Consider the following 72,089-nt stretch of genomic DNA (forward strand, 5'->3'; position numbering starts at 1 on the left):
CTCTGACACCCAGGCTGGAGTGCAGTGGCCCAATCTCGGCTCACTGTAAGCTCTGCCTCCCGGGTTCACGCCATTCTCCTGCCTCAGCCTCCCATGTAGCTGGGACTACAGGCGCCCGCCACCACACCCAGCTAATTTTTTGTATTTTTAGTAGAGACAGGGTATCACCGTGTTAGCCAGGATGGTCTTGATCTCCTGACCTCGTGATCCACCCGTCTCTGCCTCCCAAAGTGCTGGGATTACAGGGGTGAGCCACTGCGCCCAGCCCATGACAGTGATCTTCTAAAAGCAGTCCTGCCAAACTCCTGTCTCACTGAGAACCAAATGAATTGGCTGTTTGATTAAAGTAAGGAGAATTTCATGCCTTTGAAAAATTCAGATTCGCTTGCAAAGCAAAATACAACTCTAGTCTGTGTTTATGAAAATATTCAAAAGAAGGAGACTCAGAAAGATGATGATTCAGAGAAGATGATAAAATGTAAATAAGTGAATAAATAAACAGCAAGAATCACAATTTTGACTTCAGACAGGGCATAATTTAGACCAAAAGATATAAATTAAGAACAAAAAAAGTATACTTTGTAAAGCTAAAGTCTAAAATATATAATGAAAATTGTATTAATGTATTTAAAATAATATATAACATGAAATAAAATATAAATAGATAAAATAATATATAAAACAATATAGCAGCTATTTTATAAAGCAGAAACTGGAAGAAGTAAATTAAGAAAAAGATAACAGACACAAACTAATAATAATAGACCAACACACACATGTCAAACCTAGAAAAATCAAATGGGAAAAATTAGAAAAGATGTCAAAGTTCCAAATAACATAAAGTAGATCATATAAAATTATATTAAACTCTTTAGCACAGTAAATGAGACCTTGCCTTATTTTCAAATGGACATGGAACATTTGTGAAAATTGCCAATATGAAAGTCCACAAAGAAAGCCTCAATAAAGATGAAAAACTAGAGGTCTGTTCCAAGATGGCCGAATAGGAACAGTTCCAGTCTGGTCTGCATCTCCCAGCATGATCAATGCAGAAGGTGGCTGATTTCTGCATTTCCAACTGAGGTACCTGGTTCATCTCACTGGGACTGGCTGGACAGTGGGTGCAGCCCACGGAGGGTGAGCCAAAGCAGAGCAGTGCATTGCCTCACCCAGGAAGTACAAGGGGTTGGGGATTTCCCTTTCCTAGCCAAGGGAAGCCATGACAGACTGTACCAGGAAAATCAAGACACTCCTGACTTAATGCTGCTCACTGCTAGCACAGCAGTCCCAGATCGAACTGCAAGGTGGCAGCCAGACTGGGGGAGGGGTGTCCACCATTGCTGAGGCTTGAGTAGGTAAACAAAGTGGCTGGGAAGCTCGAACTGGGTGGAGCCCACCACAGCTCAATGAGGCCTGCTGCCTCTGTAGACTCTACCTCTGGAGGCAGGGCATAGCTGAACAAAAGGCAGCAGAAACTTCTGTATACTTAAACGTCCCTGTCTGACAGCTCTGAAGAGAGCAGTGGTTCTCCCAGCATGGTGTTGGAGCTCTGAGAATGGACAGACTGCCTCCTCAAGTGAGTCCCTGATACCTGTGTAGCCTAACTGGGAGACACCTCCCAGTAGGGGCCAACTGACACCTCATACAACCAGGTGACCCTCTGAGACAAAGCTTCCAGAGGAAGGATCAGGCAGCAATATTTGCTGTTCTGCAATATCTGCTGTTCTGCAGCCTCTACTGGCGATACACAGGAAAACAGGGTCTGGAGTGTACCTCCAGCAAAAACTAACAAACCTGCAGCTGAGGGACCTGACTGTTAGAAGGAAAACTAACAAATAGGAATAGTATCAACATCAACAAAAAGGACATCCACACCAAAACCCCATCTGTAGGTCACCATCATTAAAGAACAAAGGTAGATAAAACCACAAAGATGGGGAGAAACTAGAGCAGAAAAGCTGAAAATTCTAAAAACCGAGTGCCTCTTCTTCTCCAAAGGATCACAGCTCCTTTCCAGCAATGGAACAAAGCTGGATGGAGAATGATTTTGATGAGTTGACAGAAGTAGGATTCAGAAAGTTGGTAGTAATGAACTTCTCAGAGCTAAAGGAGGATGTTGAACCCATCACAAGGAAGCTAAAAACCTTGAAAAAAGATTAGACGAATGGCTAACTAGATTCAACAGTGTAGAGAAGACCTTAAATGACCTGATGGAGCTGAAAACCATGGTACGAAAACTACATGACTCACGCACAAGCTCCAGCAGCCGATTCAATCAAGTGGAAGGAAAGATATCAGTGACTGAAGACCAAATGAATGAAATGAAGTGAGAAGAGAAGTTTAGCGAAAAAGGAGTAAAAAGAAACAAACAAACCTTCCAAGAAATATGGGACTATGTGAAAAGACCAAATCTACATTTGATTGGTGTACCTGAATGTGATGGGGAGAATGGAACCAAGCTGGAAAACACTCTTCAGGATGTTATCCAGGAGAACTTCCCCAACCTAGCAAGGCAGGCCAACATTCAAATTCAGGAAATACAGAGAATACCACAAAGATACTCCTTCAGAAGAGCAACACCTAGACACACAATTGTTGGTTCACCAAAGTTGAAATCAAGGAAAAAATGTTAAGGGCAGCCAGAGAGATAGGTCGGGTTACCCACAAAGAGAAGCCTATCAGACTAACAGCAGATCTCTCAGCAGAAACTCTACACACCAGAAGAGAGTGGGGGCCAATATTCAACATTCTTAAAGAAAAGAATTTTCATATCCAGCCATACTAAGCTTCATAAGTGAAGGAGAAATAAAATCCTTTACAAGGTTAACAAGCAAATGCTGAGAGATTTTGTCACCACCAGGCCTCCCTTACAAGAGCTCCTGAAGGAAGCACTAAACATGGAAAGGAAAAACCAGCACCAGCCAATTCAAAAACATGCCAAATTGTAAAGATCATCGATGCTAGGAAGAAACTGCATCAACTAAAAGGCAAAATAATGAGCTAACATCATAATGACAGGATCAAATTCACGCATAACAATATTAACCTTAAATGTAAATGGGCTAACTGCCCCAATTAAAAGACACAGACTAGCAAATTGGATAAAGAGTCAAGACCCATCAGTGTGCTGTATTCAGGAGACCCACCTCATATGCAGAGACACACATAGGCTCAAAATTAAGGGCTGGAGGAAGATCTACCAAGCAAATAGAAAGCAAAAAAAAAGCAGGGGTTGCAATCCTAGTCTCTGATAAAAACAGACTTTTAACCAACAAAGATCAAAAGAGACAAAGAAGGCCATTACATAATGTTAAAGGGATCAATTCAACAAGAAGAGCCAACTATCCTAAATATGTATGCACCAAATACAGGAGCACTCATATTCATAAAGCAAGTCTTTAGAGACCTACAAAAAGACTTAGACTCCCACACAATAATAATGGGAGACTTTGATACCCAACTGTCAACATTAGACAGATCAATGAGACAGAAGGTTAACAAGGATATCTAGGAGTTGAACTCACCTCTGCACCAAGTGGACCTAATAGACATCTACAGAACTCTCCGCCCCAAATCAACAGAATATACATTCTTCTCAGCACCACTTCACACATATTCCAAAACTGACCACATAGTTGGAAGTAAGGCACTCCTCAGCAAATGTAAAAGAACAGAAATCACAACAAACTGTCTCTCAGACCACAGTGCAATCAAATTAGAACCCAGGATTAAGAAACTCACTCAAAACTGCTCAACTACATGGAAACTGAACAACCTGCTCCTGAATGACTACTGGGTAAATAACAAAATGAAGTCAGAAATAAAGATGTTCTTTGAAACCAATGAGAACAAAGACACAACATACCAGAATCTCCGGGACACATTTAAAGCAGTATGTGGAGGGAAATTTATAGCACTAAATACCCACAAGAGAAAACAGGATAGATCTAAAATTGACACCCTAACATACAAATAAAAGAACTAGAGATGCAAAAGCAAACACATTCAAAAGCTAGCAGAAGGCAAGAAATAACTAAGATCACAGCAGAACTGAAGGAGATAGAGACATGAAAAACTCTTCAAAAAATCAACGAATCCAGGAGGTAGTTTTTTGAAAAGATCAACAAAATTGATAGTCCACTAGCAAGACTAATAAAGAAGAAAAGAGAGAAGAATCGAATAGATGCAATAAAAACGATAAAGGGGATATCACCACCGATCCCACAGAAATACAAACTATCATCAGAGAATACTATAAACAGCTCTATGCAAATAAACTGGAAAATCTAGAATAACTGGATAAATTTCTGGACACATACACCTTCCCAAGACTAAATCAGGAAGCTGCTGAATCCCTGAACAGATCGATAACAGGCTCTGAAATTGAGGGAATAATTAATAGCCTACCAACCAAAAAAAGTCCAGAACCAGATGGATTCACAGCTGAATTCTACCAGAGGTACAAAGAGGAGCTGGTACCATTCCTTCTGAAACTATTCCAATCAATAGAAAAAGAGAGAATCCTCCCTAACTTATTTTATGAGGCCAGCATCACCCTGATACCAAGCCTGGCAGAGACACAACAAAGAAAGAGAATTTTAGACCAATATCCCTGATGAACATCGATGTGAAAATCCTCAATACAATACTGGAAAACCAAATCCAGCAGCACATCAAAAGGCTTATCCACCACAATCAAGTTGGCTTCATCCCTGGGATGCAAGGCTGGTTCAACATACACAAATCAATAAACATAATCCATCACATAAACAGAACCAAATACAAAAACCACATGATTATCTCAATAGATGCAGAAAAGGCCTTTGAAAAAATTCAACAGCCTTTCATGCTAAAAACTCTCAATAAACTAGGTATTGATGGAATGTATCTCAAAATAATAAGAGCTATTTATGACAAACCCACAGCCAATATCATACTGAATGGGCAAAAACTGGAAGCATTCCCTTTGAAAACTGGCATAAGACAGGGATGCCCTCTCTCACCACTCCTATTCAACATAGTGTTGGAAGTTCTGGCCTGGGCAATCAGACAAGAGAAAGAAATAAAGGGTATTCAATTAGGAAAAGAGGAAGTCAAATTGTCGCTGTTTGCAGATGACATGATTGTATATTTAGAAAACCCCATTGTCTCAGCCCAAAATCTCCTTAAGCTAATAAGCAACTTCAGCAAAGTCTCAGGATACAAAATTAATGTGCAAAAATCACAAGCATTCCTATACACCAATAACAGATAAACAGAGAGACAAGTCATGAGTGTACTCCCATTCAAAATTGCTACAAAGAGAATAAAATACCTAAGAATACAACTTACAAGGGATGTGAAGGACCTCTTCAAGGAGAACTACAAACCACTGCTCAACAAAATAAAAGAGGACACAAACAAATGGAAGAACATTCCATGCTCATAGATAGGAAGAATCAATATCGTGAAAATGGCCATACTGCCCAAGGTAATTTATAGATTGAATGCCATCCCCATCAAGCTACCAAGGACTTTCTTCACAGAATTGGAAAAAACTACTTTAAAGTTCGTATGGAACCAAAAAAGAACCCACATTGCCAAGACAATCCTAAGCCAAACGAACGAAGCTGGAGGCATCATGCTACCTGACTTTAAACTATACTACAAGGCTACAGTAACCAAAACAGCATGGTATTGGTACCAAAACAGAGATATAGACCAATGGAACAGAACAGAGCCCTCAGAAATAATAACACACATCTACAGCCATCTGATCTTTGACAAACCTGAGAAAAATAAGAAATGGGGAAAGGATTCCCTATTTAATAAATGGTGCTGGGAAAACTGGCTAGCCATAAGTAGAAAGCTGAAACTGGATCCCCTCCTTACACCTTATACAAAAATTAATTAAAGATGGACTAAAGACTTAAATGTTAGACCGAAATCCATAAAAACCCTAGAAGAAAACCTAGGCAATACCATTCAGGACATAGGCATGGGCAAGGACTTCATGACTAAAACACCAAAAGCAATGGCAACAAAAGCCAAAATTGACAAATGGGATCTAATTAAACTAAAGAGCTTCTGCACAGCAAAAGAAACTGCCATCAGAGTGAACAGGCAACCTACAGAATGGGAGAAAATTTTTGCAATCTACTCATCTGACAAAGGGCTAATATTCAGAATCAACAAAGAACTTAAACAAACTTACAAGAAAAAATCAAACAACCCCATCAAAAAATGGGCACAGGATATGAACAGACACTTCTCAAAAGAAGACATTTAAGCAGCCAACAGACACATGAAAAAATGCTCATCATCACTGGTCATCAGAGAAATGCAAATCAAAACCACAAAAAGATACCATCTCACAACAGTTAGAATGGCGATCATTAAAATGTCAGGAAACAACAGGTGCTGGAGAGGATGTGGAGAAATAGGAATGATTTTACACTGTTGGTGGGAGTGTAAACTAGTTCAACCATTGTGGAAGACAGTGTGGCGATTCCTGAAGGATCTAGAACTAGAAATACCATTTGACCCAGTGATCCTATTACTGGGTATATACCCAAAGGATTATAAATCATGCTACTACAAAGATACATGCACACATATGTTTATTGCAGCACTATTCACAATAGCAAAGACTTGGAACCAACCCAAATGTCCATCAGTGATAGACTGGATTAAGAAAATGTGGCACATATACACCATGGAATACTATGCAGTCATAAAAAAGGATGAGTTCATGTCCTTTGTAGGGACATGGATGAAGCTGGAAACCATCATTCTGAGCAAACTATCACAAGGACAGAAAACCAAACACCGCATGTTCTCACTCATAGGTGAGAATTGAACAAGAAAACACTTGGACACAGGAAGGGGAACATCATACACTGGGGCCTTTCAGGGGGATCGGGGATGGGGGAGAGATAGCATTAGGAGAAATACCTAATGTAAATGATGAGTTAGTGGGTGCAGCAAACCAACATGGCACATGTATACATATGTAACAAACCTGCACACTGTGCACATGTACCCTGGAACTTAAAGTATAATTTAAAAAAAGAAAAAAAAATTAAAAAATAGTTATAATGCCATGATCATTTGGAAATATATTCACAAATTCTTTAATATTTCTATTATCTAGAGATGGAGTCTGTATTTCCTCCCCTTGAACCAGGACAGGACTTTGTGGTTGCATTTTATAACTCTAGCCTGTAGAGCGCATTTGTCCCTGAAAATTCAGGCATTGCAATGCCCTTACTTAAATGGTTTGACAATTATCTCAGCACTTAGCATCACTTTTGCCCCTTTTACACTTTTTTCTGGTATCATGGGGCGGGAAGCCTGGGAACTACATTTCCTACAATCCCACCCCATCAGTGACAGTAGAGATAAAAAATGAGAGGCACACAAGTAATATTCAAAAGATGGAAAGGCCATGCACGATGGCTCATGCCTGTAATCCCAGCACTTTGGAAGGCTGAGGTAGGTGGATCACTTGAGGTCAGGGGTTCAAGACCAGCCTGGCCAACATGGCATCACCCCATCTCTACTAAAAATACAAAACTTAGGCAGATGTAGTAGCACATGCCTGCAATCCCAGCTACTAGGGAGGCTGAGGCAGGAGAATTGCTTGAATCCAGGGGGTGGAGGTTGCAGCGAGTTCAGATCTCACCACTGCACTCTAGCCTGGGCGACAGAGCAAGACTCGGTCTCAAATTAAATAAAGGTGGAAAGGAGGCAGAATGTATTGTTGCAATAGAAACCCTGGTGGCAGACTAGCAGCAATTGCTAGGTGCGGCTACCTCAGACTTCATACTCCTCCATTATTCTTCTTTTCAGGGGCCGTGTGATGACTGTGACGTCAGCAGTAGCATCCTGCACTTTGCTATAATCTATTGATTCCCTATATTAAGTTTCTTTCTGCTGGAAATATTTAACATAGCTTTGTTTCATGACTACACACTCTGACAAATACACCTGAGGACAGTCATGAGGGTGTCTTACCTAGCAAATGGAGCTGGGCAGCCCATTCTTCCTTTACCAGAAAAGAGACAATCCAGTGTCTGGAAGTCAAAATTGCTAGGATACACTTTTTCTATTACATGGGAGGGTTGGAGGGGAGTGTTGCTATACTAAAACGAAATCCTCCCACACCATGATGTTCAAAGACTAAAGGGGGTGGATATTTCCGACAGACATACTATGTGCTTGAATGTCAGCTTATTACACACAGGGGTGAAGCAGGATTTTATAAAGAAAGAATTCTGCATGAGCCATCCCTAGGGAGATATTATAAATCAAATCCTGATTCAGGTATTTCTGTGTCCTCAAGCCAAACACTATCTAGTAGTGTCCCAGACCCCATTTAAAGTCCTAACAAGAGAATTGTAATACCGATAATTAAATTCTGACAGAAATGAGGTCATTGTTTTGTTGTCATAACAAAAGGATGTTAGTTTGCACAATGTCTGGAGGAGGCACGTGTCCATGCATTTTCAGGCTTTGTCCAGTAAAACAGTGTGCCTGTGACAATTAGTACTGACTTTTTACATAAACATGTGCTTAGAAAGAAGGATAATTTGTTATAATAATTATAAATATAGGATTAAAGAGGAAAAAGTACTTTTTTGTTCTATTGTATACATTCTATGGCAGTAGACTAGACAGCTAATAATTCAGACATCTGAGAGGACCACCTACCAGAACAGAGGGTCTTTACTCTTCCGACAAATAAACTAGCAGGTACCCAAAGATTGAGGCCCAGAAGAAAACAGAGAAAGAGGCTTTGTTTTAAAATGTACTGGGATTTGTTTTGATTGCGTATAGTAAGACATGTGAGTCTGACAATGACTGTTATGAAGGAAGAAGTTGTTTGCACTCTCAGTTCCCTAGAAATAGGAGGCACAGCAATGCAGGGGAGTCACTTGTGGAAGCCAGGCAGGGGGCACAGGGGAAAAGCAGGGGCCAGTGCCTTTGTTGTGGTTTTGTGGGAAGGAATGCGCAAGGCAGGAAAATAGGCTAAGCAGGTTTAGAATTATCTAGTTGAATCATTGCAGCAGGCTCTGGGGTGTAGGAGCTGTTCAGAATTGTCTAGCACCTCACCCTGGGGTGATTAGGGCAAGAAACTATTGGCCTGGCGTGGAAGGGTCCCACAGAGGTGGGGGTCGAGTTAGGGTAGGCTTTCAATTGCTTAGTTTGCATGTAAAAGAGACCCTCCCAGGTAACACTGTTTGGTATCTGTAGGAATTAACTAATGCTGGGAGAGGCCATCCCTCCAGATCTGTGATGCCCTAGATGCCAGAGCATCAGGAATACAGAAAATAAGAAAATAAAATTCAAATAGGTTTACAGTGAAAGTTTTTCTTATCACTTCCCAACCATACACTCCAGCATGAGTCCCAGAATTTCTATAGTCCTGGATTACAGATGATAATCTCATAGAGGCAGAGTGACTAGGCTTCTCGATTTATTCATATGGATAATAAAGTGACTCAAATATGAGTATTTATTATAAGGCCATAAAGTCATTTCACAAAAAATGAGGCAGAGGTGAATCTCCAAGGAATAGGAGCTGAGATCCAGGGAACCACTGAAGACAGAAGTTTCTCTCTCTTTGTCTCAACCACATATAATCTTTCTCATCTATGATCATTGGCTACTGTCCATAGACAGGCTCAAAATGCCCAGGGCCCAACCCTACAGACCCATTTACTTCATAGGGCCACATCCATTTGACTATAGACTCTGTGCCTCAGAAAACACATTTGACTACAGGCTAGCCAACAGATTGACAGCCACCTGGATAGGTGTTGGTCCCTGGTCCAATCAGTAACGGGAAAAGGCTATGACATGAGACAAACTGAAACAGAGAGACTCATCTCTTCAGCAAGGGTGAGCGTGGAGCTGACAGTGCTGTAGATAGGCCAGGCAGGCACCCTGAAACCACACCATCTCTGTTAGCTAAGAGATATAATTCTTCTTGACATTGAAGAAATTGCTAAAAATTCTGACAGGACTTGTGGCTGTTAACCTGTTCAGAGGGAAAGATGGTAGTACCGAATGCTGCTCTCTAAATATTCCCAACTGTCTGCCCTCCGGCACATAGCACTCTATGGCTCCCAGTGGTTTGTGGAGGCCATGTAACTATTCTGGGCAATGAGCTAAAAGCGCAAACAATGCGTACCACTTTCCTGTTGAACATTTATCTCTTGGCATGGTTTTCTCTGAGTTCTCTTTGTCCCCTGCCATGGTAGCATCCTCCTGATGGTGACTGCTCTATCAGCCTGGGACCCAAAGCAGGGACAACCACATGGGTTGTCAGAAGAACAAGAAATCAACTTTCTTGTTAGCTACAGAGATTTGGAGTTTGTTATAGCATAACACAACCAATGCCAACTGGTTTAATATATCCAAAAATGATGCTTATTAAGTAGAACCCAGCAAATGCTATTAACTCTTTAATCATCCCTCAGTTCTGGGGAGAGCAGAGGAGACCTTATGCACTACGTTTTCTACTAGTCATCTCAAATCTTTCTTAATCTACCATTTGTGGGGTAGGGTTTCACTTCCCTGCTTCCTAATTCATAAACCATCATGTTTTTCATTATTTGGTCAGATTTCTGATTTTCTAGCTGATATCTCCCATTCTAATCCAAATTTGCTTTCTCCGCTCTGCCAGGGAGTTCTCATGACATGTAGCTAGGGCCTCACTTTGTGGCAACTTTATAAGCCTCTCATTAAACATTGGCACTGCCTCCGTTGCCTTCTGCACCGATTCTCCAAGGACCGGACCCCTTCCTACTCCCCAACTCAGCCAGCTTACACCTTGACCCTCTCACCTGATTTCTACCAGCCTTTCCTCAGCTGATTTCTTTCTGGGGAAAGGCTGGTAGAAATCAGGTGAGAGGGTCAGGCCATAAGCTGGCTAACAATTTCATGCATTAATTTATACAAGAGTCATAGATATCATCTAATCTATCACTCTATTATCTATCTGACACTATGCATTAACGTTCTCAAAAGGCAAATTCCAACTAGAACAGTATTTCTCAAATACCAATCAGTGGGTCAGAAGCAATAGAATTAGCTCAGTAATTCACTAGAACTCCAGGGTAGGTGCTTTAGTAGGTCTAAAAAAAATAAAGCAGAACATTTCTATGTTTGTTTGTTTGTTTGTTTTTATGACTTCCCCCAGGTGAGTCTGATGCATGAAAAAGTTTTGAAGCCCTGGAACAGATCATTCTGTAGCTGCTTGAACTTCATAATTTGAACGATTTACCTCACCCTCCAGGCGGGCCTGGCTTTCCTGATCCCTTGTTTCAATTTTGGCAATGTTTACCTTTTGCTCTGGCCAGGAGCTCCCAGGATGCCAGTAAACCAGACCTTACCACTCACCTCTGTATATAATGGCATCTCAAATTCCTTATTCACTTTTTGTACTTCTGGGTTATAAACATGTTGGTGATTTTATATTATGATTTTTACAAATGGATGAAATATGGTTTCTGGGCCTATAAAGTCAAGCACTAGATCCTAGATTCAAGGTCTCTCTACCAATTTGCCAAATCCCACTGAAGTACTGCTTAAAGTTCTCAACTGGTCTTACCTCCTAACAATTGATAATTCACATAGCAGTTGTCAAACCATCATGTGAATTAACCAGTAAATCCCATTCTCTGGCAGTACTAAAGATTTCTTTCAGAGTTTTTAGAGAGAAAGTATAGCATAATATAAGCCATGATTCCAAAAACAGATTGCCTGATTGAAGTCCTAACTCCGCTGTTTATTAGCTGGTGATCTTGCACAAGTTACTTGGCTTGCCGGTGTCTCAGTTTTCTACTTCCTAGGCTTCTTACAAGAGTTAAAGGGCCTAGAAGAAATCTTGTGCTTAGCATGTATTCAGTGGACATTTAACCATTACCATGATTCTTACTTTTTAGTTATAGGCTATTTATTTATAACCACTTATATATAAAACTTTCAACTACATACTTACCTTTGGGTACCTCTTGTAATTGATTCACCAGTAACTCACATGTCATTATGCTCTCTCATGCTAAAGCTCAGTCAGTAAGTAAATTGTTTATTGGCCTCTAAGGGCATGCATACCTCATTCAACTGTCATAATCCAAATGCATGCAGATGTCAAGCAAAGCAAGCTAGTAAAAACTATGGCCAACTGGGGAACACAAGCTTCATTTAAAAGGTCAGCCACTTCTCAGTCCAGCCTAATATTTCCATGCCTGAATGCAAACCCAATGCTTCCTTCTGACTTTTCAAAAAGAAGCCAAAAATTTAGACTTTCATGGTAGATTTCCCAATTTGTAAATGTTGTCAAAGAAAAAAAGAAAGAAAGGAAGAAAGAAAGAGAGGAAGGAAGGAAGGAAGGAAGGAAGGAAGGAAGGAAGGAAGGAAGGAAGGAAGGAAGGAAGGAAGGAAGGAAGGAAGGAAGGAAGGAAAGAAGGAAAGAAGGAAGGAAGGAAGGAAATTCTTAAACATTATGCTGGCCAAAACATATATATAAGCCAATTTGATCCACAGCTGCCAATTGACTCCCTGTGCAATTTAAAAAAAAAAGTCAAATATAAAATTGAATATGTGTACTGATGCAAAAAAGGAGTATGAAATCCGGTAATATCAGCTTGGTCAAATTAAGTATGCATATAATTCCCTAAAAAATATGTATTTAATACATTCTTTATTAGAACCAACTTAAAGAAAATAGAAAAAAATGGGTATTTATGTTTTAATCCTAAAACCAATGCAAAGGTTGTGGTAAAACCTGATGATGATCATCTTCTATGAAATAGAATGTTATTTTCACACTCGTAACAGGAAGCGAGCAAAGATGTGTTTAAGAACCTAAATGCTGGATCCAGATTGCCTGAATTTAGATCTTAGCTCTTATTGGGTGAATATTCTCTGATGTCTTCATTTGGATTGTTTCTCCAACCTATCTGTGCCTCAGTTTCGTCACCTATGAAATGGATATAAGAACAGCACTTACCTCATAGGTAGTTCTCTGACAATTCAATGACTTAATTATTATAAAGCATTTAAAACAGTGCCTAGCATATGGTAAGCGCTATATAAATATTTGTTAAATAAATTATCACTTTTATTCAACCAAAATTTTACTTCCTAGATACTTGTAAAATATCATAAGGCAGGCTAATATTTTTTTAAACACTACAAATTCAGCTACAGGAAACCAAATTCACTCCAATGCTTTAAACTAGAGCTAAATGTTCAAGTGAATATTACTGTTGTTGGTGACAACTCTCCAGCACTAGGATATAATTCTAACAGAAGGAAAAAATGCAAGTTGTTGTCAAGGACAATTGAGTATCTGATGGCTTGATGGCTTCTGAGGTCTCTTTTATATATCTATAAAAGTGTTATTTGTCTTACTTGGCAGTGAAGCTCATGGAAAACTGAACTCTCTCCCTAGAGTCCTTAGGTTTTTATTAGATTCAGGATTTCCTGAAGCCCATTCACATACCTCAAATTAAGAAAGCCCAAGTTAGGACATTTTATGATTTTGTTATTCTAGTTAGTTGATGCCTAAAGTCTAGGCAGCATGCCCTGGGACATGAGGTGCAGAGGTATAGGCCTTAACAAGCAGCACCAGGTAGGAGAAATGGGAGGAAAGTCACTCTCACGGTCAAGGCTGTTTATTCCCTCTCCTAGAGGGCCACAGGGTGAGAAGATATATGGCAGACACACATAAGAGCAATAACTCAAGCCTACCCTATGAATGACCTACCATCTAAGAAAAATGTGTGTTAGGAGTTCTGAGCTAAGGAATTCAGGAGTGGCCAACCCAGAGATTCACTCCTTCTCTATGAAGAACATATGAATCCCTGGCCCATCCCTTAGAATGCAGGTCATACAGAAGATTGAGGACCTATGTTTTGGGTTAAATGGAGTTTGCTAGGTGGAGGTTGTTAGGTGGAGGGGGTTAAATGAACATTGTTATATAAACTGCATGTTCTTTATAAGTGGTAGCACTTTTCCTGTCCATCCGACCACTCCTGGACTGCCCTGTGTGTAAGTCCTCGATAAAGTCTATATCTTATTCACTTGGGTCTCTTCTTTGGGCTCTTGGACACGGTGCATTGGTGCCTTCCCTATTGAAGTCAGTAGGGGTCTGGCACCACAGTAGAGCACTTCTCTAGAATTAAGAAACTTGGGGCTCTAGTCTGGACATTGGTACTAACAAGTTGTGCAATCCTGGCCAAGTATCTTCCACTCTGGGGGGAAGCACCTTTAGAAGGTATTTCCTTGAAATCAGGTGGTTTGACCAGGTGATCTTCAAGATCCTTTGAACAGTATGTGTCCTCTTTATACTAGAGTGAAACTGTTACCAGAAAGGGGTCCCAATCCAGAACCCAAGAGAGGGTTCTTGGATCTTGCTCAAGAAAGAATTTGAGGTGAATCTACAGTGTTAAGTAAAAGCAAGTTTATTAGGAAAGTAAAGGAATAAAGAATGGCTACTCCATAGGCAGAGCAGCTCCGAGGGCTGTTGATTTCCCATTTTTATGGTTATTTCTTGATGACATGCTAAATAAGGGGTGGATTATTTATACTCTGCTTTTTAGACCATATATGGTAACTTCCTGACATTGCCATGGTATTTGTAAACTGTCAGGTGCTGGTGGGAGTGCAGCAGTGAGGAAGACCAGAGGTCACTCTCATTACCACCTTGGCTTTGGTGGGTTTGGACTGGCTTTTATACAGCAACCTGTTTTATCAGCAAGGTCTTTATGACCTGTATCTTGTGCTGATCTCCTATCTCTCTCTGTAACTAAGAATGCCTTAGCCTCCTGGGAATGCAGCTCAGTAGGGCTCAGCCTCACTGTACTCAGCACCTTTTCAAGATGGAGTTGCTCTGGTTCAAACACCTCTGATAAAAGAAAAAGGCAAGTCTTGAAAGTATGTGTTTGGACCAGAAGAACGTCAAAGCTATACATATGGGTTACATTTTCAATGATTTATTTGTTTAATTTAAATAAGAAATATTGCACCATACTTAACTATTTAAATAGCACAAAGGATTGTATAATAATGAAAAAATTATTTCTCCTCCTCTGCCTTCCTCATACTTTGGTTTTCCTTCCCCAGGTTACCAGGGATATGCATACCTCTCCCCACTCCCCTTTCAATGTTTAAACCACATATGGTAACAGATATATGTATTATTTTGCTTCTTGATTTTTTTTCATTATCAGGATATTTTAGAGCACATTCCATGCCAGTACATATGCATCTAGTTTACTCTTTTTAAGGCCACATTGTATTTCATTACATAGATATACATATTACATAGATATGAATAAAACTGTTTCCCTATTAAAGAATATTTATATTTACAAAAGAGCCACCAGCATTTTGCAACAATGAGCAATTCTAAATAAACCCCTGTATACACCTCTTTATACAGATGGACCTGATGAAAGGGAAGAGTATTTGGTTTTCTGGGGATTCTTAGATTCTTCATAATAGAGATGAAAAAGAGGAAATAGTATGTTTCTGGCTAAGGAAGTAGACTAAGTTCTCATTTAGAGAACTATTTAACCCATGTGCCTCAGACAACTAGATTTTTCTTCCTCTACTTTAGCAAGAAACAACATTTAGTTCTTTATTTTAAAGAAAAAATTATCAACACCTTTTAGGGGTCATAAGATGGTTTCAAGATTCTTCTTGGTAAGCTGCTTGTTGTTCTGATTCCAGTCTGTCATTAGTGGGCTGTTTTTCAGCAAAATTGCACTAATATGTTTCACAGAAAATAAATAACAAAGAGATTCTTCTAAGAATGCTAACCAGACTTTATCAAAGAATGTATATTCTCTGAAATATGTTGGCTCAATTTAGAAAGAAAAGAAGAATTTCATCATTCTCTTCCTTGGAACAAATACAATAAATAGCTTTGTTACTCTTAACTTTCCAACAAGTAAACAAAGACTCAGAGGCTATCTAATTTAAAATTATGTTTGGTCAAGAAGTCAACGTTGTTAAGAAAGTACTCATGTGGGTCATTTTTTTGTCTGATTAATTTGCTCACACATCTTGCAGCTTAAACAAACAACATACCAGAGAGTCTAAAATTCCAAGAGCTGGTGTCGATTTGAAGAAATATATACCCTAGTTTAATCCCTTTGCTTAAGAGATTGTGGGAGGGAGCGGGGGCTATGGTAATGCATAATTTGTTATAGATCTGTAACATGAGTAGTCCCAGACCTTATCAGTTTGTATTTATAAATGGGATTAAATTAACATCATAACTTACATTTCATTGGCTCTAATTCTTCTTGCCTAAGACATGCGTAGGGGTGGGAAAAATGACCTATCTCTACCCTCTTAGGTTCTTTGGCTGGGTTATGAATTAAATTGACATAAATCAGATCATTGGGAGAAAAATAATTTTAATTATGTACATATGCCAGTGGGTCCCACAAAAATATGAGACTCTAAGAAGGAACGGATTATTAAAGCTCCCTTAGTTAAACGGAATAGAAGTTTGGGGCTGCTGGGGTGATGGTAGCCATGAATTACGGTAGGGTGAGAGGAGGAAATGTATGGTGCATAAAAGTTGTCTTATTATGCAAATAAGAGCCCTGAGGTGATAAAAGTTGTCATAGGAGCAGCTTTCTTCCTGGTACAAATACCTATATTAATGAAAATTTCCTTTATAGATATACATTTTCTTTACAAAAGGGTGACTATTAAGAGCCACTCTTGTGTCCACAGTTTTTCAAAGTAACCAGCTCAAAATTATCAATATGCCAAAAAAGCATATTTTGGGGGGGCATATCCTAGTCTTCTACAGTCATATGTTGGGGTGCTGTCTGCAAAACTCGCACTTAGCTCTGGATTGGATTTGGTCTTCTGAGCACCACATTATCTCCTCATAAACACGGATCTGACATTTGCCTGGAGTCCTATTTTCCATGACTCAGATGACCCAAGGACCAACTGGGGAATCCCATATTTCAGACAGATACCAGGCTGTCTTCATCACACTGGAAATGCTTCACCCCCTAAGAATCCAAGTAAAGTCTTTTTCTCCAGCTGATGTCCTCTTGCTAATAACAATTCATTGAACCTATTCAAAGTAGTCTGAAACCATTCAAAATAATTCAGGATAATCGAGGACCACTCTCTTACTTTCCCATACCCTCCCCTACCCTCTACTCCTCTCCAACGCTCCCAACCCTACCTTCTCAACAACCACATTATACATCAGAAAATTATTTTTATTTGACTCTGATTAACAATTACCTTGATCCTACAAAGTAGTGTTAATACCTTTCAGCAATAAATTAAGAAATTTTCCTAGATATACAAAAGTATCAATATAACCAAAATAATTTTCTTCTAGAACCTCCAAATTTTTAAAACATTTGTGTCGATTACTCTCCCAATAGTTGTTTCCTAGTATATCAATTTTTGTGTAGTGTTTACTTTGCAAGTATGCGTGTACTCCAGATTCTTAGAGCATCTTTATTCTAAACTCTTTTAGCAATCAAGTATTTTGTTTGGTGAATTGTCACTGTGCATGTGAAGCTACACCTTATGGGGTGGAACTGCTAGGGAATTACCAGTCACCAATTATTAGAAAATGCTCTGCCTTGAGATACGTGCCTGTGCTTTCACATATATTGGCAAAATGCTGTGATCGATAGCTGTTGAGAGGTTTTATTGTTTGTTTGTTTTTTACTTCTTTGAATTATTCTTCTAGCCTGGCTAGAATGTTCCTTCTGTCTTGTGACTATAATTAACCCAAAGAACTTGGAAGTTAAATCACTTAAATCTACTTGATTTATTCTCCTCAGTGTAAATGCAAATGATTAATTTTTGTTGGGTTACTGTGACTGAACCCTTAAGGCCTTTTTCATGTCTCATGTCTTTTAAATGAAGTTTGGCCCACTTTGGCTTCAGCATTACATTTCTAAAATTTAGTAGGTAGAAACTTGTGACTGTATATGAAGACTATGCATGAAAAATGGAATCTATCCACTAGAATTCTCCAAAACTCCTCCTAACAGACTCATTCTGGCTCAAGAATGAAATCACATGCACCATGAGTCCAAAGTTGACCCCTCCAGAGATGACAAATCTGAGTTCTATCATACTATGCCAAACATTTTCATTGGAAAGCTCTGGGATTTCAGTGTGTGACCTCTTTAGGCCAACTTCTGCAACAAGTAGTAGGAAAAATATGTATTCATTGTAGTCCCAGCTACAATGGGAGACTGAGGCAGGAGAATCAATTGAATCCGGGAGGCTGAGGTTGCAGTGAGCCGAGATCACACCACTGCACTCCAGCCTAGCAACACAGCAAGACTCAGTCTCCAAAAAAAAAAAAAAAAAAAAAAAAATGTATTCATGGGGCACACTTCTGAAGTCATGTGACAGCAGTTATTAAGCCCCAATAGTATAGCAACAGTATGTGCTTGGCAGTGTCTTGAATGGGCATGACCTACATTTGTGGTCTTTCATTCCATTTTTTCCCATCAAGCCTGGGTAATTTCTGTGATAGTAAAGCCAACCTGAAGCAAGGGTGTGACTAGAATCAGGAATCAGCCTGAAGAACTTGGAAATTGAATCATCTAAATCTACCTGACTTATTCTGCTAGGTGAAATGGAAATGATTTCTTTTTATTGGGTTACTGTAACTGGAAGCTTAAGGTCTTTATCGTATCTCACGTCTTTTAAATGAAACTTGCCCAACTTTGGCTTCAGTGTTACACTCCTAAAATTCAGGAGGTGGAAACCTGTGACCGTACATAAAGATTACACATAAAAAATAGAATCTATCCACTGGAATTCTCCAAAGCTCCTCCTAACAGACTCATTTTGGCAAACATATTTTACCAAATGTGTGTGTGTGTGTGTGTGTGTGTGTACACTTTATATTTGCTTTGGATCTGTTAAAATTGATTAAGCAGCAAGGCATGAAGTACAGCTCATGGAGTTTTTTTTTAATAAGAAAGAAAAACTATACCCCAACTTGTGAATGTGTCCCTAAAATGTAGACAATATACTGAAGATGAGTTAACGTTAAACTTAGGGGAAATGTTTAAGCTTAGTAATAAACAAAGAGATCATTTGTAGCAAATAACGATCCAAGACTAGGAGAGTGCCACTATATGCACACAGGGACCTAAGCAGTTCACTCAGCCTTCTTGTATTAGAAGCAGAATCTCTTCTTTCCAGAGAGATTGGAAGTCTATCCACAAAGATACTAATGGAATCCTTAAAGCCAGCTAATGCTGCTTTATCTTCCATGCTAAGGATCTTGGGTCGCTCACAGAACTTGTTGGGGGCTCAGAAAACATCATTTCATAATATGCCGCTTTGTATTCAAACTGAGAGCATCTGGGAAGTAGCAAATGCAGGGAAGGGAAGGGCTTTCTCTGAGGCTCCTCCATCTAACTAAACTTTTGTAAATTTCTTCCCCACATATCTCATCAACTAAAGAAAATCAGTGTATATCACTGGAAGGATGACTGGAGTTGACACCACACCAGAGGCCAGGAGAACTTTGTCCTGGACAACTGTCTGTCCTTCAGGCCCATTCATCTCTCTTAAATTTATTTACTCTTCCCCTAACATTGCCTACACCTCTCCTATAAAGAGGAAGGGTGTTTGAGCTTCAACCATCTGGCCCTTGTTTGAGTCACATATTTTGTGTGACTTCCATGCACAAGTGCACATAATAAATATGTACAGCATTTTTCCTGTTAACCTGTCTATTGTCAGTTTATTTCAGCAGACTCAGTTATTGAACCTTCAGAGGAAACGTTTGAACTTTCCAACAAACCTAAAACTCTCTTCATCCTCCTTCTCCCCTTCCTGCACCTTTTGTTAGTCTCCTTCATTCATACATTGAACAAATAAATGTTTTCCTCCCAAATCCAAATTCCCACTCTTTCTCTCCTTCTCAAAGACATTCCAATGATCATTTGTGTAAGATGACCAGAGAAATGGTTATCCAAACTAGCATGTTATAGACAGAACAAATGGTCAGCCAGACAGGATCCCAAAGCATTAGGCAATAAAACATGACTTCTATGAAAGCAGGAACTTACCCTCCTATGTATAACTACTTAACAATCAAGCTTCTCTACATCTTTAATCTGAAACTCACCTACCATTTCCCCTACCATCCTCTCAAAGACTGGAGAGGAGATTGTGTCAGCATTCTTCTTATTCTCCAGTGCTATGTACTGAAATCTTTTTTCTTTGAAACACGTTCCATGACTCTCTCTGTTCCTTTCTCTCTCTCTCTGTCTCTCTTTCTCTCTCTCTTCCTTACTCTCTTCTTTTCCCCTCTACTGTATTTCTTTAACAAATTTTGCTGCTGTTTACTAAAGCTTCTTATATCTTGCTCAGTTTTTCTCTTCAGTTTTTGTATGATTTCAATATGCAAGCAGAAAATCTGTTCTATAGCATAACCTTTTCCTTAGCGTAATTGTTCTGTTTCTTCAAAACTCCCATGAGAGGGCAAGGGAAAGTGTGCTCATTGAGCGCATTTTTCAGCTTAGTTTTGCACAAAGAAAGTTATGATTCCAAAGACCTTCATACATTTTGGATAGTCCCACATTGTTTTAGTCCAAGTTAGTGGTACTTTTACCCATGGAAGTCTCTAAATTGTTTTTAATAATTTTCCTGTGAATCTGATTAGCGTACATGTCATTTGACAAAATTCACACCATTGGCTACAGAAAAATAAAGATCAAGCTTTTAAAGAATGTAACTTAGTTTTACTCAGAATTCTCACTGAGGATTAACCAGCAGGGCCTATGTAGCCCTAGAGCAGTTCCATCAGACTGCTGCAGCCCAGTATTTTATCCCACTGCTCATATACAGGTAGAGAAGGTTCAGTATGTGTGGAATCACATTAAACTTGCTCAGAAGTTACACTGAGGCAGAATCATATCAAGATTTGAGTGTGAGGGCACATCTGATTATAGATTACAGAGATGTAATCACTAACCCCTTGAGATGTTTTTTATTTGCAGGGAAAAGCAAAGACTAGAGTCATTCTTCTTTTAAGGAATATAGTGACTCAGGCCAGAGACATGGGGGGCTGTGTACTCTATCCTGTTTTGTGTTCAAAGCATTTCTGCAGAGAGTTGCACGTTGTTACAGAGGCAGGCGCTTTGTGAAATCATGCTGGCAAGCAGAAATTAGTAAACATGGCTTCTTACATTTGCTCCTTTATCTTACAACACCCATAATTCTTTTGAGACAAACCGTGTTCTCTAGACTCAATCAGTGCTACTTTGGTTAGGTCAGGCTGCTGGGAGGCAAAACCCTTATGATTCCTAGCAGACTTTTGCAGGCTCAGAGGTATACCAGGGACCACTTTAATTCCTTCAGAGGTCTTAACTAGAGTTCTTTCAGCCACAAGCTTGATTTGATCATTTCCTTAATCCCAATATTACTTTGATAATTTTTTAACTGCCTCAACTAGATGAAGATGATAAATAGCTTTATATTTTCAACTGTGTAAGTCCTAGTTGTTCTCTATTCCCTCTAAATTCCGCTTGCGAAGTGGCCAGTGTTTTGTCTGTCCCATCTATTTTATGAAGCATTTTATCATCTGCAGCTAGTAAAAGACAGTTGATATTTTAATATTTGTGTAGAAATCTTGCTCAAATCCAAAAAGTTTATTTAAAAACATTTTTCATTTTTCCAGTTACCACAGGTGACAGTTTTACACATGTTTTGTCACTATTAATGGGACACAATCTTTCCAGTCTGCTATGGCAGTTCCCTTAGTTCTCTTCCAGCCTTTGCTAAGTTTCCTTGCCTCTTTAAAGCCTATGCTTGTCATCTGAATCAGAAGTTGGTGCCACATTCTTCAGGGGTTTGTTATGCCAGCATTCTGCTTCAGGATACCAAATTCCATATCAATTATTTATTGCCACAATGTAGTGCTACATAACAAATCACCCCAAAACTTAGTGGTTAAAATGGAAACCATTTACTATTTCCCACAGATCTCTGGACAGCCTCGAACTCTTGCAAGCTATGAAAATGGCACTAACATATTTATTAAATAAAAAATTGTTAAAGTTAAATATTTCACTGAAACTCCAGAGGCATTCCTTAGGCTTTGTATAGTACATGGTTTAAATTTGTTCTGAGGAAATAAGGTCTCAACCTTGTCAGTAGTGATATTTTTTGGTACAATTCAAAGATTGTATGAAATATTTTCTGGATCTGACAAACTATGGAACATCCTGATAAAAATACATGTTTAATGTGACTTTATAACCACTTCTGATGCAAGATAGAAATGAAACTAGACAAGATTTTATATGAACAAAATGCAGATTGATTTATTATAGATAAAATAGGTAATGAACTATTACCTATAGAGTTAGGCGAAATCACAGAAGGTGCCAAACATGGAGAAAATCGCTTTGGCAAAAATTGAAATGTTTTGCTAGCCTTAGCTATTCATTATGAAGTTGTCTAGTACTAAATATGTTAGCAAAATTTACAAAAAAAAAAAAACCACACAAACAAACAGGCTGATCTGAGATGGCCTCTTGACTTTTATAAAGTATATAATTTTTTAATTTTTATTTTCAGAGTAAAAATACATTCAAACAATGCAGCAAAATGCTATTCCAATAAAATCTTTGGAATTTAAGGGAAAAGCAAAAACTTTTGTAATTTTGACTAGGAAGAAGAAGTTCATGTATAAGAATCTCAAAAACAACTTTGTGTGTGTGTGTGTGTGTGTGCGTGTGTGTGTGTGTGTGAGACAGGTCTCACTCTGTCACCAAGGCTGGAGTGGCACAATCACGGCTCACTGCAGCTTCAAACTTGTGAGCTTAAGCAATCCTCCTGCCTCAGCCTCTGGAGTAGCTGGAACTACAGGAGCACACCACTGTGTCTGGCTACTATTTTCTTTTGGTTTGTTGTTGTTATTGTTGTTGTTTTAGAGACAGGGTCTAGCTTGTTGCCCAGGCTGATCTCCAACTTCTGTTTTCAAGTGCTCCTCCCACCTTGGTCACCTTGGTCACTCAAAGTGCTGGGATTACAGGCATGAGCCACCATGCCTGGCCTCAAAAGCAAATTCTAATGAAAATATTTTCTGCCCAGTGTTTTTCAATGTAGAGTTTGACTGAGGAGACTTTTGAAAAACTTGAGGAATGTATCATTGTTTTTGGTTTGCTTTATAATATGCAAGTATTGAAAAACTCAGAAGATGAAAAAATTAAGAAATATCATATATATATAAAATACTATATATATACACACTATATATATAATACTATATATATAGAAAGAGAGAGACAGAGACAGAGAGAGAGAGAGAGAAAGAGAGAGACAGAGACAGACACAGAGAGAGCTCTGAAAGAAAGTGGAAGTCATACATTATAAGAAAATTTAAACTAGTTTTAAGAATCTGTGATAGCGATTTGTCGTAACTGATCACGTTCGAATGTTAACATGGTATGACACATTTTTAGTTCATTTCTGAATCTAAGTATTGCTTTAAGAACTTTTATTGACAACTTTAATAGCTACTGCCTCAAAAGAATAGTTTTTCCAGCTAAAAATAAATAAAAACATTATTTAATGAAAACTCAAGATTATCTTCTCATTAGCTTCATTAGAATGCAGATTATGTGAAAATTTTGATTACAACAATGATATGTGATTTTGCTGAAATAAAGGAAAGCAAATTTCACAAAATATGTAAGACAATTTGTCTTTATATTACCATTTATCCAAAATTGCTGATCCTTCAGCAGAACACTCAGATGTATAACCATAATTGTTACAGGCATCTCTATAACCATAGATGTATACATGACTTTCTACTTTGTATTAGAAAGGTATATTTATATTTACATTATGAAGCTACATTTATTATATTTTCAGTTATATGAAAATATAGCTTTGTATGTATTTTTTACATACATACAAAGTACAAATTTTGTTAGGGTTGGGCAGGACCTAGAGATAAAAGTATTGGAGTCATCACTTGGATTCATAGATATGGATGAGCCATAAAACTAATGGGGTCCTTAAAAATTATATAGTATAACCACTTCCTCTTAGATATTATGCCAGACGGTTTAACAGTAAAAAGAAGGCCTATCATGACTAACTTCATTTTGCTCCTAACCCCATCACTGCAGTCATTTCTTTTAGGTTAACTGCTTTTGCTTATCTCTGCATGTAGGCAAAGCTAACTATGAGAGGTATTTCATTTATAGTTTAAAGCAAGAATAATAATAGTTTCTTTCCCAGCACTAACTCCCTGAGGAGATAAGAGAGGATGCATGTGACTAACAATGTTATGCTAAAGATTTATAGGAACATTGTGACCTGACTCCCATCATCCAAAGCCAACTGATTGAGAAGAAAGAAGATTCCGAACCTCCTCGGACACTCGTTGCCACCCAGATGTCTGTGGTCATCGGTCTATTGATCTCAATCCCCTCCCTCTTCCCCTAAGATAAAAGGAAAATAAAATTCCTGAAATTCATATTTACTTAAGATATTGCTTTAGGACACTAGTCTGCCATCTTCTCGGTTTGCTGGCTCTCCAAATAAAGTTGCTTTCCTTGCCCCAACACCTTGTCTCTGGATGTATTGGCTGTCATGTGGTGTATTAGTTCATTCTCACATTGCTATAAAGAACTACCTGAGACTGGGTAATTTATGAAGATAAGAGGTTTAACTGACTCACAGTTTCTGCATGGCTGGGGAGGCCTCAGGAAACTTACAATCACAGCGGAAGGCATAGGGAAAGTAATCACATCTTCACATGGCTGGCAGGAGAGTGAGAGCAAAGGGGAAAATGCTATACATTTTTGAACAATGAGGTCTCATGAGAACTGACTATCACAAGAACAGCAAGGGGGAAGGAAATCTGCCCCCATGACCCAATCACCTCCCACCAGATCCCTCCCCAAACACTGGGGATTACAATTCAACATGAGATTTGGATGGGGACATAGAGTCAAACCACAGGATGCAGTGAATGAGTATGAGCATTGGACTTGGTTACTATGGCATTATTGTCCTGTTCAAAATGATCACAACTTGTTTGAATCACAGCTAAGTCTAGAATTCCTAGTTTTTTTCCGTATAATGTTTGAATATAGGTTCTAGATTCTGTAACTTAAAATTCTTGAAATTAAAAGAAGGATACTCAATTAATATTTAAATTGCAAGAACAGAATGCCTTAGATTTGTTATTAAAATACTTTTTCATGAAAAATTGAAACCTCGACAAATATGCCTTCAGATGTGTGTGTGTGTGTGTGTGTGTGTGTGTGTGTATGTGTGTGAGATGCCCGTGCTCCAAGGCATTTTATATCTGAAACATTTTAAGGTTGAAAATTATTTCTTGTATTTGACATCTGATTAACATTTCCTCAAATTAAAGTGCAGCTGACCCTTAAGCAACATGAGTTTGAACCATATGGATCTACTTATACATGAATTTTTTTCTGTCTTTTTTATTTTTGAATTTTGTTCAGTTGAACTCAGATCAGAAATACATTATTGGGGTGATGCAAAACACATGAAAAATAGAAGGCCAACTTTTTGTGTACACAGATTCTGCAGGGCTGACTGTGACACCTGAGGATGTGTGGATTTTGGTATACTGTGGGGTGGGGTCTTGGAACCAATCCCCCACATATTGAGGGATGACTATAAGTTATTTCCAAAAAAACAAATTTAATAGGAAACCACTGAACTCATTGAAAGCTTATAAGTATGCATCAAAGGGAATTAACATCTGTGCTTAAGGGAACAAAGAGGTTTTATTCAATACACAGCAAATTTCCCTGCAAGCCAAGAAACCACTCTTCACCTCTGGTTGCCAGTATGCTCTGAGTTTGCTTGGAAAAACAAGGACAAACCTTACAGACACACAGGCAAGTTGGACAGTCTTGAGATGGGTTTTCAGAGGCCACACTGAATCATACTGGGTTGTTAGGGAGACTGGCCCAAGCAAGTCCATCCCAAGGAGTGAGAACCAATGGGGGACAAGCAGCAGAGCCAAATGACAGCACCAAGGGAGCAACATCAGCCTCAGATTTAACGAGCAAGCATACAATCGCAGGCAAGAGCGTAGGCCAGATTTCAGGAATCAAGAACAGGCACAGACCAGAATATGAAGGATCAACAGACAGGAAGAAGTGATAGGATCAACTCCAGGATACATGGACACATCTAATTTGGTGCTGGCCACATAAAGCCAGAGATGGTCAGATCAGCTGAGTTCATGGCACAGAGCATGGTCAGACAATAGAAACGTAAAAACCAGAAAAAAATTGTAATGACCAACTTCTTTTTTAAAAATCAGGTCTCTAAATATACCTGAAAAAAGATCTAGTTGGCAGCCATATGTGCCATCTCTATCCCACAACACCCTCAAAAAGAAACATTTTAAATAGCCATTTGTGAAATTAAATTCTTCATAAATTAATTTTGCCAAGTTGGATCCTTTCCCTGACTGTATCCAGAGCATATGTGCAGAAACCTCAAATGCCCTTTCTCTTGTCCGAGAAAGCTCTTGGAATTTGTTCTTTTATATTGGCCCAGACACAAGAACACTTAAAAATAAATTCTCAGTTAAAGATTATAAAAGACAATCTAGAAGATTTCATAACATTTTCCTTGATAACAAGTAAAGAACATTTCCTTGATAACGAGTAAAGAAATTCAAATGTTTGACCAGAGGGAAATCAGAATGAAAATGTCAAGTTCACTACTCCGGAGATATGCCAAAATGGAATAAGATTTTCTTTTGCCTCAGGTAAAATTGTGAAATTGTGTACAATTCCATGATTATTCATTTTTCTCTTACTATTAGCAGAGTCAAAATATAAGACAAACTATTGATGAACTACTACTACAAGTCATTTTCTCCCTTTGCTTTGTTGCTAAAAGTTCTCAATTTTATTTTTTATATTTAATTACTATAGTTTCTCAATCCAAATATTTCCAGGATTTTACACCTTAATTTTTCTTAAACCAAGGTCTCTCTTACAATCAACATGTATATTTATTGGAAATAGTCTCTTTCTTCAGAGGCTGTTATTAATTTCAATATGCCACTCAGAAATGAATGAAGAAATCATAGCATTAAAAATTACAATAATCTTATAAGAAAAGGAATTCAATGAGACATATCCAGATTAGTTAACAAATTCTAAATTTTAATATAGAGATTCCTTTGATGTACATATTTTAATTTAACAGTAAAGAAGGTAGATTGAGTACATATATTTACTTTATTTGCCTCTCTGGTTTCCATTAAAACCATAGCAAAGAGTTGCCTAAAAAAGCATATCAACCAAAGACAAAGGGAAAAGGAAAGAAAATGACAATCGCAAAATTTTGGAAGCTGTAACATAAATGAGTGATACTGACTTAGCAGAAGCAAAGCTAAATTCTGAAAGTTAAATCTCAAGGCTGGGCAGAAGAAACAAGTAAATATATGAATTCACACTGCAAACCCTTAAATGCATAGGAATTGAGGATATTGGACAGCTCCAGATATAAAGAAGATAGGACAAAAACTGGGAGATTGGTTGAAGTCTCTTCATGTTAGATGCCAGGTCCATGCAGCTAAACAACTGTCCTCTCCTGCTGGGGGCTAGAGGTTCATTCTCTGGAGTATAAAATAGAGGATCTCTGGGCTGGTAAACAGCAGGCACAGATCGAGGTAAGGAATCACATCCGTTCCTGCCACTTCCCTCCAAAAAAAGATAAAAATATTGATACCAGGACTTCCCCCAATGAAATGGCCCAGACAGAATATCAATCAGTAAAGCCACCAACCAACTACTCCTCTCCATTTTTAGTGTCCTATTCTTAACTATGAGAAAACAACCAAGGATTAGAAAGCATCAAAGAAAGAGACAAAAACAAATAGATAAAAGCAGCTTTTAAGCAACAGAGACTATTCAAGTACAAGAAAAGTTTAAAAAAGAAAGTAAAACAAGCAAACAAAAAATGATTACTAATGTCCTGGTATAGACAAGAAGAGAAATTGCACACATTTTAGAAAAGATAAAAAGAACAAAATGCCCTTAATAAAAGTGTTGAAGATTAAAACTATGACAAGAATGAGAAAAATAATGTTTGCACATTTTTTCAGAAATTAAAATTTAAAAATTAAGAGCTGGAAAATAAAAGAAAAAAAGAAGTGAGAGAATTAGGAGATTATTAGCCCAGGAGTTCTGGCCTCTAAATAACAGAAACTTGAAAAAGAAAAAAAAAAAAAGGAAAACTATCACTGCCAAAACAATTCGATAAAATCTCTAAGAACTGAAAGATATAAATTTTTCACACTGAAAGGGTTGACTTACAATGAATGAAATAACCACCATAAACTTTCAGGATACTGAAAAACGGAAATGAAATCCTAAGAGCTTTCAAAAATGTTTTTAAAAGCCCCATACTGTTCCGGTCATTAGTGTCATGCAACAAATTCTCCCAACACTTAGTGGGTTAATAAAACAATTTTATTATGCTCTTGGGTTTTGTGGGTCAGCAATTTAGGCAGAGCACAGTAGGAATGGCTTATTTATTCTCCACAATCTGTATGACTTCAGCTGGGAAGACAACTAGAGATGATAGACAGATGGCTCAAATCATCTGAAGTCTCATTCACTCATATATTTAGCATTTGATGCTGGCTGTCAGCTCGAACCTTAGCTGGGGCTGTTGACAGAGGAACCCCATGAGGCCTATCTGCCCTGAATTTCCTTAGAACATAATGTTTAGGGTAGTCAGACTTCTTATATTCCCACTTGGGGTTCCACAAACAAGTGTCCCCATGAACAAGGCAAAAGGCATACTGCTTCTTCTAAACTAGCCTCAAAATTACCCCAACATCACTTCCATTATAAGGTATTGGATATAAGCAAATCACTGGCCGTGCAGATTCAAAGGGAAGGTACACAGATCTCAATGGGAGAGTAGAAAGGTCACATTGTGAGACAAAGATATTTTGCAACCATTTTTGGAAATACAATCTTCCGCACCACAAACATATAAAATTAGAATGACTTCAGGTTGTTCAAACAGTAAAACTGGAAGTTGTATAATGAGGAATTGATACCATTAAAATATGAAGGAAAATACATTTAAACCTAGAATTCTATTTGCAAGCTAACTGTGAATAACATGCTGGTGGATTATCTACATTTTCAGACATGCAACATCTGGAGCATTTGTCTCCCAGGCACTCTTTCTCATAAAGTTACTGAAGGATTTGCTCCAAGATGAAGTCTTAAACCAAGAAAGAAGAATATCTGGGCTCTAGAAACCAGAGTACTCCATACAATGCAGAGGCAAAGAACATCTCTGAAAAAAGAAAACCAGAGTCCAATGACAACTATGCACCAGGTGCAGTAAGCCTCCAGATCGGGCTCTAGGAGAAACTGTTTCACAAACATGAGATTAATAGAATACATGATGTCTATACTGAGAGAAGACCTAGATAATTGGAAACAGTTTGGTTTTGAATAGCGTGTGTGTGTGTATATATATGTGTATATCCACACATATACATATATATGGAAAACTAAGGAGAGGAGTCAAAAGATTAATTACTAACTTCAGGAAGAACATAATAGTGCAAGAACATAATCACTGGCTATGGCATTGCTCAGCTGCAAATAGCATTTACATCCTGATGAACATATTTAATAAAATGAATATTGTTCTAATGAAAACTATTAAAAAGAATGGAGTGGATCTGGGAAGCTTGCATGTGTGGGAGGGTGTAGTTGTGAAAGGGAATTAAATCCTTATTTTTCATGGTAGAAAGTGAATAGAAAATGTCTAAAACTGAAAAATCCTGAAGAAGCAATATTAACATATTATTTAGAAATATGGAGAAAAGAATTAATTTTAAAAATGTAAAGAGGCTATACTTATAGAATGGGGAAGAGGGACACAGAGGACTTTCACTTTAATCATCAGGCCTGTACAAACAATTTATGTGCATATAATGTTGCCAAAAATAAACATACGCCAGGCGTGATGGCTTACTTTGGGAAGCCAAGGAGGGATTTGAGGTCAGGAGTTCAAGACCAGGCTGGGCAACATAGTGAGGCCTCATCTCTACTGAATATTAAAAAAAAAAAATTAGCCGGGCATGGTGGTGGACGCCTGTACTCCCAGCTACTCAGGAGGCTCAGGTGGGAGGATCGCTTGGGCCCTGGGGGTCAAGGCTATAGTGAGTCATAATTACACCACTGCACTCCAGTCAAGGCAACAGAGCAAAACCCTGTCTCAAAAAGTAAATAAACATAAAATAAATAGTAAATAAGAAGCATAGAAATTTGTCAGTTGCTCTTGTTGGTGGGATGGTGATGGTGTTTTGGTGGTTTAGACAATGCTGTATTTTGCTAGGAGAGGGTTTATCATAATAGTCTCACTGCAAACTAATATCACCCCCTGAGCCTTGCCCACAGAGATTTTTGCTTAATGACCAGAGACCTGGTCATAGGTCTGTTTTTGATGCTCCCAGGTTGAGAACCACTGCACTAAAACTGGGATCAGCAATAGCTTTCTGTACAGAGCTAGGTAACAATTATGCTAGGCTTTTGGTTTTTTGTTTGCTTGTTTGTTTGTTTTTTGGCCACATATGGTCTCTAATGTTTTGTTTCGTTTTGATTTGATTTGTTTTGTTTTACAACCCTTTAAAAATGTAAAAACCAGACTAAGCTCATCTGCTGTGAGCAACGTTTGGATAGGGAGCAGTAATTTGTTAACCCTGCATTACAGATTCCTAACCAGTTACCCTTCAACACCCTTTTGCTTCTTCCTGATTCATGACAATTTCAATTAAACAAATATTCACCACATGTTCATTTTCTTTCCATTCAAAAATTTTACCAAATTGACAAATGATTTTTAAAGTACAAATTCAAGGACAAAGGTGAGAAAGATGAGGAGATGACAGCAGATGAGGAATGTCAATAAATAACTGGAAAATACAAATAAATAACAAACAGCTGGAAGGGTGGTTCTCGACAAAGCAAAGTTCAGGAATGCTAAAGTGCAGACACCTGCAGAGGAATTGCAGCTGTGAATGGAGCCAATTTTCCCTACGGGAACTTAGAAAGCTTCAGGACTTGATGGTCAAAGGTACCACAGAAATTGGGCTAAACCATAAGACCAAAAACAAGGGAAGTGATAGAAAGCCTATTATTTAGCAGTCAGAGCAAAGGCCTTGCTTCATCCTCCAAAGCTGCAAGGCAGAGGATCATAGAATGCTTCACTGTGAAACTGAGCAGCTCAAGAGAAAAATCCCTTAGTATCTTCTACATGAGAAGGGCACCTCGCTGCCTTATTATCCTACAGTGAATTCTGCCAGTCAAACTGCACTCAGCGGTTCCATTTGCTTCTCAGGGCCTCCTGCTAACTGTAAGTGGGGAGTCAAGCATTGCCAGGTGTTTGAGAAAAGTCTCTAATGTGAAAAACAGGCCCAAAATAATAGAAAATCAAGCCCAGAAAAAAAGAGAATAAGCAAGGAGCACAAAAAATCTTTCAAAAGTATATAACTAATATCCTCAAAAAGATTAAAGGATATATTACAGTCATGAGCAATAACAAAAGGCTATTAAGGAATAGGCCAATGCAGATATCCAGGCCTGCATGACTCAGCGAGTTTGGCAGGCAGGTGCACGCCTCCACTCGTTATATAACCTATTTGTGTAAGTTCACACTTGGCTCTGAGCCACTATTGTCTGTAAAAGGTATAATTGCCCTGCTGACACTGTGCACAGGGGCTTGGCTCAACTCAACTAGACATGGCTTTTGTTCAGGCACTGGTACCCAGAGAAAGAGAGAGAGCGAACCAAAGCTGTTCATCTTGCATGTGAACAGAGGGAGCCAGGACACAGCTTGGTATGGCACGGCATGGCACGGCATGGCACAACACTGCTCGTGCTCATGCCAAGAGAGAAAAAGAGTTAAGCTGCTGACCCAGAAGGCAAGGGAGAGCCAGCTGTGCCGCTGCAGGCGTGGGGGTGGTAGAAGCCACAGAGCTGGAGCAGACACCCAAGATAAAGGCGGACAGTGTGAGAGAGCTAATGTGGCTAAGCTGCTGATGAAAAAGCTGCCGAATAAAACTACATTTCACCCGCCTATGGCCCCCTGAGTGTTCTTTCTGCCCATCGACCCACTCCTCCCCTCGGACCGCAGCATAGGCTGAACCCAGACCCCTGAACCTAACATTTACTTACTGCAGGAAAACCCAAATGATAATCATGAACTTACTAAGTCCTTGACTAAGGAGAGAATTCTTACAAATATTCATAATGTAAAATTTAGTCTTAATTAAACCAAAATTCTGATATAATTATATTGAAAAATTGACTAGGGGAATTAGTAGGAGAGACTTTATAAAAGAGCTGTATCATTTTTTGAACAAAAATATCAATAGATGATGTCTAGAATTGGTGAAGATAAAGCACATTTTGAAAGATGAGCACATTGTCTTGAAATACAGCGGTAATGTCAGAAAAAAAAGCTAAAATTGTATGACCTCTAGACAGCAGGTGAGGAAAGTACAAAAATAAAACATACTATTTTAACAAAAGTATATAAAACAAATTACAAATCATCAACAATAACTTCAAGCATTTCCTCCTTGAAAGGACGTAATCTAACAGGATTACAGTATAGTCAGTTTTAAGAACCCAAACCAGAAATTATAAGAAGTTTTCCTTATGTAAATTCTTACTATAAACATTTCTGAGTTTATTTTATTTTTATAGTAAGTATTCAAGTTATATTGTTAGTGGAAAAACAAGGAAATAACTGTATCCACAGCAGAATATAAATTTTAAGAAAAATACACACGCATATATATTTATACAAAGGGTATCCCTGCAAGGATGTAGCTGACGTTGAGCAGAGTCGATGCCTGTGAGAAAGAGGACTAGAATACGGAGGTCAGAAATGAGAGGAAGACTTGCTTATCCCTATATACTTCTGTGTATTGTCTTACTTTAAAGTATCCTTATGGATGAATTCTACTTATGTTAAAGTAAATGAGATTTTTGTTACAGTGAGAAAATATAGTAAAAAAATTACTATATGTGTCTTATGTCCAAAATTATATATAAAGAAAATGAGTATTTGTATGCATTTTATAGTTCTGACATAAGATATACAGGAAGAAAAGCATTTGCAGCCTGGATATATAAAATAATGGATTTATTTTGAAATGATTTGAATTAGTGCCTGTGTGATATCCAGAACCTGGAGTACCTGTAAGTCATTTGGGCTAGAGATAGAGCAAGTGCTGTAAAGCCACTGAATAAATAAGATCACCTGGGAAACTTTTAAAGCATGAATGAGAAGAGAAGGGAGTTGGGTGTGAAAGCAACAGTAATTTAAGAAACAACTTAGGAAAAGAGATTAAAATGAAGCCAAAGAATCTGTTAAGACCATTGGTCATGCTACCTGCCGCATACACAATCCTTTCTAAGGAAAGCTGCTTTGCTTAAGAGACAGTTACAAGTGGCCATGTTTAGCTTGCTTTGACCCCCATTTCCTCCACAGCGGATTGGTCCAGCATGGGCCCCAGACATCTATCTATCTATCTATCTATCTATCTATCTATCTATCTATCTATCTATCTATCTATCTATCTATCTATCTATCTATTCATCCACACATATACATGTGTATGTATTTATGTATCGTACTTTCTGTATGTCCTTGAGAGATGGAGGAAATGATGATGAATTTCAGAAGACATGAGGAGATATTAGTAAGATGAAATAATAAAAAATAGAGATACTACAAAGAAAAAACTAGAACATATGCAGAGAGAGAGAGAGAAGCCAATTTATCAAAAAGGACAATATAAAATCAGAAATATCAGCCTCCTAAAAGAATAGTGTCGACTTTAAAGTATAACTATGAGAAATCTCTAAAAGTACTTTGTTTACTCAGTAATGTGTTTAAATCTTGTCTATATGACTATAAGAAAACTGAATTTATGGCCTAGCAAATTAAACAAAGAACTTTAGCGTGCTGGCTAACCTCACTGACATCAAATTCTAAAATATGATTATTTTGACATGACTCAGCTTTGTATCATAACAGATCTTACTACTTTGTTAGCCTCCCACATAATGTAAAGATATACTGTCTTAAAGTCATTCTACTTCGCACATCTGACTTTCTGGCAGGAGGTTTGTAAAATAGGTTTTAGATAATTGTGGACAGTCAAAAACATGACTGATGTAGGAGAAACTGATAGTTTATGAATCTTACTGCTAATCATGTCAGATGTAATGAACTTAATTAAACTACTGGTGTTTTGAGGGTATTTTAAGGTTTGTTTTTTTTTTTTTTTTTTTTTTAACCTCAAACAGAATCATTTGTTCCATACACACTATACAAACTTCAGCATGATTTCCACTATCTGGAACTGAACTCCCTCTGATGTCTCCCCTCTGCAGCTGTTCAAATAATTTCTTCTGTAGCCTTCACACTTAAAATGTGGATGGTTGTTCAGGGTTCAACAGTGAAAAACTGAGGAGATCCTCAGAGAGCAACAGAATTACCAGTGGATCTCCACTGTGGCTCTGAAAGTTCCTTTTGCCATGCAAGGTAACATATTGGCAGATTGCAGGGATTAGTTTGTGTGCATTTTTGTGGGCAACTAGGCTTGTGAGGATGTAAAGCAACAGAAATTCTTGGACACTGCTGGTGGGTGTATAAACTAGTAAACACTTTGGAAAACTGCTAACATCCACAAAGCCAAACAAATATATACCCTCTGACCCAGCAATACCATTGTAGGCATAGAGCCAACAGAAGTACATAGATATATGTGCACCAGAGATATGAACAAGACTGTTCACATCACTGCTATTTATAATAGCCCTAAATTGTTAACTTCTCACAGGCTATCAAAAGTAGAATGAATAACTACACTGTGGCTTAGTTACACAATGCAGTACAACACACTAATGGGAATAAATGATCTGCAAATATACACAATAATATGGATACATCTCAAAAAATAATGTTAAGCAAAAGAAGCTGGACATCAGAGTACATACTGTATTATTCCATTCATAAAAAGTACAATGCAGGCAAAATTAATGCATTATCTTAGAAATTCAGATAAACATACCCTTCGCTGAGGGTAACCCGAAGAGAATAACATAGCTCAGAAGAATTGGTCATGTTCTGGTTTTCGATCATGTTCAATTTTTGAAAATTAACTGAGCTGTATACTTATGATATATATGCTGTTCTGTGTTTATTTCATACTTCTATTAAAAACTTAAATTATGCTATTTGGTTGTGATGGGTGGGATTTCTTTATGACAATTAATTGAGGGATAGGCTTCTGACTTGTTCATTGACTTAGAAAGTCTTCTTTCACTTCCCGCCACAAAATGACACCACTGACACCCAGCTAAGGGGATAAAAAACTTATTTAGGTTACTTAGGCTGGGAGTAAGGCCAGTTCTGTCAGAAGCCTCTCACTACAAATTCCCTCCCTGCACCCCTTCTTTCTTAGATGAATGGATGGATGAACAGACAGACGAATGACAGACACACACAGAGATGATTGATAGATAGATAGATAGATAGATAGATAGATAGATAATAGATAGATGATAGATAGATAGATAGATAGATAGATAGATAGATAGATAGATACAGATAGAAGATAGATGGATAGATAGATAGATGATAGATATAGAAGATAGAAGATAGATAGATAGATAGATAGATGATAGATAGATGATAGATAGATAGATAGATAGATACAGATAGAAGATAGATGGATAGATAGATAGATGATAGATATAGAAGATAGAAGATAGATAGATAGATAGATAGATAGATAGATAGATAGATAGATGATAGATACAGATAGAAGATAGATGGATAGATAGATGATAGCTATAGAAGATAGAAGATAGATAGATAGATAGATAGATAGATAGATAGATAGATAGATAGATGTTGTTGAAATAATGCTGGGTGAAAGGATTACAGCCTAAGAATAATCATCAAGGATCACTCTTCATTATTTGTTGAGAGAACAACTAGCTGGGTGTTGGAGGTGGGGGTGGTTGGATTACAGATTCATGATGACACAATGAGTTTCAAGTGACTATGACACATTTTTTCTGCATCTCCATTTCTTAACTGTAAAAATAGGGAAACTATGTACTCTGCTTACCATCCTGAGTTTGGGAAGGAGATGAATATATAAACATATTTTAAGCCAAGAAGTGTTAAAAGATCCTTAAATAGAAACAATGCTCCACTTCTCTGGTTTTTCTAAGCACCAGTTTCTTGTTCCACCCTTAACACACAAACACTCAGGTGGAGTGAATTCACTTATCTGATGAATTTAAAACAAGGAAGAGGGCAGGCATAGCTAGCTCCTCTCTTCCCCTTCCTTTAAAGAGCGGCTACCTGGAAGTTCACATCTGTGTCTGGTCTTCTCCCGGGTTACAGGATGAAGCCTCCACGTGGGAAGCAAAGCGTTTGTCTGGACTGCTGTGACTTATGACTCTTCTGTAGTCATATGTAACATGTGGACTCCACTGGAAAAAAGCAAGGATTAAAGTAAGTCCCTAATTCTAGGGATCTGTATTTGCAGGTCTAGCCTTACCAAAATCTAAGCCCCTTTCCAACAGCAATGAAGCTGATATTTTGATCTCCATTTGCCAGAAATTTTTGTTCCTCTTCCAATGTTTTCAAGAACACAGACAAGAAAAAAAGCTGGCTCTTTATTGTGCCTCTTCAAATGCCCAAAGAAACTGAAGTATTATTGTTATTGGGATGTGTTTTTGTTTGCTGGAGTAACAGTTCTCACAATGCATGTTTTGTTCTAAAACCTTTTCTTTTTCCCTGAGCCCTTGCTGCCTGTGAAACAATTATCATGGTTTTAAGGGTCCAAGATTTAACTCATATTCTTTATGTGGCTTGTAAATTCAACTCAACGTTGTTCTGTGAGACTACTACATGCCAGACACTGTGCTAGACTTGGGGGTTGAAAGAGTAATTTTCTTAAAGCAATATTGTGTCTTGGACATTTTAAATTTTCTTTATGGAAACTCTGTTCAGGGTCTGATGTCAGCAGTGTTAATGGAAAAACAGCATCAAAGTCCTGGTGATTGTGTTTGTTTAAATATTGGAACTAGATACTCTTTTTCTCACTTTTATATTCCAATGAGTAATCCGAAGACTTACATTTCTCATTCTACTTAAGCTGTGGTCTTATGTTTCCTCTACTATTACTTGGCTGTGAAGTGAGATATTTAACCATTTAAACCATTATAATGTCCTCATTTAAGTGAGAGAGAATTAAAAACCAAATGAAACAAGCACAGACCCACAAATAATCCAGGTCCTTCTTGTTATAAAAAGGGCAACAGCCTTTTTAAGCTTTTAGTTAATAATTAAATAAATATATTAAAGAAGCAATAATGAGTGAGCAATAATGAACTTTTATGGTCTTTGTGTTTCTGGTGTTATGGTGGTCCCAGGAGCGACCCATTGCAATTGTAAGAAACCTCTAAGAATATAAAATATGTTTATCAGTCAAGTCTCAGAATGAGACTTTGACTCGGCGTCTGACAATTAGTAGGTCCTTCTGGAGATCCATAACTAAATGTGAACTTTGGCAACTATTAAGAATCCCACAATTTCAATCGCTGCCAAGTCGTGGACCCAGGAAAAGTGAGGAGTGAATAATAGTCAGAGGACTCTGAAACTGAGGGAGCAGGAGGGCTCATGAGAGGGATCCTAGCTGCTGTGACGACTTCAAATCTTTTGGCCTAGCTAAACTACATCTTGGGGAACAGAAAGAATGTATGTCTATAATTACTGAACCACTGTGGGTAATTATTGGGAAACCATGGAAAACAGGAGAGATTCCAGGAGACTGAAGGATGGAAAATGTTACTCCAATTTTTAGAAGGGAAAGAAGGTAGATTTATTGAATTACAGATCAGAGAGCTTGCCAAAAATCCTACAAGAGATTAGTTTTTAAGAGTCCATGAACACTTAGAAGAGGAAACAGTGATGACTAAAGTTAGAATGGCTTTGTCAGTAACAGGCCATTACAGATTAACTTCACTGCTTGATTTTTGACAGTGTGGCTAAACTGGTGTATGAAGAAGGCATAGTATAAACCCCATTTCAGCTAGTAGTCAAGTGTTTCATCATAGCATCATGTACATGATGGGGAAAAATGAACTAGATGGTAGAACAATTCTCTTTGCATGATTGAATGATGTCTCCATCTAAAGGGTGCAGACTTGCCTAGTGACAAGCTATAGTTCTCTCTTCTTGGCCTCAACCTCATCAATATTTCTCTATAATTTTGACAAAAATCAACAGCTTGTTATTCTCTTCAGACTTCAGGGGAAAGTCACAAATCTTTGAGCATCTTCTATCTTTGAGAGACAGTAACCCAAGCTGATTCTTTACTACCTATGTTGCTATGACTCAGTGCTATACGTATTGAGTAAATCCTACACTCCTGCTGATTGGCCAAAGTAACAATGCATGACCAAGCAAATACTAATGGACTCAACTTTAGAGAGGCAGGAAAAACTGCCTTTGAAATGGCTTACCCAAAAATTTTTCCCTCAGGGTCCCCCCATATTAAATCCTCGCAAATCATACCAAGCAAATATTGTTATTGGAAAGAATAAATGCTAGAATAAAGAACAAACTTAAATTCTGTAGTTTGGGGATTTCACTCTTATTGGGCCGGCTGTTTTAAAAGCAACAGGACCTAGAATAATCGTTCTTTCAATACCCATCAGCCAAGGTAATTTGCCTGTGTCTTTCTGGTATTAAAAGGACTGGCTTATCACCTGCATATCAAATTTAAGAATCAAATGATGCTAGAAGTAGTTCACATAGTTAATGCGATATACTACAGAATTAAGACTTAAAAATATCAACATATTAAATTAATGGACCAAATTGAACAAAATGAGCTTTAAAGGGGAAAGTAAAGAGAAAACAAAATATTTTTAACCTCTAGTCAAATCTGGTACTTTAGATTCAGCACTTTTTGGTGAACATTTTGTTGTTAACCTTGGTTAACAGTAACTGAGGTTAAGCTTTACATTAGAATCAGGACAGATTTACAACGCTAATGAAACTTAAGCTTCAGGACCCCTTCCTTGCATGGACGCTTTTCAAAGCTGTCATGTAGGGCCACAGTGATAAAGTTGCCAAATAAAATACAGGATGCTCAATTAAGTTTTAATTTCAGATAAACAATGAATAACATTTTCACTTAAGTAGGTCCCAAATAACAGATGCAACCTACGTTTTTATTTGCTAAATAAACTCTAATGGGAAAGATTCATCGACCTCAGACTGAAGGTCACCCTCTCTGCCCTCGTGGTGGTCTTAGATCTGTAGGTGGAGTGGAGAGGCTGCCAGTCCTACCTTCACATCCACCCAGCCCAAGTGACAACCTTGTCCCAGGGGACCTCTTGGAGCATCCAGACTTTGACTCCAAAGAGAAAGCCACAAATGAGATTTTTCCCTGCTTCCTGCTCAGAAGTCAGTGTTAGACTTCATGGCATTTCACCACCACCTCCCATCCCCTCAATCCCTCCAGAACTAGTAGCCAGAGTAGGACAGCACACAGCGGCAGCTAGGACTTAGCCAACCTAGAAACTGCAGCTATCAAAGAATATGAAGACTGAGATCAAGGGACTGTAAACATTTGAAAGTCTGCCCCTGAAAGCAGTGCCATCTCAGCAAGAAGCTGCAGCTGCAGCTCCACGTACAAGATTACAAATAAGAAACTATGAAGTTGACAGAAACTGCAAAACCAATTTCAAAAATGAATTCTGCTCTATCATTCTAGAGGAGAGACTTGATTATTTTTCTATTATCTTTATTGAAAATATAAGACTTGTGACAGAATAAAGCAACCAAAGAAAATGCAGCCCAAAAAAGGTAATTTAGAAGCATGTAAGCAAATAATTAGAATTAAAAGATGTCCTGATTTGCACTATTTGTAATACTTACCATATTTTATATATGTGTAATTTATTGTAAATTCTAATTCTAAATGTGAACTTTTATACCTAATCTTAAATAAAATTTTAACTTTTATGTTCGATTCAGAGCATACATGTGCAGGTTTGTTACATGAGTATATATAGTGATAGTTTAGGGTGCGATTGATCCCTTCACCCAGGTAGTGAGAATAGTACCCAATAGTTAGATTTTCAGCCTTCCCCCTTCTCGTAGTCCCAGTGTCTATTTTTGCCATCTTCATGTCCATGAGTATCCAATGTTTAGTTCCCACTTATAAGTGAGAAGTATATTATTTGGTTTTCTGTTTCTGCATTAATTCACATAGGATAATGACCTCCAGCTGCAGCCACATTGCTGCAAAGTACGTGATTTTCTTTTTTTTTTTTTTTTTGGTGGGGGTGGAGGAGGTTATTACAGCCAAATGTTATCTTCAATAAGTTTCTGTGGCCCACATTATAATATCTCTACTAGGAACAAAATAAGGGATGATAACTGGATTTAATAGTTATTGTTTTTGCACTGTGTCAGATGTTGTTACCATTGGAGTTACATTTCCTCATTTAGTTCTCTGAAAAACCTTTAGAGATAGTATCATCTTTAATTTTACAGATGAGAAAACTGAAATGCAGATAGCTTTTTTTTTTTTAATTGCCAAAGATCACACCCATAGAAACTGGGAAAGCTGTATTGGATCCCTCATCAGTCTGACTCTAACGTTCTTGCATACTTGTAACTACTGTGACAGAACAGTTGGATGGCACTACATTTTTCATGCATCCAGTGAACATGATTCTGTAGTTTCCTCTAGATTCCTATAACCCTGCCCAAACCTTATGTATATACGCTTTAAGTTCTGGGTACATGGGCAGAACCTGCATGTTTATTACATAGGTAAACACATGCCATTGTGGCTTGTGTTTACATTAGGTATTTCTCTTAATGCTACCCTCCCCCAGGTCCCCACCCCACAACAGGCCCCCGTGTGTGATGGCCCCGTCCCCACCCATGTCCATGTTTTCTTATTGTTCAACTCCCATTTATGAGTGAGAACATGTGGTGTTTGGTGTTCTGTCCTTAGTTTGCTGAGAATGATGGTTTCCAGCTTCATCCATGTCCCTGAAAAGGACATGAACTCATCTATTTTTATGATTGCATAGCATTCCATGGTGTATATGTGCCAATTTTCTTTATCCAGTCTATCATTGATGGGCATTTGTGTTGGTTCCAAGTCTTTGCTATTGTGAACAGTGCTGTAATAAACATACATATGCATATGTCTTTATAGTAGAATGATTTATAATCCTTTGGGTATATACCCAGTAGTGGAATTGCTGGGTCAAATCTAGTTCTAGATCCTTGAGGAATCGCCACACTGTCTTCCACAATGTTGAACTAATTTACACTCCCACCAACAGTGTAAAAGTGTTCCTATTTCTCCACTTCTTCTCCAGCATCTGTTGTTTCCTGACTTTTTAATGATTGCCATCCTAACTGGCATGAGATGATATCTCATTGTGGTTTTGACTTGCATTTCTCTAATGACCAGTGACGATGAGCTTTTTTTTCACATATTTGTTGACTGCATAAATGTTTTCTTTTGAGAAGTGTCTGTTCATATTATTCACTCACTTTTTGAAGCATTTTTTTTTTCTTGTAAATTTAAGTTCTTTGTAGATTTTGGATATTAGCCCTTTGTCAGATGGAGAGATTGCAAAAATTTTCTCCCATTCTGTCGGTTGCCTGTTCACTCTGATGATAGCTTCTTTTGCTGTGAAGTAGCTCATTAGTTTAATTAGATCCCATTTGTCAATTTTGACTTTTGTTGCCGTTGCTTTTGGTGTTTTAGTCATGAAGTCTTTGTCCATACCTATGTCCTGAATGCTATTGTCTAGGTTTCCTACTAGGGCTTTTATGGTTTTTGGTCTTATGTTTAAGTCTTTAATCCATCTGGAGTTAATTTTTGTATAAGGTTTAAGGAAGGGGTACAGTTTCAGCTTTTTGCATATGGCTAGCCAGTTTTCCCATCACCATTTATTAAGTAGTTAATCTTTCCCCATTGCTTGTTTTTGTGAGGTTTGTCAAAGATCAGATGGTTGTAGATGTGTGGCGTTATTTCCGAGGCCTCTGTTCAGTTCCTTTCGTCTATATTTGTTTTGGTACCAGTACCATACTGTTTTGGTTACTGTAGTCTTGTAGTATAGTTTGAAGTCAGGTACAATGATGCCTCCAGCTTTCTTTTAGCTTAGATTGTCTTGGCTATATGGGCTCTTTTTTGGTTCCATATGAAATTTAAAGTAGTTTTTTCCAATTCTGTGAAGAAAGACAATGGTAGCTTGATGGGGATATCATTGAATCTATAAATTACTTTGGGCAATATGGCCGTTTTCATGATTTTGATTCTTCCTATCCATGAGCATGGAATGCTTTTCCATTTGTTTGTGTCCTCCCTTATTTCCTTGAGGAGTGGTTTGCAGCTCTCCTTGAAGAGGTCCTTCACATCCCTTGTAAGTTGTATTCCTAGGTATTTTATTCTCTTAGTAGCAGTTTTGAATGGCAGTTCACTCATGATTTGGCTTTCTGTTTATTATTGATGTATAGGAATGCTTATGATTTTTGCACATCGATTTTTGTATCCTCAGACTTTGCTTATCAGCTTAAGGAGATTTGGGGCTAAGATGATGCAGTTTTCTAAATATGCAATCATGTCATCTGCAAACAGAAACAATTTGACTTCCTCTTTTCCTAATTGAATATCCTTTATTTCTTCCTCTTGCCAATTGCCCTGGCCAGAACTTCCAATACTATGTTGAATAGGAGTGTGAGAGAGGGCATCCCTGTCTTGTGCCAGTTTTCAAAGGGAATGCTTCCAGTTTTTGCCCATTCAGTATGATTTTGGCTCTTGGTTTGTCATAAACAGCTCATTATTTTGATATACGTCCCATCAATGCCTAGTTTATTGAGAGTTTTTAGCATGAAGGGCTGTTGAATATTGTTGAAGGCCTTTTCTGCATCTATTGAGATAATTATGTGTTTTTTGTCATTGGTTCTGCTTATGTGATGGATTATGTTTATTAATTTGTGTATGTTGAACTAGCCTTGCATCCCAGAGGTGAAGCTGACTTGATCGTAGTAGATAAGCTTTTTGATGTGCTGCTGGATTCGGTTTGCCAGTATTTTATTGAGGATCTTTGCATTGATCTTCATCAGGGATACTGGCCTGAAATTTTTTTGTTGTATGTCTGCCAGGTTTTGGTATCACGATGATGCTGGCCTCATAAAATGAGTTAGGATTCCCTCATTTTCTATCGTTAGGAGCAATTTCAGAAGGAATGGTACCAGTTCCTCTTTGTAACTCTGGTAGAATTCAGCTGTGAATCTGTCTGGTCTTGGACTTTTTTGGGGGGTTTGTAGGCTATTAATTATTCCCTCAATTTCACAACTTTTTATTGGTCTATTCTGGGATTTGACTTCTTCCTGGTTTAGTCTTGGGAGGGTGTATGTGTCCAGGGATTTGTTCTTTTCTTCTAGATTTTCTAGTTTCTTTGCATAGAGGAGTTTATGGTATTCTCTGATGGTAGTTTGTATTTCTGTGGGATCAGTGGTGATATCCCCTTTATCATTTTTATTGCATTTATTTGATTCTTCTCTCTTTCTTCATTAGTCTTGCTAGCAGTCTATCTATTTTGTTGATCTTTTCAGAAAACTAGCTCCTAGATTCATTGATACTTTGGTGGGTTTTTTGTGTCTCTATCTCCTTCAGTTCTGCTCTGATCATAGTTATTTCTTGTCTTCTGCTGCTTTTTGAATGTGTTTGCTCTTGTTGAGTTCTTTTAATTGTGATGTTAAGGTGTCAATTTTGTATCTTTCCTGCTTTCTTTTATGGGCATTTAGTGCTATAAATTTCCCTCTACACACTGCTTTAAATGTAACCCAGACTTTCTGGTATGTTGTGTCTTTGTTCCCATTGGTTTCAAAGAACTTATTTATTTCTGCTGTCATTTCATTATGCAATGCCCTTCTTTGTCTCTTTTGATTTTTATTGTTTTAAAGTCTGTTTTATCAGATACTAGGATTGCAATGCCTGCTTTTTTTTTTTTTTTTTTTTTTTCTTTCCATTTGCTTGGTAAATATTCCTCCATCCCTTTATTTTGAGCCTATGTGTGTCTTTGCACATGAGATGGGTCTCCTGAATACAGCATACTGATGGGTCTTGACTCTTTATCCAATTTTCCAGTCTGTGTTTTAATTGGGGCATTTAGCCCATTTATATTTAAGACTAATATTGTTATATGTGAATTCGATCCTGTCATTATGATGCTAGCTGGTTATTTTGCCCATTAGTTGATGCAGTTTCTTGCTAGCATCGATGGTCTTTACAATTTGGTATGTTTTTGAAGTGGCTGGTACCGGTTGTTCTTTACATGTTTAGTGCTTCCCTTGCGAGCTCTTGTAAGGCAGGCATGGTGGTGACAAAATCTCTCAGCATTTGCTTGTCTGTAAAGGACTTTATTTCTCCTTCATTTATGAAGCTTAGTTTGGCTGGCTATGAAATTCTGGGTTGAAAATTCTTTTAAGAATGTTGAATATTGCCCCCCCAACTCTCTTCTGGCTTATAGGGTTTCTGCCAGGAGATCCACTGTTAGTCTGATTGGCTTCCCTTTGTGGGTAACCCGATCTTTCTCTCTGGATGCCCTTAACATTTTTTCCTTCATTTCAACCTTGGTGAATCGATCATTATGTGTCTAGGGGTTGCTCTTTTCAAGGAGTGTCTTTGTGGTATTCTCTGTATTTCTTGAATTTGAATGTTGGCCTGCCTTGCTAGGTTTGGGAAGTTCTCCTGGATAATATCCTGAAGAGTGTTTTCCAGCTTGGTTCCATTCTCCCCATCTCTTTTAGGTGATGCATCCTATCAAACATAGATTTGGTCTTTTCACAGTCCCATATTTTGTTTGGAGGCTTTGTTTGTTTCTTTTCATTTTTTTCTCTAATCTTGACTCTTGCTTTATTTCATTGCGTTGATCTTCAATCTCTGATATCCTTTCTTCTGCTTGATTGATTCTGCTATTGATACTTGTGTATGCTTCATGGAGTTCTTATGCTGTATTTTTCAGTTCCATAAGGTTATTTATGTTCTTCTCTAAACTGATTATTCTAGTTAGAAATTTGTCTAACCTTTTTTCAAGGTTCTTATCTTCCTTGCATTGGGTTAGGATATGCTCCTTTAGCTTGGAGGTATTTTCTATTACCCACCTTCTGAAGTCTACTTCTGTCAATTCATTAAACTCATTCTCCATCCAATTTTGTTCCCTTGCTGGCAAAAAGTTATCCTTTGAAGGAGAAGAGGTGTTCTAGTTTTTGGAATTTTCAGCCTTTTTGCACTGGTTTCTCCTCATCTTCGTGGAATTATCTACCTTTGGCCTTTGATGTTGGTGACCTTTGGATGTAGTCTCTGAGTGGATGTCCTTTTTATTGATGTTGACACTATTCCTTTCTGTTTGTTAGTTTTCCTTCTAACAGGCCCCTCTGCTGTAGGTCTGCTGGATTTTGCTGGATGTCCACTCCAGACCCTGTTTGCCTGGGTATCACCAGCAGAGGCTGCAGAACAGCAAAGATTGCTGCCTGTTCCTTCCTCTGGAAGCTTCATCCCAAAGGGGCACCTGCCAGATGTTAGCCAGAGCTCTCCTGTATGATGTGTCTGTGAGCCCCTACTGGGAGATGTCTCCCAGTCAGGATACATGGGGGTCAGCAACCCACTTGAGGAGGCAGTCTGTCCCTTATCAGAGCTCAAACGCTGTGCTGGGAGATCCATTGCTCTCTTCAGAGCCTTCAGGCATGGAGTTTATGTCTGCTGAAGCTGCGCCCACAGCCATACCTTCCCCCATGTACCCTGTCCCAGGGAGATGGGGGTTTTGTCTATAAGTCCCTGAATGGGGGTGCTGCCTTCCCCCCCCCCACCCCACCCCCGCCAGAGATGCACTGCCCAGAGAGGAAGAATCTAGAAAGGCAGTCTGGCCACAGTGGCCTTGCTGAACTGCGGTGGGCTCTGCCCGGTTCGAACTTCCTGGCAGCTTTCTTTACACTGTGAGGGTAAAACCGCCTACTCAAGCCTCAGCAATGGTGGACACCCCTCCCTGCACCAAGCTGAAGCATCCAGGTTGACCTCAGACTGCTATGCTGGTACAAGAATTTCAAGCCAATGGATCTCAGCTTGCTAGGCTCCATGGGGGTAGGGCCCGCCAAGCCAGACCACTTGGCTCCCTGGCTTCAGCCCCCTTTCCAGGGCAGTGAGTGGTTCTGTCTCACTGGCATTCCAGGTGCTACTGGGGTATGGGGGAAAAAAAAAAAAAAAAAAAAAAAAAAAAAACTCCTGCAGCTAGCTCAGTGTCTGCCCAATTGACCACTTAGTTTTGTGCTTAAACCCATGGCCCTGGTAGTATAGGCACCAGAGGGAATCTCCTAGTCTGCCAGTTGCAAAGACTATTGGAAAAGCACAGTATCTGGGTACCATTCCTCCCGGTACAGTCTCTCACAGCTTCCCTTGGCTAGGGGAGGGAAATCCCCCGACCTTTGCGTGTCCTAGGTGATGTGATGCCCCACGTTGCTTTGGTTCAACCCTCCATGGGCTGCACCCACTGTCCAACCAGTCCCAATGAGATGAACCAGGTAACTCAGTTGGAAATGCAGAAATCACCTGCCTTCTGCGTCAGTCTTGCTGGGAGCTACAGACCGGAGCTGTTCCTATTCGGCCATAGTGCCAGCAAGTCCCCCTATATCTAATTTTTATTTATAGTATTGTATGCTTTCTCTTTAAAATGCCTTATAAATTAATGAACTTTAGGCCCTTCAAAATCTGGATCAGTCCCTGAATGAAATGATGTAATACAATAAAACTATCAATGACAACAAAAAGAATGAATAAACAGATAAAAGTGGAGGAAACCAACATTTCTGAGTCTATTATTATGTTTCAAGTTCACTGCTAATAATAATAGCTGCTATTTATTGAGAGCTTTCTTATGCCAGGTCCTATCTAAAGAGCTTAACCTACTGCATCATTGCATTTAATCGTCATGATACTAGGTAAAAAAGCACTATGAGTATTCATGGTATAAAGAAATGAGGCTAAAAACATAAAATATTTTGCTCAGGTCATGCACCTATTGATGAAGATAAAATCTGAACCCAGATTTCTGTTTTTTTCTTCAAGACAGGATCTTGCTCTGTCACCCAGGGTGGAGTATAGTGGCATGAAGGCATCTCATTTCAGCCTTGACCTCCCCATCTCAAGTGATCCTGCCACCTCAGTCTGCCAGGTAGCTGGGACTACAGGCATGCACCACCATGCCCAGCTAATTTTAAAAAAAATTGTAGAGACAGGGTCTCACCATGTTGCCCAAGCTGGTCTCAAACTCCTGGGCTCAAATAATCCTTTCACTTCAGCCTTCCAAAGGGCTGGGATTATAGGCATGAGCCACTGCACCTGGTCCAGATTTGTATTTTAAAACAATGCTTTTTTCTCCTCCTTATTCCTTTTCTTTTCTTTTTTTTAACACTAGAAATTATCTTCTGGGCAATTAACTTTATCCATTTGTTCCTTTTTCAGTCAACTAGCATTTTTATTAGGCATGTAACATGTAAGGTAACATAAAAGTTATGTAAGTCAAAAAGTATTTATGGAGACATTTGAATATCTGCCTTATCACTGCTATATAAAAAATCCATTATCTACTCTTCAGAAATGTATTGGGCCCAGAAGAATTCTGACGTTTTATTGTTCACTGGGAATAGATGACCCCACAGACATGTTTTGATGAGGGAATTGCCTGAGAATGGAACCAGCATGAAGCATAAATAGCCAAAAAAAAAAAAAAAAAAAAAAAACCAACAACAACAAAGAAGTGAATCTAGCTCCTGTTGGTGTCATATGGGCCTGTTAGGTTAGGTGAACCAAAAATCTTCCTATTTTCCAGATCCAGGCTGGGCTGAGTTTTCTGTCATTTACAGGCAAAATAATTTTAACAGGCATAATATTCTAAATGAAAAAAGTGACTTCTAAAGTCAGTCGTGGTTTTTGTATCCAATGGAATAGGGAAAAAATTTTTTTTCTACAAATCCTACCAAAAGTCGGAAAGACCAAATCTGTACAGCGTTTAGGTTAGGGCAACAAAAAACAAATTCAGCAACTGAACACTGCTCAGTTTTCACCCACGTACGCTGGAGCTACGTGAACTTCTCCTTCACATATGTTCATACCAGGTTCAAGATGGTGACAACAGGGCAGGCAATTTTGGCCCCTGCAGTGCGCACACATTCTGCCCAAGCACCTGATACAGAGTGTGGAAGGCAAGTCTTCCAGCAGGCACTAGGTTATGATGAAGACGAGGCCAAAAACATTAAGGATAACTGGGATGATGAGTATGAAAGAAAGGGAAAAGACTGGAGTAAATCTGAAAGCAAATGCATCAGAAAAAGAAAAAAGTGAGATGAATGAGAAAAACATCAAGGAAAGAAATTTAATTTCTTTTTCATATTAGAGGAACTAGAAGAACCTAAATAACTTATGCAGAAAAAAGTTCAGAGAAACCATGAATCAGAAAATTGCTGGAGAGGCTAAATTTAAGTTGACAATAGAAACTTCGTGATACGAAAAGTCTTTGGAGCAGATACTCTGAACTCAAAGAGAAGACTTTACAGTTTAAAAAGTTATTAAAAGATAAAATGATACAACATTAAACATTTTTTCATTATACCAAGTCTTTTAAAACATTAGTTTGAGATGAATATATTTCAGTGTTAATTTCATAAAGATTACCAATTTATGGACAAAGTTATACAACTAAAAAGAAAAAACAGAATCAAGAAAATGACAACAAGAAAGGTCTGCCTTCTGGAGGGAAGGTTAAAGGCTTCCAGGCTTGGACAATCCAATAAACCATGGAGCTCTGACAAAAAGAACAAGACTGAAGACATTTCCTCTTCCAAACCTTCACTCTGTTTCCCAATCTCTTCAACATATAGCTCAAACTTTTCCCTTTCATTTCTGCCAAATGTTAGAAGTATCATGGTTATGTGCTAGATAAATAGTTTACTCCTTGACACTAAGGTGCTCAAGTGATGAGGGGCCTTGGAGCAACAAGGAGTTAAAATTGGTGTGGCAGGAAGAATTCGGAGATGACCTTTGAGATTCCCTCTCCCTGATATACATGTTCTGTATAATCCCCTCCCCTTGAGTGTGGGTGAGATTGACTATGATGAACTTCACTCCTGTAATTAGGTTACTTCATATGGAAAAAAAGTGAAGGGATTTTTGCAGATGTAATGAAGTCTCAAATCAGTGTACTCTGAGTTAATTGGAAGGGAGATTATCCCTGGTGGGTCTGACCCAATTTAGTAAACTCCTTAAAAAAGATTGGGCTCTTGTTGGAGGAAGGGATTCAAAGGGTAAGGGTATGTATGGAGTGGGGCATGTGGCAAGGATGCTTAGGGTAGTCTCCAGTCAATAGTGGACAAGAAAACAGATTTCTGTTCTACAGTCACAAGGAACTGAATTCTACCAACAATGTGAAGAATCTTGGAAGCAGTTCTTTCCTTATTCAAACCCTCAGGTAAGAATGCAGCTGGCTGGCACCATTATTTCAGCACTTTTGAGACCTTAATAGACTACAGACTACTGACCCATAGGAAATGTGAGATAATAAATTCGTGTTCTTTTAACCAGCTAACTTGGTGGCAATTTCTTACACAGCAATAGAAATCAATACAGTTAGGAAACTTGGATGCTACTATATCTTAAACAAACAAAAATCTTAAATAGTGTTTCTTGTAGCTATCTGAATTCAGAGGAGCAACTAATTGGAACTAAACTTTAGCATGTTATGTATAAAATAGCAACCAATTGGAACTAAACTTTACATGTTATGTATATAATAGCCTCATTCTGTAATCTGGCCTTAATTGTACTTCCCTAAACTACTCGAATTTGTCAGAAAAAGGTGTTTGCAATAAAAGCTAAATGACTTTGTGTTAAAGATGATTATAATGAGCCAGGCAGGGTGGCTGGTGCCTGTAATCCTAGTGACTCAGAAGGCTGAGGTGGAAGGATCACTTGAGCCCTGGAGCTCAAGGCTACAGAGAGCTGTAATTGTGCCATTTCACTCCAGCCGGGGTGACAGAGCAAGACTCTTTTTTTTTTTTTTCTTTTTTAAAGAAAGTGTAATGCATTTTTTAAATTGTTACAAGGATTACCTATTTCATATTGACAATATTATAGCTGGAAAAGACATTTTATTTTATACTAAAAAGGAAAGAAGGAATGATAGAAGAGAAGGAAGAATGAAAGAAGGAAAAAATCAAAATCCACTCAGTTGAATCTGATAAAGTAGCTTTCCATTATTACACATCTCAAATCAACCTTTGGAATATCTATTTATGTATTTTTAACTTTTTAGGTTCAAGGGTACATGTGAAGGGTTGTTACACAGGTAAAGTCATGTCACAGGGGTTTGTTGTACAAATCATCACCCAGGTATTAAGCCCCGTGCCCAATAGTTATCTTTTCTGTTCCTCTCCCTCCTCCCACCTTCCACACTCAAGTAGACCACAGGGTCTGTTGTTTCCTTATTTGGGTTCACAGTTCTCATCATTTAACTCCCACTTATAAGTAAGAACATGTGTTATTTGGTTTTCTGTTCCTGTGTTAGTTTGCTTAGGATGATAGCCTCCAACTTCATTCATGTTCCTGCAAAAGACATGATCTTGTTCTTTTTTGTGGCTGCATAGTATTCCATGGTGTGTATGTACCACATTTTCTTTATCCAATCTGTCATTGATGGACATTTAGATTGACTCCATGTCTTTGTCATTGTGAATAGTGCTACAGTGAACATTCTGGTCCATGGGCCTTTATGGTAGAATAACATATATCCCTCTGGGTATATGACCAGTAATAGATTGCTGGGTCAAATGGTAGTTCTGCTTTTAGCTCTTTGAGGAATCACTATACTTCTTTCCACAATGACCAAGTTAATTTACACTCTCACCCACAGTTATAAGTGTTCCCTTTTCTCTGCAACCTCACGAGCACCTGTTATTATTTTACTTTTTGTAATAGTCATTCTGATTGGTTTTGATTTGCATTTCTGTAATAATCAGTGATGTTGAGCTTTTTAAAATATGCTTCTTGGCCACATGTATGTCTTCTTTTGAAAAATGTTCATGTCCTTTGCCCACGTTTTAATGGGGATTTGTTTTTCTCTTGTAAATTCAAGTTCCTTATAGATGCTGGATATTAGGCCTTTGTCAGATGCATAATTTGTGAAAATTTTCTCACCTACTGTAGGTTGTCTATTTAATCTGCTGATAGTTTCCATTGTAGTTCAGAGGCTCTAACAGTTAATTAGATCACACTTATAAATTTTGGCATTTGTTGCAATTGCTTTTGGTGTCTTTGGCATGAAATCTTTGCCAGTTCCTGTGTCTAGGATGGTATTGCCTAGGTTGTCTTCCAAAGTATTTATAGTTTGGGGTTTTACATTTTAAAACTTGCACTGAGTTTTGTGTATAGTATAAGGAAGGAGTCCAGCTTCAATCTTCTGCATATGGTTGGCCAGTTATCCCAGCATCATTTATTGATTAGGTACTCTTTTCCCCATTGGTTGTTTTTGTCAGCTTTGTCAAAGATCAAATGGTCATAGGTGTGGGGCTTTATTTCTGGGTTTTCTATTCTGTTTCACTGGTCTATTTGCCTGTTTTTGTACCAGTACTATGCTGTTTTGTTTACTGTAGCCCTGCAGTACAGTTTGAAGTTGAGTAACATTATGTCTCCAGCTTTGTTCATTTTGCTTAGGATTGCCTTGGATATGTGGGCTCTTTTTTTGTTCCATATGAATTTTAAAATAGTTTTTTCTAGTTCTGTGAAGAATGTCATTGGTAGTTGGATAGGAATAGCATTGAATCTATGAATTGCTTTGGGCAGTATGGCCATTTTAATGATATTGATTCTTCCTATCCATGAGCATGAGATGTTTTTCCATTTGTTTGTGTCATCTCTAAATTATTTGAGCAGTGTTTTGTAATTCTCAGAAATTACAGAAATCTTTCAACTCCCTGGTTAGCTGTATTCCTAGGTATGTTATTCTTTTTGTGACTATTGTGAATGGGATTGCCTTTCTGATTTGGCTCTCAATTTGGCTGTTGTTGGTGTATAGGAATACTAGTGATTTTTGTACGTCGATTTGCTGAAGTTGTTTATCAGCTGAAGGAGATTTTGGGCTGAGACTATGAGGTTTTCTAGATAAAGAATCACGTCATCTGCAAACAAGATAGTTTGACTTCCTTTCCTCCTATTTGGATGTCCTTTCTTTCTCTTGCCTGACTGCCCTGGCCAGAACTTCCAAAACTATGTTGAACAGCAGTGGTAAAAGAGGGCCAGTTTTCAAGGGGAATGCTTCCAGCTTTTGCCCATTCAGTATAATGTTGGCTATGGGTTTGTCATAGATGGCTCTTATTATCTTGAAGTATTTTCCCTCAATACCTAGTTTCAGAGTTTTTTAACATGAAGTGTGTTGAATTTTATCAAAAGCCTTCTCCATGTCTATTGAGATAATCGTGTGCTTTTTACTTTTAGTTCTGTTTATGTGATGAATCACATTTATTGATTTGCATATGTTGAACCAACCTTGCATCCCGGGGATGAAGCCTACTTGATTGTAATGGATTAGCTGTTTGATGAGCTGCTAGATGTTTGCAAGCATTTTCTGGAGGATTTTTGCATTGATGTTCATCAAGGATATTGATCTGAAGTTTTCTTTTTCAGTTGTGTCTCTGCAGGGTTTTGGTATCAGGATGATGCTGGCCTCATAGAATGAGTCGAGGAAGAGGTTCTCCTCCTTAATTGTTTTGGAGCAGTTTCTGTAGGAATGACACCAGTTCTTTGTACATCTGGCAGAATTTGGATGTGAAGACTTCAGGTCCTGGAAATTTTTTTGGTTGGCAAGCTATTTATTAGTGATTCAATTTTTGAGCTCGTTATTAGTCTGTTCAGGGATTCTCTTCCTGATTCGGTCTTGGGAGGTTGTATGTGTCTAGAAATGTAGCCATCTCTTTTAGGTTTTCTAATTTGTGTTCATAAAGGTGTTCATAGAAGTTTCTGATAGTTATTTTTATTTCTGTGGGGTCAGTGGTAACATTTCCTTCATCATTTCTAATTGTATTTATTTGGATTTTCTTTTTTCTTTTTTTTTTTTTTTTTTTTTTTTTTTTTTTTTTTTTTTTTTTGAGACGGAGTCTCGCTCTGTCGCCCAGGCTGGAGTGCAGTGGCCGGATCTCAGCTCACTGCAAGCTCCGCCTCCTGGGTTTACGCCATTCTCCCGCCTCAGCCTCCCGAGTAGCTGGGACCACAGGCGCCCGCCACCTCGCCCGGCTAATTTTTTGTATTTTTTAGTAGAGACGGGGTTTCACCATGTTAGCCAGCATGGTCTCGATCTCCTGACCTCGTGTAATGGCCTATCTTTTTTTTTTTTTTTCAAAAAGCCAACTCTTGGATTTGTTGATCATTTGAATGGTTTTTGTATCTCAATTTCCTTCAGCTCAGTTCTGATTATAGTTATTTCTTGTCTTCTGCTAGCTTTGGGGTTGATTTGTTATTCTCCAATTCTTTCAGTTGTGATATTAGATTGTTAATTTGAGATCTTTCTAACTTCTTAGTGTAGGCATTTAGTGTTATGAATTTCCCTCTTAACACTGCCTTAGCTGTATCCCAGAGATTTTGGTATGTTGTATCTTTGTTCTTATTAGCTTCAAATAATGTCTTGATTTCTGCTTTTGAATTTCATTATTTACCCCCAAAGTCATTAAGGAGCATGTTTTTAATGTCCGTGTAATTGCGCGGTTTTGAGTGATTTTCTTAGTTTTGACTTCTATCTGTATTGCACTGTAGTCTGAGAGTGTGTTTGGTGTGATTTTGATTCTATTGCATTTGCTGAGGATTGTTTTATGTCCAATTATGTGGTCAGTTTTCGAGTATGCACAATGAAGCAATGAGAAGCATGATAGTTTGTTTTTGGGTGGACAGTTCTGTAAATGTATATCAAATCCATTTGGCCCAATGTTGAGTTCAGGTCCTGAATATCTTAATTTTCTGACTCGGTGATCTAATACTGTCAGTGGAGTATCGAAGTATCCCACCATTACTGTATGGGAGTCTATGTCTCTCTGTAGGTCTCTAAGAACTTTCTTTATGAATCTGGGTGTTCCTGTTTTGGGTATAAAACAGGATAGTTAGGTTTTCTTGAATTGAACCTTTTACCATTATATAATGCCCTTCTTTGTCTTTTTTGATCTTTGTTGGTTTGAAGTCTGTTTTGTCTGAAATTAGGATTGTAACCCCTGCTTTTTTGTTTTCCATTTGCTTGGTAAATTTTTCCTTCATCCCTTTGTTTTGAGCCTGTGGGTGTCATTATGTGTGAGATGGGTCACTTAAAGATAGCATACTATTGGATCTTGCTTTTTAAATCTAGATTGCTACTCTGTGCCTTTTAAGTAGGGGCATTTAGCCCATTTTTCTATACATTCAAGGTTAGTATTGATATGTGTAGATTTGATTCTGTCATTGTGTATCAACTGGCTATTATGTTGGCTTGTTAGTGTGGTTGCTTTATAGGGACACTGGTCTTGTGTTTAAGTGTGTTTTTGTATTAGCTAGTATTAGGCTTTCCTTTCTATATTTAGTGCTCCTTTCAAGATCTCTTGTAAGGCACGTCTGGTGGTAACAAACTCATTCAACATTTTCTTATCTGAAAAAGATCTTATTTCTCCTTTGCCTAGGAAGCTTAGTTTGGCTGGATATGAAATTCTTGGTTGAAGATTATTTTCTTTAAAGATGTTGAATATAGGCCCCATTCTTTTCTGGCTAGTAGGGTTTCAACTGAGAGGTCTACTGTTAGTCTCATGGGGTTCTTTGGAATATAATGAATGTATAAACAGTATGGTTTTTAATCAAAACACTTCTACCAATGACATTTTTCGTAAGAGGAATAAAAACTTTATCAGTTTTGTCTGAGAAGCAAGTTCTCTTTCATTCTCTTAAACTGCAATAGGACTACTTTTACCATCCTTTCCTAACCAAGATATGCTAATAAACTGGACCACTTAAATACACTTTGGCAAGTTAACAGTTATGACCTCTGCAGTATTTTATAAAACATTTAATAAAGTCACCATTATGAAGACAAAACAAATTGGGACAGGATTAGCTGGCAACAAAAAATATATATCAGTAAAATAAAATCCTGAATATCTGAAAAAGGTACACCAGAGTGCGTTTTGTAAGCTACCACTTTTTTCAAATGGAAGTACACCCATTGACTATCACTGAGAGGATACAGGAAAAAAAGGTAGGAAGGGAATCTGGTGACCCAAAGGTTGGATTAGAGGACTTAATTATCACTTTATACTCTTTAGGACTTTTAGAATTCTCAAAACTTTCAGGTATTACTTTAATATGAAGCAAAATAAAATCTTTAATATGCACTGCAACAAAATCAATGTATTAGTCTTTCTTTCAGCTTGAAAAGTCACTATGTTCTCACTGGGAGAAGTTTACTGAAAGAATGCACATAGTAGCCTACAGGCACAGTATGTCTAAGGCTTTACTATCACCTGGGACAGTAGCTCTTTATCATTCATAGTACAGTAGCAATCAAAACTGGTCATTTTGTTTCCCCTTCAGAAGTAAGAATTCATTGCTTTATGTTGCCTTTTTAGCATGCCTTTCACACTATATACCTTAAAGAAAAAAGATGGTGTCTGTTAGTCATCATTCTGCATGCAGCCCATCCATTTGTCAAAGTCTAGCACCAAAGTAACCACATTCTTACAATGAGATGGCCGGCATTACTTAAATATAGGGTAAGTTGAAAGTGAATCCCAGTCATATTAATATATCCCACTAACACTAAATAAAATGTATCCCCCACCTTAACCTCCCTTTAGCGAGGTACCAAACGGGCTATTCTAATGTGGCCTAATACAAAAAATGATTAGAAAAGAGGATTGGAAAGAGACAGTGGTCTTAAATTGCAGTTAAAAATCTAACTTTTGAAATTTTTACAAAACTACATGACCCATGCAAGTGAGGGCCCTAAAACTTAAGCTTCATTAGCTTCACAGAAAAATGTGCCTCTGGGTGGCTGAATGTATGGAAGACTGGAGGCTGGCACAAAAATTATTAAGTTGCCATAAGTCTCCACAGACACATGAACAAGAAACAAATGCTAATTGCTTCATGTCACTGAAATTTTTGTGGTTGGTTTTTTGCAATATTATTGTAGCAATAGCTAACTAATACAAACACAAGCAATCATACATATCCTGTGATCTCCCATCTCATCAGAAACATTTCTTTTCCTTTGCATTTTTAAGTATTCTGCTAGTTTTAAGTGTAAAGTCCCAATACACAGAGGCTGTCAAAGATAGCTAGCACTGTGCACATATAAATCAAGTCACCATTTTGGTAAGAGGAAGGAAAGAACCAAGTAAGAATGGAAATGTCCCCCCGTTGAACACTAAATCTATCAAATTTAGATCCTCAAAATACTAGCATACTCTTTGGAACGTCTCCTTGTTTGACATTTTCCCAATAGAGTGCCCCTTAGTTATCAATACCCAACTTTTGTAGAACATACAGATCTCTCAGTACAAAACTTTTGGCTGATCCTTACATAGGAAATACTTATATTATGTCCCAAAACTCAATACAACATTTTAAATAAAACAACATGCAGATAAAGTCCTATGTGACATCCCAAATACAATTGGTGAGAAATCAGAGTTATATCCATATTTTGAAAAACATCTTCCCTGTCAACAAAGGGGATGTGTACTGCATTAAAGCAACTGTTTGGTGACAATTGTACTCATTGCTTAATGATTAGAAAATGGTATTTAAACATTTTCTTCCTAACCTAATTGTTGTTACTGTTAAAAGAAACACTTTAGCCAAATTAAATTTAGAAGAGTTTAACTGAGCAAAGAACAATTCATGAATCGAGCAGCCTCCTGAGCCAGAGTAGGCTGAGACTCCAGTGCAGCCACGTGGTGGAAGAAGATTTGTGCACAGAAAAAGGAAAGTGAGGTACAAAAAACTGGAAGTGAGGTACAGAAATAGCCAGATTAGTTATAGCTTGGCATTTTTCTTATTTGAACACAGTTGGAACAGTTGGCCATCTTTGATTGGCCAAAAATCGGTGATTGGCACAAAAGTTGACTACAATCGGTATAAACTCCACTTAGGTTATAGTTCACAATGTACAGAGAAACATTTGGGCTGAATTTAAAATATATAAGTAGGCAGCTTTAGGTAAGCTTGATTTAACAATTCCCCCTTTTGGTCATTCTCTCAATTTTGAGAGAGTGATTAGTCATTGAAAGCACCAAAACCATTGTAATGTATTTATTTGTCTTGAAACCAACTAGGAAATAACAGAATACTGGGGTTTGTAAGGTAAGAACAAGGACTTCAGGTTATTTTTTTGTAAGGGTCAGAGTACAGGGTACCTCCTTATGCTGGAATGTCCTGTTTACAGGACAAAAAGGCAAAACCCAGCCTGTTCTAGTATCTATGTATTTCCTTAAAGTCTTAGTTTGATTGTTACATTTAGCACAAGTGACTCCATTTTGGTTTGGTCTGGTTTTTTGGTACCTAGTACAAAAGCTCACTCCAGAACAATGGCCTCCCTTAACTTTGTTTAAAAATTCCTCCCTTTTGGTCATATTCTTACTTACGTGAGAGTGTAACCAAAACATAGGGCCTTAATGCCACTCTCAGTTACCATCATATTGGGTTTCCAGTCTCAGCATATCATTCACAGGTCACACTGCCCTCATGGTCACACATTTCTTTCAGCTCTTTTCATTTCAGTTGAAGAGAGACCATTTGACATTCTACAGATGACTGCATGCAAACATTTAAAACTTTTGAGAGAATGCAGTGCACCAGGGAGACTACCGTTATGACTATCAGGAGGATAATACCAAGAGTTTGGAGTATGCTCCCTAGCCAGGGTTCCCAAAAACCAAACCATCTAAAATCAAATAGATCAAAGAATGAGCTAAACAGTCTACTCACTTTAAGCAGTCTCTTCGTTAATCCCCTGCAACTAAATCTCTCTAATACCTGATATGATGTATTTCTCTGTGGTCAACAAGAAGGGCCAGCAGCTGCAGAGACACTCCTGTTTAGTGAGTAAGTAATATGCACTGATTCTATTTGGCATAACTTTCACAATAGAATTTAAACTGTTGTGTAGCCATAGTCTTTACAATATAATCTGCTATCGAACCTATCATGAAGGATAAATTTCTAATCATTGCGTCATTTACTTCCAACCATAGAAAAAAAACAAATGACGCCCTTCTAGAAGAATGAAGACTTTCAGGCAATGTTCTCTTCAACCCGTGATGTAGGTTAAGAGGAGTGGACCAATGTTCTGCTTCTGATTGATTGTGAGGCAACGTCTGTACCGTTAAAATTTCTCACATACATTGGTCCTTCATCTTCCATCTGTCAAGGCATAAGGTTATCCACATATAAGACTGGCTGCAAAATCCTTCACAGGTTAAAGTGTACCCCACAAGTGCACACAATAGACTCCCTTTTCACCTCTATTGTTCATAGAGACATAAGTGGGGCTGGGGAGGTGGGGAATTGAAAGATAAGAGTTTCATGATAGTAATCTTGATCTGTGATCTTGGGATAAAGCTGTCCACATCAAGGATGTCATCATCTTCCAGGGAGAAACTTCCTTCCCTGGTTACCTTTACCTTAAGGTTTCCAATGGGTGTACAGTTCTAAGAACTTTAGAGTGGTTCTTAGTTGGAGGAACCTTCTGAGTTGTGAGATTATGAACATAAGTTTCAGGGTCCTGAAGTTCTGTCTGCTTAGTGTGGATGGCAAGGACAGTCTACTTCTGATGTTATCAGAAGATCCAATCTTTTGGTTCTACATTTTGAAGGTGTTGATCGTCCTCAGTCAGTGAACCATGAAAACTTTCTTTATCTGGTGAAAATGAATATGCACTGTGGCATAATGAGCATAATGTGTAACATCAGCCCTCTTGCCTGGGAAAGCTTTTATATAAACATGAAACATACACTGACAATGACAATTGAAAGAAATCCCTCTATAAATATTTAAATGGCCCATCAGGTAGCGGAATGTACCTGAAGTTTTGGTTGTCTTCCCAGGAATTTGGGCTTGACAAACCAAATACTGGTCATAGGCTATAGCAATTTAGAAGTCACCACATACACATACACACACACACGTGTGTGTGTATATACATATGTGTGTGTGTGTGTGTATTACATGTATATAATTTGGATCATTTTATCTTCTCCATGATGAGTCACAGAATGCAGAACTTTTAATAAAAGCTTTAAGGACTCAGGAAGGACAACATGGTTGTCCTGGTTCTCCAAAAGTCCATGCTTAACATTGGACTTCTGTCCTTTTGAACACCAGTTGTTTCTCCAATTTAGGTGCATAGCACTGATAACTGATAGGTTATCACAGGTAATTTGACTGACAGCGTGGAGTTCATTCAAATTTTATATCTAAACAATTTAATATTGACTGATTTAGCATGAAAATCTGGCAAAGTATTTTCTTGGAATTCAATTAAATTTTGTTGTGCTTGGGTTAGCAGTTTAATAAACCTGTCAGTCTTTTCATTAAAGCTCTAGGAATTCTTACCCAGTGCAAATGATGTGATTCTAAAGTTATCAGATACCTGTGTTCAAGAGTGTTTTTCAAGGGTCCTTTTCATCCGTTCAGGAACCTTCTTAAAGATACCTTATTCTAACATTGTGTATGTGCTGTGAAGTTTTCAGATACTGTATCAGAGTTAAGCAATTAACTGTGGAAATGACTTTAGTAAAGACAGAGTTGACAAGGAAATTTGCTTATTTCTATGGTCTACAGTAACATAACCATAATTATAATTGATAGCATATACTCAGACATATTAGAATTTTAGAAATCCCATACAATTTTGAAACATGTATAATAACATTCATTAAAATATAACCTGAAGAAGGTTAAACATTATTTCTTATTTGACAGTGCTTCCCATGTAACTTAACATGTCAAATAATCCTGTTTATCTCTCTTTTGGATGCTCTGCGGGCCTTCTGAAGCGTCCCAAAGTTAGAGGTCAGAAAAGACTTAATTTCAAAGCTGCAATTTGATTTTGGAAAGCTTTTCAAATATGTCAAACATTTAAAATATTTGACCAACATAGGATCACAGATCACTGTAAAACAATAGTCATTTAACCAAAGTAGTAATTAAAAGATTTTTTTAAAACAGAAACCTTTACTCTTTGATAAAGGAGACTCTTTTCCAAACAATCAAAAGACCTTAGACAGCATGAGACAGAATCTGTCTCTTTCCTCTTCCACACTTTTTTTCCTTTTTTCAGTTTACTCAAAAGGTGAAAAATACTTCATTATGTCTTATTAATGCTACACAAAATTTTTGTTCAAAAGAGAGAACCAAATTTTACTTTTATATTAGTGTATTATCAATAATAAACTAATTTAAATAAAACCTCACAAAAACTTTCCATAAGCCTTTCATGTTTTCCATAACTTTCTATTTTTATCTTGTTGTATCTATTTTTTACCCCTTCAATTTGAAACTTTTAAGTAACTTTAAACCAGACAAAATTTTAATGCACATTTTTATGCCTTTATAACTTCCTCATCAAATACATATTTTGCCTTTGTTTATGCACTCTGTATACAGAATTGCTCCTCTGATATCTAGTAGTTTTTAACTCTCAGTAGCCCAAATTTCTAGTGAAAACCCTAGAAAGTAATTTTGAACTGTTTTATATTAGTATTTGTAGATAAAAACCATTTTACAGTCTTTTAGAAAAATAGTTCTTCAAATTATTTGACAGATCTAGATCTAAATTTATTGACAGATCTTCAAGTTATTTATTGTCAATTATTTATTGACAGCTTTTTTATACCATATAAAAATAATGTCCAGGTATATAGACTTAAACTCATGTTTAATAATTAATATTTAGTTTGGTTTAACTGTGTCCCCACCTAAATCTCATCTTGAATTGTAGTTCCCACAATCCTTATATGGGCATAGGGACTTATAGGAGGTAATTGAATCATGCGGGTGGTTACCCTCATGCTGTTCTCATGATAGCGAGTTCTATTGCGATCTGATGGTTTTATGAAAGGCTTTCCCCCTTTTGCTCTGCATGTCGCCTTCCTGCCATCATGTGAAGAAAGATGTGTTTACTTCCCTTTCTGCCATGATTGTAAGTTTTCTGAGGCCTCCCCAGTCATGCAGAACTCTGAGTCAATTAAATCTCCTTTCTTCATAAGTCATCCAGTCTCAGGCAGTCCTTTATAGCAGGATGTGATTGGACTAATACAATATTTCAGTATCTTACAGATTACTCAGATATTTTAAGATTATCTACTTAATTTAATATAACATGACTCTAAGATTTTAAATTACTGAAAAGAATTTTGAAACTATGACACAGGTAGCTTCCCTAATGTCTTCCTCCAGCAATTCTAGATCCGAAGTAGCCACATGGCTCCCAGGAGGAATATGAAGGTCAGGGCCATTCTGAGTCCATCAGGACAGAAGACAGAACTGTGAAGACCATATCTGGAGGATCCAACCCCTCTCAAAATAACCAGCAGACAAAACAGGGAAAGTAGAGGAATAAAGGGCCATATCGGACTTGATTCTGGCTTGTAGCTGCTGGTCTAGGCACTAAGAACATGTCACCGGACTTCATCATGGCTACCTATCCAGACCCCTGAATCTAGAGACTCTAAACCAAAGCTGTAAGCTCACAGTCAAATCAAGCAAGTATCTAATTGTATTTAACTGATAATTTTGAAACCAGTTCTATTTTACCAACTGTTTAAAAACTATAATAGCTTTATTTACCAAATATCACATATGCATATAGACATACAAATATATAGAAGCACATCTTATAGCTCTCATGAAGAATGTTCATTGATCAGTTTTGAAATAGTTTTCTTTTTGCCCATTTGGTCTATCAATCTTCCAGTTACTGGTTTTGTTGCCATAAGCAATTGTTAACTAGGCAATAAATTTACATTTCTAAAGGGACAACTCTTAGGTGGAACAAAAAATATTTTATATCTGGTAAGCACAGAGCTAAGATTTTAGGCCTACATATTGTTCAAACCGAAGGAATTTAGGCCTACATTTGCTGAAACCAAGGGACAAAAATCTACTCAAATAAAATTCACTTAAGAGAAGGTGGCCAGAAAAGCACCTTAAACCAAAGTAGAACCTTTTATGTAAATTTAAAAGAATGGTAAGAGTTTTTAATTGTACATAGGCAGACATCTTTAAAAATGATTTCCTTTAATAAATGTAATAAATAAACTCTTTGACAAAAGAGTTTCAAAATAGCCAATTAAATTCCAGAAAGGTGTATTTGAGTTGAATAGGGTGTTCCTTTTAACTTACCTACTGCTTTTTAGCTAAAATTACAGATCCCAGGGTAATTGGTGGAGTCCATAAAGGAATAGGACCAAAAAAGCATCATATGCCTGGATTCAGCATGGATAGATCTGAAAAAGAACCAGCCTAGGCCAGATGTGGTGGCTCATGCCTGTAATCCCAGCACTTTGGGAGGCCGAGGTGGGTGGATCATGAGGTCAGGAGATCGAGACCATCCTGGCCAACATGGTGAAACCCCGTCTCTACTAAAAATACAAAAGAATTAGCTGGGCATGGTGGCTTGTGACTGTAGTCCTCGCTACTTGGGAGGCTGACGCAGGAGAATCATTTGAACCCAGTTGGCAGAGGTTGCAGTGAGTCAAGATTACACCACTGTACTTCAGCCTCATGACAGAGCAAGACTCCATCCCAAAAAAAAAAAAAAAGAAGAAGCAAGCCAGCCTAGTTTGCCTGCAGGCCTATGTTTTAGATAAACACCTTATCTAGGATAGCTTACTTTGCACCTTTGGGATGGAATACTAAGTAAGCCAAAATATTAGCAGATTTAATTTTTTTATCAATTAGTCACTTAAGTATTTTATTTGCCTTTTATAAAGTCTTTAAATACGGAAAATTTATAGAAACTTCTGCATATTAATAGGCATCTCTAGATGAGAGTAATTTGGGAGGCCTCATTTTCAAAAGCAATTCAGTGCAGTGTTGTTCATTTGGAATGTCCTCTGTAACTTATCTTTATAAAGATTTCACCATCCCCATAAGACTTTGCAGCTTCCAGAGCCTAACATCTATGCATATATAAATCAGAAAGAACTTAGTTCTCAGGGAACTAAGGATCCCCTTTTTACCTGATAATTTTGAAACCAGTTCTATTCAGTTCTATTCTATTAGTCAATAATTTTTTTTCCTCACCTAACTGGGCAAATCTCATACTGAATTGTTCCCATAATCTCCACTTGTGATAGGAGGGACTTGATGGGAGGTAACTAAATCATGGGAGTGGTTTCACCCTTTCTATTCTCGTGATGGCAAGTCCTCACGAGATCTGATGGTTTTATAAAGGGCTTCCCCCTTCACTTGGCTCTCATTCTCTCCCTTGCTGCCATGTGAAAAGGACATGTTTGCTTCCCTTTCCACCATGATTGTAAGTTTCCTGAGGCCTCCCCAGCCATGCAGAACTGTGAGTCAATTAAACCTCTTTTCTTTATAAATTACCCAGTCTCACACAGGTCTTCATAGCAGCATGAGAATGAACTAATACAGTAAATTGATACCACAGAGAGTGGGGTGCTGCTATAAGGATACCCAAAAATGTGGAAGCATCTTTGGAACTGGGTAATAGGCAGAGGTTGGCACAGTTTGGAGGGCTCAGAAGAAGACAGGAAATGTGGGAAAGTTTGGAACTTCCTAGAGACCTGTTTGAAATGTCTTTGGCCAAAATGCTGATGGTGATATGGGCAATGAAGTCCAGGCTGAGGTGATCTCAGATGGAGATGAGGAATTCATTGAGAACTGGAGAAAAGGTCACAGCCAAACCTTATTAGTATAGAAACAGCCGGATTGGTTATAGCTCAGCATTTATCTTATTTGAACATGAACAGTTGGCCACATTTGGCCAAAACTTGGTGGTTGCCACAAGAGTAGACTACAGTCTGTATACAATTTAATTGGAAATGTGAGTTTGATATGTAACTATTATAACTTTCATTTAAAATAATAGGAAATAGACTTCCAGTCAATATTTAAGAGAACAATTGATTTTCATGACGGGATTATATCTTAGTTTACTCATTCTTTGTCTCTAATCTGTTAAAGCTCTCTATTGATCTTAATTTTTATTGCATGTAAGTATATTTTATTTCTAGAAGTTCTACTTGTATTATTTTCAACTTCATGTTTGTATTGTTTCCTGTTCCTGCAAATATCTCTAAGTTTGCATTATATTACTTTAAACATAATACTTGCAGTTAATTTATTGTCTGTGACTTATATTTTAACTGAAGACTTTGTGAATCTTCTTCTGCTCATTCTGTCTGTTCTCACTCTTGGTGTCTTATTTCCTAGTGGGCCTGATTATCTTTGACAGTATACTGGTCATTGTACTTGAAGATTATTTGTAAAGCATTTTAGGGCCTAAGATGAAAGTATTTTCTACCAGAGAGGGTTTGCCTTTACTTCTGCACTGCCAGCCTGGGGACCCTTTTGTTCAGGTTCAAGAATTAAACTTCATTATTTTTTATATGATCTTACACAGGAAAGATGAAGGCTGTTTTACTTCTGATTTACTCCAAGAGTGATGATGGAGTCCCAATTTATTTTGGAGAGAGGTTGCAATTAGCCTTCTGCTTCAAGTAGAGAAGGGCCTTTAATTTCTGTCCTTCTCACTAAAGAGCCTTTCAAAATGGAAGTTCAGATTTGCTAAGGCCACAGAAGCTCTCAAGATGAAAGCACCTTTCTGGTTTTCTTATCACTCTAGTTTTTGTTCAGTATTTTCTTGCTATATTGTTAGCTCTTCACAGATTTTAAGGAAGATTTTAAAATAATTTACATGAGCTGTTTAGTTCTTTTTAGTAAGAGGTTGGTCCAAATAACAAAGCCTGCCAAAACTGGAAGCTGGAAGTCTTATTTCAAGTCTCAAAATGTTTTAAAATAATAGAAAAAATTTTAATATATAGGAATTTTAGAATGCTATTAAAATGGAGGGTTGAGCCATCATAAAAACAGATCAAAGTAAGTACCCTAGGTTCTGAATTTTTCCTTGCTAAAGCGTAGTTAAAAACAGGAAGCAGCTGTGGCAAAATCTATGAAGAGAATTTTTGTTTATCTGTTATTTAGTGGAGCTAATATTCCACAAATACCATGCCAAAATACTAGGCCAAGAGTGATTGAAATAAAAGCGTCACTCCATAGGCTCTTTTCCTTACCCATCTTCCCTTACACTTGAATCCATGACTTTCTCTAAACTTCCAGAACATTAAGATTTTTACTGTGAAAAGGATTTACTTACAAAATGTTAAGATTTTTCCTGAACTTGTCGTTGATACTATGAAAAACCTTCTGGCAAATCATCAGTTCTTACTAACATAATAAAAAAAAGATAAAACTTGTTGTTTCACACTTTTCAGATAAGAAAAACAGTTTAATGAACGCTTGGTTCCATAGAAACATGGCTATGGAGAGTCGTAAGTGTAATATGAGCACTTAAATAAGGCCAAGAATAATACATTTTAATCATGTGGCTGGATATATGGGTGTGGGGAGGAAGATCTATTAAGTAATTTCCCACTATCTTAACAGTTTTTAGATCCGTAAAAAGTGATGCATCCAATCTAAGACTCCTTGATTTAGAGAAGAAATAGAAACATGCTGAGAAATAAATACTGAGTTGTTATCAATTTATTGTGTAACTTTACTGGCAAGAACAAAAGAGCTATTTCACTAATTTTTCCAAAAACAATGTTGATATTGTATAAACAATATCTGAAAAGGTCAAGGAAACATGTTTGTGAACTGTACTTTTCATATTGGTTACCTACGTAAACACTCAATGTTCCTATGAAGACTCAGTTAATCATTTGAAACAGATTTGTTGACTATCATTTTGTGTTTGTTGGTTTGTGCAAAATCTCTAAAATTCTGTATCAACATTTTACACATTTTGGCCAAACCGTCAACTCAGCATTTCTCAAACTAAGGAGTCTGCAGATATCCTGTCCTGACATTCTTAGGTTTCAAGTTTGAGAAACACTCTAATACTTAGAAGGAATCCATTTACTGATGACTAACTTGAATAGATCCTTGAATGATAATAATCTCGGGTACCATTTTTTAAATGCCTTCTGCATACCAAGCTTTATTCTAAGTGCATTATTTTCAATATATTATCCTTTTTCTAATCCTGGAAGTTAAATGTTATGATGATCCCTATTTTACATATAAAAAAGGTTCAGAGAGGCTATTTGACAAGGACAGTAAAAGCTAATAACTTGTTCTAGCTCTTGAATGAATGGGCTAGAATTCAAATCCTAGTCTGCCTAACAAAAGTGCAGAAGACAGGGAAGCTTGAGGCAAACCTAAAAAGAAAAAATAGAAAAAAAAAAGTCCTCAAACTGCCTTATAGATCATTTCCAATGGTGTAAGCAGCCCTTGAATTTTTGGACAGATCTTTTTGTTTTTTTATTATACACAGGTTTGTAATCAAGCAGGTTTTGTTACCACTGTGGTAGATTGTATTTTTGTTCAAAATATCCATTCTTTTTGAGTTGTTCCTCTTCATGGGAGGATTATATATCCATGGTTCCTTGACATTATAGATACATAATATCATGTGACTTCTAGCACCTTTCCTTGAAGGGAGATTTTACCCGATGGAAGTCAGGCATGGCCATGTGATTTGTGACCAGAAATATATGAACAGAAATGACAATAGAACCTGTAAGAGGTCACTCAAGATCTGCTATGATCTCTTACTTATTCCCTTGAGTTTGACAACAACCCCATAAGTGGCTGCTCATTAGGGTTGAGTACCAGAGAAAAGATGACATGGAATATACGTGCAAATGTGATGGACAAGTAATATCAGTGAGAAATATTTCTTTGTAACCACTAAACTTAGGAGCCACTTAATTGCTTTTTTGAGTCTTGAGTTCTTCATTTGTAAATTGGGATGATAATACCTGCTTGTAGATATTGTGAAAATTTGGAGAATTGTCTAAGAAAATGAATTTAAAAAGCTGAACACATTGGTATGTGCCATGTCTGGCCATTACTATTCCTCATTCTATTATTGAGTCATATATTTAAGTAATTAAGTAAGCAGATGTATCTGAGCTTATTTCTGGGAAGGGCTTGCTGCCCCAAAGTAAAATTAATATATCCCCATGTGAAATTTGGAATTCAAAATCCTTCTTCAGAATTCAAAAAAATAATAGCAAAATACACTGGTTAGTTCCTCAAATATTAATAACTATCAGGTATCAGATATTGTTTAGTGCTTGGGACATACACACACACACGATTCATTCTCTTTTCCTAATGGGTGGCTAATCTAGTGGATTTATGAAACTGGTGGCAAATTAAAGCTTAAAATAGAAAATAAGGTTACATTTTTTATTTGACCGCAGCCATATCTCTTTCCAGTAGAATAATTTGAATTACCAAGGTGCTATTCCTAAGAAGTTGAGTTGGCTACAATGGATAAATAAAATTCATTAGTAATTAATGTCAACATTGATATTAAAAAATCATGCTGAGGGGCGGAGCAAGATGGCCAAATAGGAACAGCTCCAGTCTCCAACTCCCAGCGCGAGCGACACAGAAGACCAGTGATTTCTGCATTTTCAACTGAGGTACTGGGTTCATCTCACTGGGGAGTGCCGGACCATCGGTGCTGGTCAGCTGCTGCAGCCCGACCAGCGAGAGCTGAAGCAGGGCAAGGCATCGCCTCACCTGGGAAGCACAAGGGGGAAGGGAATCCCTTTTCCTAGCCAGGGGAACTGAGACACACAACACCTGGAAAATCGGGTAACTCCCACCCCAATATTGCGCTTTAAGCAAACAGGCACACCAGGAGATCATATCCCACACCTGGCCGGGAGGGTCCCACACCCACGGAGCCTCCCTCATTGCTAACACAGCAGTCTGTGATCTACCGGCAAGGCAGCAGCGAGGCTGGGGGAGGGGCGCCCGCCATTGCTGAGGCTTAAGTAGGTAAACAAAGCTGCTGGGAAGCTCCAACTGGGTGGAGCTCACAGCAGCTCAAGGAAACCTGCCTGTCTCTGTAGACCCCACCTCTGGGGACAGGGCACAGCTACACAACAACAACAACAACAACAACAACAAAAAGCAGCAGAAAGCTCTGCAGACGCAAACGACTCTGTCTGACAGCTTTGAAGAGAGCAGTGGATCTCCCAACACGGAGATTGAGATCTGAGAAGGGACAGACTGCCTGCTCAAGTGGGTCCCTGACCCCTGAGTAGCCTAACTGGGAGACATCCCCCACTAGGGGCAGTCTGACACCCCACACCTCACAGGGTGGAGTACACCCCTGAGAGGAAGCTTCCAAAGCAAGAATCAGACAGGTACACTCGCTGTTCAGAAACATTCTATCTTCTGCAGCCTCTGCTGCTGATACCCAGGCAAACAGGGTCTGGAGTGGACCTCAAGCAATCTCCAACAGACCTACAGCTGAGGGTCCTGACTGTTAGAAGGAAAACTATCAAACAGGAAGGACACCTACACCAAAACCCCATCAGTACATCACCATCATCAAAGACCAGAGGCAGATAAAACCACAAAGATGGGGAAAAAGCAGGGCAGAAAAGCTGGAAATTCAAAAAATAAGAGCACATCTCCCCCGGCAAAGGAGCGCAGCTCATCGCCAGCAACGGATCAAAGCTGGACGGAGAATGACTTTGACGAGATGAGAGAAGAAGGCTTCAGTCCATGAAATTTCTCAGAGCTAAAGGAGGAATTACGTACCCAGCGCAAAGAAACTAAAAATCTTGAAAAAAAAGTGGAAGAATTGACGGCTAGAGTAATTAATGCAGAGAAGGTCATAAACGAAATGAAAGAGATGAAAACCATGACACGAGAAATACGTGACAAATGCACAAGCTTCAGTAACCGACTCGATCAACTGGAAGAAAGAGTATCAGCGATTGAGGATCAAATGAATGAAATGAAGCGAGAAGAGAAACCAAAAGAAAAAAGAAGAAAAAGAAATGAACAAAGCCTGCAAGAAGTATGGGATTATGTAAAAAGACCAAATCTACATCTGATTGGGGTGCCTGAAAGTGAGGGGGAAAATGGAACCAAGTTGGAAAACGCTCTTCAGGATATCATCCAGGAGAACTTCCCCAACCTAGTAGGGCAGGCCAACATTCAAATCCAGGAAATACAGAGAACACCACAAAGATACTCCTCGAGAAGAGCAACTCCAAGACACATAATTGCCAGATTCACCAAAGTTGAAATGAAGGAAAAAATGTTAAGGGCAGCCAGAGAGAAAGGTCGGGTTACCCACAAAGGGAAGCCCATCAGACTCACAGCAGATCTCTCGGCAGAAACTCTACAAGCCAGAAGAGAGTGGGGGCCAATATTCAACATTCTTAAAGAAAAGAATTTTAAACCCAGAATTTCATATCCAGCCAAACTAAGTTTCATAAGTGAAGGAGAAATAAAATCCTTTACAGATAAGCAAATGCTTAGAGATTTTGTCACCACTAGGCCTGCCTTACAAGAGACCCTGAAGGAAGCACTCAACATGGAAAGGAACAACCAGTACCAGCCATTGCAAAAACATGCCAAAATGTAAAGACCATCGATGCTAGGAGGAAACTGCATCAACTAACGAGCAAAATAACCAGTTAATATCATAATGGCAGGATCAAGTGCACACATAACAATCTTAACCTTAAATGTAAATGGACTAAATGCTCCAATGAAAAGACACAGACTGGCAAACTAGATAAAGAGTCAAGACCCATCAGTCTGCTGTATTCAGGAGACCCATCTCACACGCAGAGACATACATAGGCTCAAAATAAAGGGATGGAGGAAGATTTACCAAGCAAATGGAGAACAAAAAAAAGCAGGGGTTGCAATACTAGTCTCTGATAAAACAGACTTTAAACCATCAAAGATCAAAAGAGACAAAGAAGGCCATTACATAATGGTAAAGGGATCAATTCAACAGGAAGAGCTAACTATCCTAAATATATATGCACCCAATACAGGAGCACCCAGATTCATAAAGCAAGTCCTTAGAGACTTACAAAGAGACTTAGACTCCCATACAATAATAATGGGAGACTTCAACACTCCACTGTCAACATTAGACAGATCAACGAGACAGAAAGTTAACAAGGATATCCAGGAATTGAACTCATCTCTGCAGCAAGCAGACCTAATAGACATCTATAGAACTCTCCACCCCAAATCAACAGAATATACATTCTTCTCAGCACCACATCATACTTACTCCAAAATTGACCATATAATTGGAAGTAAAGCACTCCTCAGCAAATGTACAAGAACAGGAATTATAACAAACTGTCTCTCAGACCACAGTGCAATCAAACTAGAACTCAGGACTAAGAAACTCAATCAAAACCGCTCAACTACATGGAAACTGAATAACCTGCTCCTGAATGACTACTGGGTACATAACCAAATGAAGGCAGAAATAAAGATGTTCTTTGAAACCAATGAGAACAAAGATACAACATACCAGAATCTCTGGGACACATTTAAAGCAGTGTGTAGAGGGAAATTTATAGCACTAAATGCCCACAAGAGAAAGCAGGAAAGATCTAAAATTGACACTCTAACATCGCAATTAAAAGAACTAGAGAAGCAAGAGCAAACACATTCCAAACCTAGCAGAAGGCAAGAAATAACTAAGATCAGAGCAGAACTGAAGGAGATAGAGACACGAAAAACCCTCCAAAAAATCAATGAATCCAGGAGTTGGTTTTTTGAAAAGATCAACAAAATTGACAGACCACTAGCAAGACTAATAAAGAAGAAAAGAGAGAAGAATCAAATCGACACAATTAAAAATGATAAAGGGGATATCACCACCGACCCCACAGAAATACAAACTACCATCAGAGAATACTATAAACACCTCTACGCAAATAAACTGGAAAACCAGGAAGAAATGGATAATTTCCTGGACACTTACACTCTTCCAAGACTAAACCAGGAAGAAGTTGAATCCCTGAATAGACCAATAGTAGGCTCTGAAATTGAGGCAATAATTAATAGCCTACCAACCAAAAAAAGTCCAGGACCAGATGGATTCACAGCTGAATTCTACCAGAGGTATAAGGAGGAGTTGGTACCATTCCTTCTGAAACTATTCCAATCAATAGAAAAAGAGGGAATCCTCCCTAACTCATTTTATGAGGCCAACATCATCCTGATACCAAAGCCTGGCAGAGACACAACAAAAAAAGAGAATTTTAGACCAAGATCCCTGATGAACATCGATGCAAAAATCCTCAATAAAATACTGGCAAACCGGATTCAACAACACATCAAAAAGCTTATCCACCATGATCAAGTGGGCTTCATCCCTGGGATGCAAGGCTGGTTCAACATTCGCAAATCAATAAACATAATCCAGCATATAAACAGAACCAAAGACAAGAACCACATGATTATCTCAATAGATGCAGAAAAGGCTTTTGACAAAATTCAACAGCCCTTCATGCTAAAAACGCTCAATAAATTCGGTATTGATGGAACGTACCTCAAAATAATAAGAGCTATTTATGACAAACCCACAGCCAATATCATACTGAATGGGCAAAAACTGGAAAAATTCCCTTTGAAAACTGGCACAAGACAGGGATGCCCTCTCTCACCACTCCTATTCAACATAGTGTTGGAAGTTCTGGCTAGGGCAATTAGGCAAGAGAAAGAAATCAGGGGTATTCAGTTAGGAAAAGAAGAAGTCAAATTGTCCCTGTTTGCAGATGACATGATT

The sequence above is a fragment of the Theropithecus gelada genome, chromosome 2 (assembly GCF_003255815.1).
Source record: "Theropithecus gelada isolate Dixy chromosome 2, Tgel_1.0, whole genome shotgun sequence".
NCBI classification, from domain to species: domain Eukaryota; kingdom Metazoa; phylum Chordata; class Mammalia; order Primates; family Cercopithecidae; genus Theropithecus; species Theropithecus gelada.